We start from the raw sequence: 72,089 nt of genomic DNA on the forward strand, positions 1-72,089 counted from the left end.
AAGGTTTCGGCCACACAAAGGAGAGGAGAGGAAAGAAAGGGCCGGCCACACCCAAGGAGAAAAGAGAGGAAAAATAGAATAGAGTCGTTTGCCTTGAAGCCTCCTCTACCCCCTCTTTTATAATCCTTGGTCTTGGCAAATAAGAAAAATTTAATAAAAACTTCCTTAATTCTTTTTCCATTGAAAAGGAAAATTTATTTAATTAAAATAATTTTCTCTTTTCAAATTATAATGGCCGGCCACTCTTCTCCCCAAAACAAGGAGAGTTTTAATTAAAACAAAAAATTAAAACTTCCTAATTTGTTTCTAGAAATTTATAAAAATTTCTCCAATAATTTTAATCCCTTCATGATTGGTTAATAAAAAGAAATTTTATAAATTAAAATCTTTCTTTTAAACATGTGGATAATTTCCAAAAAGGAAAGTTATCTCTAAAAATTAAAATCTCCTTTCAATCTACAAATAAGGAAAGATATTAAATCTTTTCTTAATCTTTTGTAGAAACTAATAAAAGAGAATTTTTAATTTTTAAACTTTCTTTTAAATCATGAATATAATTAAAAGGAAAGTTTTTACCAAAATTAAAATCAACCTTTTAATCTACAAATAAGGAAAGAGATTTTAACTCTTCTCTTAATCTTTTGTAGAATCTTATAAAAGGAAGGATTTAAATTTTTAAACTCTCTTTTAAATTATATTATCCACATAAGAAAATTTTTAAAATTAAAATTCCTTTTTATTTTAATAGGGACGGCCACATGAATTCACCCATGAACATACCCATGGCCGGCCCTAGCTTGGTCTCCAAGCTAGCTTGGCCGGCCCCTATAGGATGGGTAAGAAGGTGGGTATAGGTGGGTATAGTACTCTATAATTAAGAGACTACGATAGGGACCAAGAGGAGGAATTGGTTTTGGTCTCCCGATAAAATTAAGCATCCCGTGCTCGCCCCAAACACACAACTTAATTTTATCAATAATAATTCATTCCACTAGAGAACTATTATTGAACTACCGCACCAATCCCAAATTACATTTTGGGCTCCTTCTTATTATGAGTGTGTTAGTCTCCCTGTATTTAAGATAACAAATATCCACTAATTAAGTAAGTTACTGACAACTCACTTAATTAATATCTAGCTCCAAGAGTAGTACCACTCAACTTCATCGTCATGTCGGACTGAGTCCACCTGCAGGGTTTAACATGACAATCCTTATGAGCTCCTCTTGGGGGCATTCTCAACCTAGATTACTAGGACACAGTTTTCTTCTATAATCAACAACACACACTATAAGTGATATCATTTCCCAACTTATCGAGCTTATTGATTCATCGAACTAAATCTCACCCATTGATAAATTAAAGAAATAAATATCAAATATATGTGCTTGTTATTATATTAGGATTAAGAGCACACACTTCCATAATAACCGAGGTCTTTGTTTCTTTATAAAGTCAGTATAAAAGAAACGACCTCAAATGGTCCTACTCAATACACTCTAAGTGTACTAGTGTAATTATATAGTTAAGATAAACTAACACCTAATTACACTACGACCTTCCAATGGTTTGTTCCTTTCCATCATGGTCGTGAGCCACTATTTATAATTTATAAGGAACCGATAACATGATCTTCTGTGTGTGACACCACACACCATGTTATCTACAATATAAATTAATTGAGCAACTACATTTATCATAAATGTAGACATTTGACCAATGTGATTCTTATTTCTAGATAAATGTTCATACCAAAAGCTAGGCTTTTAGTATACACTCTAACAGATGTAATAATAGAAAGATGTAAATACAAGATTCCAAGTTTATTCAAATCTACTTAAAAAGTTTTTTGGGAGCTCCTTATTAAGCCGGCGGCGGCTTACAAATAAAGGAGGAGGTTCTCCCGATAAGTGACCCCCCCCCCCCTCCCTTAATTGTTGGATAACTCCTTCAACAGAATGGGTGAGAGTTCATACAATATGTCGGGCATATTCCTTGCTAAACTCAGGGGAGTCCAAATAGGATCTGTGTCTGCTTTGCCAGTGCTCCTCCTCGCCTGCCTTATATGCCTGAAGTTCAGATTATAGGATCTCCTTCTCGCCCTTCAAGGTAGCATTCTCTGCCTTAGAGCTTTCTAGCTCTTTCAAAAGTAAGCTCATCTATAAATCTTGGGCTTGTAGCTTTTCTTGTTGAAACAATGTAAAATCATTAGAGGTAAATTCTTGAGCTAGCTTAGGAGATCTAGAGTCATGGGATAATTGTAATTGTTCCAAAATAGTAGTTTTGTGGAATAAATCTGAGAGAGATTTGTCTTTCAGAGATTTCTCTGCCCAGAGTTGAGATGTACTCTGCTGCAATTAGAGTTCCAAGTCTTTCTTTTCTTCTTCTCGAGATTGTAGTAATTGACGACAATCTTGTAGGGCTTTCTCTAGGCCAGCGTTGAGTTTAGCCTGTGAATTTACTTTGTCTCGTAGCTGAGTAAGTTCATCATTAGGGAGGTTCGAAGCAACCTGTAATTCCTCCACTTTGTCTTTCAAATTTTGATTACTCCTTTCTACATCCACAGCTAGCTGGCCCAAATATAAGCTTGAGGCATAGAACTAAAATAAGATAACAACATAGTTATACTTTATAACCATAAACTAAGGAAATTTAATCACAAACTTACTGCAGTAGCTTGGTGGTTGTGGTCATCAGCACGTTCAGAGATGGTGCACCCTCTCATATGTGCTTGTGAGTCCATGACTCAGCTAGTGCACCTTTTAGTTGGAGTATCTCACATGAGGGAGGAATAGGTGTCTGACCAAGCTGAGATGGTAATCCATGAGATTGTTTAAAAAGGATGGAGGAGCCAGTGGAAGTTGTGGGTTGTGAAGAAGAAGTAGGGGCTGATCGATGAAGGATCTGGTTCAATAAGTGTTTTGAGGGGCCCAGAAATAACTGATCTCCTACAGGAGGTTCTTTTAGCACGGGGTCTGGTGGGAGAAGAAGTTAAAGCTGGAAGAAGGGGTGATGAAGTCACAGGGACAGTTGGTGCCGCCTCGAGTGAAGGAACAACTGGAGGAATAACATGAGATATAGGGATGAGAAGTCTTGGTCTCATCATATTGAGTGTAGAATAGGAATAAGCATGTATAGGAGGTGCAAGTTCCTTACCTCTAGTATAGGAGATTTCGGAGGGAGTAATAGGAATCTGCTAAAAAGTAGCTACGGTGGAGATAAGTGGACATGGGGTTGAGCTACGAGGTCTCTTATGCTTTACAACGAAGGGATCTTCTTGTTTTGGTGAGCCGGAGGATTCCCTGGGCCGTGTAGTTGGAGGTAGTAAACCAAGAGAAGAGGAAGGATGATTGAGATGGCGATCTCATAATAAGTCTTCCCCCATTCTAATCAAGACTACTCTTGTTAGGCAAGTATTCCTATACATGAAAGCGGGAAGGATAGCATCGACTAGAGAGAAGAGAAACTCATGTTAGGAATAATATGAAAATGACAAAAAAAAAAATATATATATATATATATAAGGAGAATAAACTTATCGAAGGGGGCGTCTAATTCTGTGTCGGCTGGGCTGAAACCAAAAGCAAACAATAAACCTTCTGTGATTAAGGAAAGCAAGTTAAACTTTGCGCCTTTCAATTTTCCCATGAAAGAACGAAGAACAGGATCTTCAAAAATATCGCCTGAGTGGGGAATAAAGAGAAGGCTTCGCTGCCAGGTTATCGGATACGACGAAGGAGAAGGAAGGTGCATGAAAAAGAAACTGCCCCTCCATTCTCCTTGGGATGGAGTTCTATGGAATAGAGTGGCTTTAGGGCGTGACTGAAATTTAAATAAGCTATCTTCCACTTGACGGAGAATGAAGAAATGATGGAACAGGCGAGGAGATAAAGGAAAGTCAAGTAAGCAAGAAACGACAACAAAACCAACCATAATAGAGAATGATTGGGGAATGAGTTGATGCATGAGAAGGTTAAAATATCTACTAACATCAACAAAAAAAGAGATGAATGGGAAACCTAAAACCCGATAAGACATGTTCCCAGAAGATTGTCATGCTCTCTGAAGGAGGGAGGTGAGGGCAATCCTTTCAAGTAGGAACAGCCAGGTATGGGGGAAAATCATAGTTCCACTGAAGCTCATAGGCCTCTTGTATAGTAAATGTGGAAGAACATCGAGCGTACCACTCGTTGGATGTTGACATGGTTAGAAGGAGGGATTAGTAAGGTGAAGGCGCTGGAATTTCATTCTGTTTAAATTTTCCTGTACAAAAATTGTACAAGTACAGAACTTTTTCTAGCAACCCGCATGTTCGATCACACATGTGTTTGATCAATCAAGCAAGTTCTTGATGGATCAAAGCACGCCTTGATCGAAGTACAAGATCGTTGGACTCTTTTGTTGGTATTCAAGATTGATACAAAGAAAACTAAACTAATTACGCAGCATAATTAAAGAACTAGTTGTACCTTTCCTTTGTAGCTAAAGACCTCTTGATCTTCTACTATATTCCTCTCCTCTTCTTGGACGTTGTGTGGGCGACGATCTACCAAGATAACAAACACCCTTCCCTTCTCTTCTTTCCAAAATTGCCGGCCACCAAGGAGTAGAGGAGGAGGAGGCGTCGACCACCAAGGAGGAGGAGGCATCGGCCACCAAGGAGGAGGAGGCGTCGGCCACTAAGGAGGAGGAGGCGTCGGCCACCAAGGAGAGGTCGCCGGCCCTAGCAAGGGAGAGAAGAGAATTGTGGGAAAAAAATTAGGTTTTTGGGGCCACCACCTACTCCTTTTATAGCCTTGTCGCCGACCCTATGAAGGTAAGAAAAAACAAACCAAAACCAAGTTGTGAATGGGTGGATACGAGGCTTTATATAGAGGCTACAACAGGGACCTAGAGGAGGAATTGGTTTAAGCCTCCTGATGGGCTTGGGCTTCCTGTGTTCGGCCCGAACACCCAACTTAAGTCCATCAATAATAACTCATACCACTAAAGGGGTATTATTGAACTACCGCACCAATCCCATATTACAATATGGACTCCTTCTTATCATGAGTGCGTTAATCTCCCCATGTTTAAGATATTGTATGTCCGTTAATTAAATGAGTTACTGACAACTCAATTAATTAACATCTGATTCTAAGAGTAGTACCACTTAACTTTATTATCATGTCAGACTAAGTCCACCTGCAGGGTTTACATGATAATCTTTATGAGCTCCTCAAGGGAACATCATGAACCTAAATAATTAGGACACAGATTCTTTCTATAATCAACAATACACCATATAAACAGTACTATTTCCCAACTCATCAGGCTTATTGATTTAACGAATAAATCTCACTCATTGATAAGTTAAAGAAATAAATACTAAGTATACCTGCTTGTTATTATATAGGGATTAAGAGGTCACACATCCATAATAACAAAAGTTATGTTCTTTTATGTAGTCAGTACAAATCGAACAACCTCAAACGGTCATGCTCAATACACACATAGTGTACTAGTGTAATTTTATATTCAAGCTAGATTAATACCAAATTACAATACAACCGTTCCAATGGTTTGTCCCAATCCATCTTGATTGAGAGCTACTATTTATAATTTATAAGGAACCATAACATGATCTTCTGTGTGGCACCACGCACCATATTATCTACAATATAAATTAAATGGACAACTGCATTGACATATATATAAATATAAAATACAAACATTTGACCAAAGTGATTCTCATTTCAAAATATTTCAAAACAGATGTTCATACAAAAGCTAGGCTTATAGTATACATCTCAACAATCTCTCACTTATATCAAAAAACTATGTTGTCATAAATACTGCCATACATCTAATTCTCATCCCCTCAACATGCCTATCAAAAGCTCTCGCCAGAAAGGCCTTAGTGAAAGGATCTGCCAGGTTATGGTTATCTGCTGATATAATCTTGGTGACAACAACCCCTCTTCATTTTACGATGTCTAATAACAGGTGGTACTTGCGCTCAATGTATTTACTTGTCTTATGGGCTCGTGGTTCCTTCAAGTTTGATACTGCACCACTATTATCATAATAAATTGTGATAACTTTGGGCAAACCAGGAATCACATCTAAGTCTATCGAGAAGTTTTTGAGCCATACAGCTTCTTTAGCTGCCTCAGAGGCTGCTACATACTCAGCTTTCATGGTGGAGTTTGAAACGCATTTCTATTTAACACTCCTTCATGTTATGGCTCCACCTCCCAAAGAAAACACATACCCTGAGGTTGACTTACTATTGTCCCTATCTGATTAGAAGTCAGAATCCGTGTAACCCATAGGGAGCAAATCATCTGTCTGGTAAACCAGTATATAATCTCTAATCCTTTTCAGGTACTTTAATATATGCTTTATGGCAGTCCAATATCCCAACCCTGGGTTACTTTGATATCTTCTAACCATGCTCATGGAAAAATAGATATTAGGTCTCGTACATAGCATCGCATACATTAGGCTTCCTACAGCCAAAGCATAAGGAACTGCCTTCATCTCCTCTATCTCCTTTGATGTCTTAGGGTACATCTCTTTAGATAAAGGTACTCTATGCCGAAAAGGTAGAAAACTTTTCTTGGAGTTTTGCATGCTAAAACGAGCTAGGATAATATCGATGTATGAAGCTTGGGATAAGCACAACATCCTTTTTTTGCGATCCCTTATTACTTTGATCCCAAGAATATGTCCACATTCTCCCAAGTCCTTCATATCAAACTGCTTGGACATCCATACTCTTACGTCTAACAACACTTTGACATTATTGCCAATGAGCAAAATGTCATCTACGTATAGTACAAGAAATACCACTACGTTTCCATCACTTTTCTTGTATACACAAGACTCATCTGGACACTGAATGAATCCATGAGACTGGATCACTTCATCGAACCGAATGTTCCAAGATCTCGAAGCTTGCTTCAGTCCATAAATAGACCGATTGAGCTTACATACAAGATGTTCTTTGCCCTTCGCAATGAATCCCTCTGGTTGCTTCATATAGATGGTTTCTTCAAGACTTCCGTTAAGGAAAGCTATCTTAACATCCATTTGCCAAACCTCATAATTTATATGAGCAGCAATAGACAAAAGAATTCGGATGGACTTAAGCATGGCTACTGGTGAAAAAGTTTTCTCATAATCGATCCCCTCTTTCTGAGTATACCCCTTCGCAACAAGTCTCGCTTTAAAGGTTTCCACATTCCCATCTGTTCCTCTTTTCCTTTTGTAGACTCATTTACATCCAATAACTTTTACACCATTTGGTGGTTTTACAAGCTTCTAGACTTGATTAGAATACATAGATTCTATTTCAGAGTTCATTACACTTTGCCAAGATACTGCATCTTTATCTTGGAGTGCTTCATCATATGTCCAGAGATCAACTTCATGTTCACCAGGGATCAAGTCCGAAGACTCTCCCAAAAACATGAATGTTTCAGGTTGCCTAACAACCCTCCCACTACGATGAGGCACTACCTGTAATTGTGCATCATTTGTGACACGTGTTGCAGTTACTTGTGGTATCTAATCTTGTACCATTGGTACTAAATTAGACGTGCCCTCTCTTATTTCCACAAGAGCAATTTTACTCATGGGCTTGTGGTTCATTACATAATCCTCTTCTAAAAATCGGGCATTTGTGCTAACAATGACCTTCTGATCTTTGGGACTATAAAACAAACCACATTACGTTCCTTTAGGATAACCCACAAACAAGTGAACTTATGTACGTGATTCTAACTTATCAGCATCTCCCTTCAGCACATGTGTTGGACTACCCCAAATTTGAATGTGTCTTATACTAGGCTTACACTCATTCCACAATTCTGTGGGAGTAGAGGGTACTGACTTAGAAGGTACCAAGTTCAGAATGTACGCCGCCGTTTCCAGAGCATATCCCCAAAATGAATTTGGTAATTCTGAATAACTCATCATTGATCAACCATTTCCATAAGAGTTCTATTCCTTCGTTTCGCCACACCATTCTGTTGGGGTGTACCATATGCAGATAATTGGGATTGAATCTCAGCCTCTGATAAGTAATTCCTAAACTCTCCTAAGAGGTACTCTCCACCACGATCAGACTGTAGTATCTTGATACTTTTACCATGATGTTTCTCCACATCAGCCTTGTACTCTTTGAACTTATCAAAGAACTCAGACTTGCGGTGCATCAAGTAAATGTACTCATATCTCGAATAGTCGTCTATAAAGGAGGGGTGCTAGGGTCAATCTACGCCTTGGACGTTTTCCTTTAGGAGTAGCTTCTTGCACTTGTTCTTGTATTTCCATAGGAGTGGTTTCCGGTAATATGGGGGAATCTGAGGATGTTTCCCCCATAATGGTTTGTGAGTTGGAGGCAATCGCATGCTGGATGGAGGGCCAAGGCAAAGGAGCAGTAGAAGGTTGATCTCGCTCGGCATTAAGTTCTTGTTCCTTGGCCAAGAATGCCTCCTCTTCTAGATTGATTTCCTTGTCGACCAAGGCTTCAAGCACAGCATCCATTACAACAAATAAAGAGTATTTCGGTTAGTAAAAAAATAATGGTGAAGATATTATAACTTACCAAAGGAGAAGCACAATTTCTTTTGAATAGAGCTTATGCCAAAAAGGTATAAAAGGTCGCTATGTATCAATTTGTGAATGTAAAAATGATGACCAAGTAGTTTAGTGGAATAATCAATGAAGGTTGATTGTTGATGAAGTTCTTTTATATCAGGGAGAGGGGGGAAAGAAGATTGTCATGCAGTAGACCATGCGACAGGTTTAGAAAATCTTATGAAGAAGAAGCGTGACTTCCAACCCTTGTTGGATGAAGGTATTTCTTCAAAAAAATCATCTTCAGACGGGATTGGAAAAGAAATACTCCTGGCTTTGATTTTTTGTGATAAGAGAACATGAAGAAATTTTGGAGAGTAGGAGGAATACTGAAGAGGCGAAACAACAAGTATAGCTCACACATTTTGGGTGAATTGTTGCAAAGGAATACCAAAATATTGACTTATCTCTGTTAAGAATAGAGGAATAGGAAAACGTGAACTCACCACTAGTTGGTCCTTGAAGAAAGTAACATAGTTATTAGGGGGGTGATGAGGATAAGCATCAGATTGTGGAACCTTAATACGATACTCCTTAGGGATCTCATACTGGAAACAAATGAAAGTTCTATCGGCAGTACTAAAGGATGAATGAGTCTGAGCGTACCAAGGAACCAATGATTCCTCAGTCATTGCAAAAAACAGAAGCACTGTAAGGATAAGCGACTTACTAGGTCCTTAAGGAAGGGAGATAGCAAAAGAAGGTCAAGGAAAATGAAGGAGCGCCGAGTGTTGAAGAGAGCCGAGAAAGAGAATCACCAGGAAGTGAGTCGAGAAAGACGAAGGGTAAGGAAATAAAAAAGACTTAGGGTTTTAGAACGATATAGCTAATAAGGATTATCGTTGAATTGAAACGGTTCATGATAGGAGAGTCATTGATCTACTAAGGAGAATATGAGATAGGACACCGATAAAAAACATGTTAATGGTTGCTTCAAAAAATAGAAGAAAATTCTACGTGGTGTTCACCCATAAAGAGCATTTATGATAGACAGGACAGACCAAATCATAGGCTGAGACGTCATATCTTCAAGCGCCTCCAACATTTTCTTTCTGTTGAAGGACCAGTTACCAATGAAATAATTTTAAAAAATCACTCGACTCTTAAGGAATAGTTAAGAGAAAAGAAAGCATAAAACAATGAATTAGACGAGTAGAACAAACAAACAAAATTGAAACTCATGTCTAGTCAGTCAATTACACCTCCTTCGACTAGACTTGAGGGGGAGGCTGATGATATGGGTTATGATAGGCCAGCCTATCGAATGACGTAAAAGTCATGGTCGAGAAAGAAAGGAGAGGCTCATAGCTGGGTGAATGTATGATTAATAGGATAATGACCGACCAAATAAAAGGTTTTCCACAGGCGCTCAGCCAGGCTATGCTCGACCGAGTGTAAAGGCATTTAGCCTTATACAGCTTTTAGTATATTACCGACCGAGTGAAGGTTGAACAAGCACCAATGTGCTTATACGCGCTCGGCCAGACAAAGCCCGACTGAGCGTAAACGCATTTAGCCTTATACAACTTTTAGTATATTATCGGCTGAGTGAAGGCTGAGCGAGCACCAATGTTCTTATACGCACTCGGTCGGACAAAGTCCGATCGAGCGTAAAGGTATTTAGCCTTATACAGTTTTTAGTATATTATCGGCCGAGTGAAGGCTGAGCGAATACCAATATGTTTATACGTGCTCGGTCGGACAAAGCTCGACCGAGTGTAAAGGCATTTAGCCTTATATATCTTTTAGTATATTACCGGTCGAGTGAAGGCTGAGCGAGCACCAATGTGCTTATACGCGCTCAGCCAGACAAAGCCCGACCGAAAGTAAAGGCATTTAGCCTTATACAGCTTTTAGTATATTACAAGCTGAGTGAAGGTTGAGCGAGCACCAATGTGATGATACGTGCTTGGCTGGACAAAGCCCAACCAAGCGTAAAGGCATTTAGCCTTATACAGCTTTTAGTATATTACTGGCCGAGTGAAGTCTATGCGAGCACCAATGTGCTTATACGCACTCTGCTAGATAAAGCCCGACCGAGCGTAAAGGCGCTTAGCCTTATATAGCTTTTAGTATATTACCAGCTAAGTGAAGGTCGAGCGAGCACTAATGTGTTTATATGCACTCAGTCAGACAAAGCCCGACCGAACTTTAGGGCACTTAACCTTATAAAGCATTTAGTACATTTTGGACTAAAATATGCTTAATAAAAGGTATTCTCAATATATATACGATCGGTTTGAACAACTGGCCAAGATATGCTTAACATAAGGTATTCTTAATATATATACAATCGTCTTGAATGACCGACCGAGACATACTTGACATAAGGTATTCTCAATATATACACGATTGGCTTGAATGACCGTCCAAGACATGTTTAACAGGGGATGACATACAAGTAGTAAAAAACTTTATGATAGCTTAGTGAATTTGGCAAGAAATATTCTCCAGAAGCTTCTTCAGTTACGAGAACATATTCCTATTCACACTTCATCAGGAATATGACTCATAAACGATAAAAGAGGTACGTATAGGGTACAAAAAAGATTCGTTAAAGGATTATTACACGAAGCTTAAAGGGTGACTTCATCTTCTAACAAACTCTAACAAACCAGGGACCACCTCATAACTATGGAGGTTTATGAGCTAGTATAAAAAGGAGGATCCTCTCTATTAGCAAGGTACGCAAACTCTAGCATCCAAAACTCTATTTCTAAATACTTTTGTTACTGTACTTCTTCTTCTTCTTCCACCTTCGAAAGAGGAACTGACTTGAGCGTTGGAGGGCTTAGCCAGGGATCCCCACCCCGGTCTTAGGTCACTAACGCTTTGTTGGTTCATCTCACTATACGCAGGATCGTTGAGGAGCTCTTTCGGATCTTCAGGAGTTCATCGTCTTTGAAACCCCCTTTCACCGGAGCTAGTGCACCACTGATATGGGTTATGATAGGTCGGCCTATTGGATGACGTAGAAGTCATGGTCGAGAAAGAAAGGAGAGGCTCATAGCTGGGTGAATGTGTGATTAATAGGATAATGGCCAACCAAATAGAAGGTTTTCCACAGGCGCTCGGCCAGGCTATGCTCGACTGAGCATAAAGGTATTTATCCTTATACAGCTTTTAATATATTACCCGCTGAGTGAAAGCTGAGCGAGCACCAATGTGCTTATACGCGCTCGACTGGACAAAGCCCACTGTGCATAAAAGCATTTAGCCTTATACAGCTTTTAGTATATTACCGGCCGAGTGAAGGTTGAGCGAGCACCAATGTGCTTATATGCGCTCGGCCGGACAAAGCCCAACCGAGCGTAAAGGCATTTAGCCTTATATAGCTTTTAGTATATTACCGACCGAGTGAAGGCTGAGTGAGCACGATCTCCATAAACTAAGAACATATTCTTAGTTCTTATTAAGTACTTAAGGATCATCATGACAGCCACCCAATGATCCATTCCTGAATCAAACTGATATCTGCTCGTAACACTCAGAGCATATGAGACATCGGGTCACGTACATAACAGAGCATACATGATAGATCATATTGCAGATGCATAAGGTATCTTATCCATGCAAATCCTCTCGTCTTCTGTGTGTGGGCACATAGACTTCGAAAGGTGAATTCCATTTCTGATAGGTATGAAATCTTTCTTAGATTCAGACATGCTAAACTGTTTTAGCACTCTGTCTATATATGTCGACTGTGAAAGACCGAGCAACCTTTTCGATCTATCTCTATAGATTTTCCTCCCAAGGATGTAAGTTGCTTCTCCCATGTCTTTCATGGAGAAAGTATTGGATAACCAACTTTAACTGACTGTAGAACTGGCACATCATTTCCTATAAGCAATATGTCATCAACATATAATATTAGGAATACGACTACACTCCCACTAACCTTTTGATACACACAAGGTTCGTCTGGATTTTATGAGAAATCAAACTGTTTGATCACCTCATCAAAATGGATATTCCAACTCCTAGATATTTGCTTTAGTCCATAAATGGACCGTTGAAGCTTGCATACTTTATTTTTATTGACAGATGTGAAGCCTTCGGGCTATGTCATATACACATTCTAGAGCAAATTTCCATTAAAGAAAGTTATTTTCACATCTATCTGTCATATCTCATAATCATGATGAGTGAGTTGATATGGCACAGGAGTATCCGAATGGATTTAAGCATAACCACAGGTGAGAAAGTTTCGTCATAGTCAATGCCTTCCCTTTGACGATAGCCTTTCGCCACTAACCTTGTCTTGTAGGTAATAATATTACCAACCATGTCAGTTTTCTTCTTGAAAACTCATTTGCACCCTATAGGCGTAATGCCTTCAAGTGGGTCCACCAAGTTCCAAACTTAGTTTTCGTACATGAAATCCATTTTCGACTTCATGGTTGTAAGCCATTTGTCCTTTTCTGAACTATTCAGAGCCTCTTCGTAATCAGTAGGTTCCTCATCCTCAATGAGTAACACATCATTCAATTCTCTTACAGGAGATCCATATCTCTCAGGAATATTGTGTGTCCTACCTGATCTACGAGGAGGTTATGTCATAATCGGTTGTGCTTCTTGACTAAGCATCTCATTACTATTTATTAGAGTCTCTTGAACTTCATCAAGTTTAACCATACTCCCACTTGCTTCCCGTAAGAGAAATTCTTTCTCTAGGAAGGTAGCATACCTTGAAACAAACACTTTTTATTCCAAGGGGTGATAGAATTGGTAACTCTTAGTTTCCTTAGGGTATCCAATAGATAAACACTTATCAGACTTGACATCCAACTTGTCTGATATAGTCCCCTTCACATAAGCAGGACATCCCCATATCTTCAAATAAGATATGAGGAGTTTCTTACTAGTGCATACCTCATATGGAGTAGTTGAGATTACCTTCGTTGAGACTCTGTTTAGCAAGTAAACGGTTGTCATGAGTGCATAACCCCAAAAGATCTTGGAAAGATCTGCACGATTCATCATTGATCTAACCATGTCTAATAAGGTTCGATTATGCCTATCCGACACACCATTATGTTGTGTCGTATATCCCTTAGATAATCTAGAAACTCTTGGCTTAAATATTCACCACTTCGATCGGATCGAAGTATCTTAATATTTTTACCAAGTTGTTTCTCTACTTCACTTCTAAATTCTTTAAACTTTTCAAAGGCTTCAGACTTGTGTTTCATTAGATACACATACCCATAATGAGAGATTATCAATGAAAGTAATGAAGTAGCTATAACCTCCTAATGCATGAGTTGTCATTGGTCCACATACATCAGTATGTACGAACCCAACTAACTCATCAACTCGTTCACCCGTTCGAGAAAAAGGTGACTTTGTCATCTTGTTTTTTAAACATGAATCACATGTATCAAATGTATCTAATTCAAATCATTCGAGAGCTACAATCTTTTGCAATTCGGACATGCATTTCTTGCTTATATAGCCAAGGCAACAATGCCACGAGTAAGAGGTTAATTGATTATCTATTCAGATGCATTTATTGCTCTTTTTAATATTGAGTACATCACTAGATATATTTAATGCGTAGATACCATTGCATAAAGTTTCAGTGCCATAAAGAACGTCATTTAAGGTTATATAACAACAATTGTTACTAAAAGTTAAATGGAAACCTTTTCTATTTAAGCAAGAAATAGAAACAATGTTTTTTATTAATGTTGGAACAAAATAACAATTATCTAGTTCTAAGATAAGCCCACTAGGAAGGTTTAACAAGTATGTTCCAATGACAACTGCAATAACCTTTGCTCCATTCCCAACTCGCAGACTTGTTTCTCCCTTGACGAGTCTTCTGCTATTCCTTAGCCCCTGTATGTCATAACATATATGTGAGTCACACCCAGTATCTAATATCCAAGTGTCTGAGGAAATAGCATGACAATCAATAACAAAAATCCCTAAAGAAGATGGGGCATCAGATGCCTTATTCTTCTTCACAGACTCAAAATAGATCTTGTAGTTTCTTCTCCAGTGTCCTATCTTGCCATGGCATGGGCCTTTTTGTGCCGATTATACTGTCTTGGCCTTTTTGCTCTTCCCTTTAGCTTGATATTTTAGCTTCCTCTTAGAACCTTTTTGGAGGAGTCTACTAACATCACAATTTTCTGTTCATCCTTAACAGAATGCTCCACAGTCTTGAGCATATTTATCATCTCGAGGATGGTCGATTCCAAATTATTCATCCGATAGTTTATCACAAATTGTGAGTGACTTTTCGATAAACTATGTAGAATTAAGTCAATACTTAACTCATGATCCATCGTAAAATTGAGTGATGTTAAACGCTCTATGTAGTCGTTCATCTTTAATATGTATTGTACTGCAGACGAACCCTCCTACAACTTTGAGCAAAAGAGAAGCTTGGAGACCTTGAACCTTTTGGATCTAGCTTGCTCATCAAATAGCTCATGAAGATGATAGACAATATCATAAGCATCCAAATGCTCATGCTGTTTTTGTAATTCAAGAGTCATAGCGGCTAGCATGATGCAACTAGCAAGTATAGAATCATGCTTATGTTTCTAAAGAGCCAACAGTTGGTCTGTAGTTGCATTGGTATCAAGAATGGTGGGAAGAGGCTGATCAAGGACATAAGCTAGCTTCTCATCTTTGAGAACAATTCTCAAATTTTGAAACCAGTCCAAGAAGTTCAACCTTGTCAGTTTGTTCGAGTCCAAAATTGAACGCAGATTAACAGATCATAATTAAATGATTAACCTAGAAATACAAAAATGAGAATGTATAAGAGACATGATTTTATTTATGTAAACAATTTACATAAAAGCCCGCTTATTTATCAAATTCAAATACCCTTATTTTGAATTCGGAAGATGGTAGGTTTTCTCCAAGTGGGTTGATATCCACCATAGATAAAAATAACCTTGACTTTAGCCAACAAGTCATTCTTAGTTATAGCGGTAGATAACAAATTTACCAATTGCATATCACTTATATGCAACTATCACATTATGCTAGCAACTAACTGATCTTCACATAAACATCGGGTTGTTAACACATTAACAAGTATACATCAAATGCACATCACCCAACTTCACCTCTATCCACATTGATCATAGCTTTGGCTAAAACACATTTTGTAGATATGCGTAGTGAAAAATAAAACAATAATAATTCCTAAATTATTACATCACACGCACCACACGCATATAAGGATACAACATGTCAAACATGATCGCATAATTAAATTTTTTTACGGAAAGTAAATTTACGCTAAGTGTGCCTTACGGATGACTTGTAACGAGAAGGGCATCAACCGTAGCAACGTTGTCGAACCTCACCTCTATTCGTATCCACGCTGAGCTCCTCAAGACAACTCCTTGAGTATAAGCCTCTTCTTCGGAAGTTACTAGACACGAGCGAAGAAGAGAGATCAAGAGGAAGAGGAAGAGAAGCACACAAGGAAGAGATTTCTTCCTTGTGGTGGTCACGGCAACAAGGGGAAGGGCTTCCCCTTGTTGGCGGCGGCAAAGAGAGAGGGAAGAGGGAGAAGAGAAGAGAAATTGGGTTAAGGTTTTCCAAAAACCTTACAAGCCAATTAATGATCTCATGTGTATAATTTTCTCTCAACCATATTAATATATAGCCCTCATTAATGAGTTGAATTAGAAAGTCCAAATCCAACCCATTATCCCTTAACCAAAAATTAGCCCTTTAACCCCTTGATTTGATTCACAACTAAACCAAGTTGGTTCATGACTAATTCATGATTAAACCAATTATGGTCCAACTCTTCCATAAGAGATGTGGCTCATCCGTACTTCCATTGCGACAAATATTTCCATATTTATCTTATGTATGGTACAACCAAACATTTATCTCTTGATCTAAGAACCTTATTCTTTAACTTATTTTACGTCTTTTTGTGACTCGTTAGTGTGTGTGACCCAATAGGTTCCCGGTTTATCTTTGTCATCCATAATTAACTACTTAATTATAAAACAATCATGAGTGGCACCTAGTAGTACATCATGATCCCCAATTAGTCAGAAAATTATAGTTAATCTTAGAATTAATTCTAAACCCTTCAGCAGCTACAGTGAGTTGTCTCGTTCCTTTCACTCATCTTATACCCACTTGGTTCAGGACATGGTCTATGTGTCTTGTCCCCACTAGCCTGACTACGTCACACCTAGTCCAAGTAATACTTCCTCGTTCTGCGATTCAAATTGTAAATACATGTGTATAAGAGTCTCACACTCTTAACATGTGATGTTTTAGCTAAAGACTTTGAGTAATAATCCTAGCGAGTGGTCATAGGGTATACTTCTCCTCGCAAGAAGCGGTGAATCCTCTGTGGGCTATCCAAACACTTTCGGACACTTCAACTTATACCCAATCATCCCGGGTCCACACCTCAATGAGATGCTTGCTTAAGATGTCAAAGTATAAGTCTTCATGACCAAGATGACTTGTATACCTCAAGTCGAAGGAAACTTGCACTCGTGCTGCAGTAACAACTTTACAAACATATCTATTTATATGTAGAGAACCATATAAAGTCTTACAATGAGTCACTCCAATGAACTAGTTACCATAACCAACATCCACGTTTAACTCTCGACACCCTAATGTCTCCAGCCAGTGAGAAAACAACTGCTTGGTCGAACCAAGGAGTATAACCCGTGCTAGTCTTACAGAATTGATAATGTCTGAATACATCAATTCGACAACTAGGGAAATTTCAATATATTTATAATTTCACATATAGAGATAATCACTAGTTGCGATTCAATCATGAATTCTCTCATACTATGAATTATATTACGGACATTCAGTAAATGAGTTTAAGACAATCAAATATATAATATGCACTCAAATAGTGAATCTATATTTATCAAATAAATATAAAAAACCTAAGGTGATTGTCTTAGGACATTCCTCAAATTCTAACACTTACAATCTCCCCCTTTTTGATGTGAGCAATCTCATGCTAAGTTAGGGTAAGTCAAAAACAAGTAACAGGAAAAAAATTACAAGTACATGATTTTCAAAAAATGTACCCTCCCCCTAGATTTAATCTCTAATTCTCCCCCTTTAATCACATTAAAACTAGGGTATTCCATGAAAATAACTTTAAAATAAATTTAAATCAGAGTCTAAGGGATAAAAATAAGGTGATTATTATCCAAAAAAAATCATGAACTTTTAAATTTAAAAATCTGAATTTTTACAATTTTAAGCAGAAATAAATTCTTTTCGGCACAAATTCATATTTCAAAAAACTACTTAAAAATAATTGTTAACCTCGAAAAATATTGAAATATTTTTTGAGAATGTATTATAGCAAGTAACTTCAGAAAAATAAATAAATTTTTAAAAATTGAATTTTTTTTGAGAATTTTTAATATTAAAAATTCTTATTTGGATAAATATAATTTATATAAAATTTAATAACGGTCAGAAAATTTCAAAAATATTTTCCTGGACTGAGGAGTTTCCACAGAAAAATAAATTTTGCAACAATTAGTTCTACGAAATAATTCTAAATTAAAAAATATGATTTTAGAAAAAATAAATCATAGAAAAATAAAACAATGGTAAAAAATTTTGAAAAAAAAAATATTAAAAAAAGAATATGATAATTTTTCACAGAAAAATAAAGTTTGAAATAATAACTTTGTGAAATAATTTTAAATGAAAAATATGATTTTTATTAAAAACAATTCATTAAAAATAATTTAATGGTCAGAAAATTTTAAAATTTTTCCTACAGATAAGTGATGAATTCCTTTTCCTCGGAAAAATTAGGATCAAATTTATTTCAAACAAAAATTATACGAAAAAATTATTTGGCCAATTCTAAGCAAGAAAAATATTAAATCAATTCAAATGTAAGACATATATAAAAATTCAATCCAAGCATGATTTTAGAACCTAATATAGGTTCCTTCCAACTTGGTTAATCAAAAATTTCTTAGGGATATATTTTGTTGATAATCTTCTAATTTGGCCCTTGTGATATCTAAGATGTCAATTGAGTTATGATTTATTAAAATTTGAAGGAATAAATGTTGAACATGCAAAAAATTTTAAATTTTATATTTGTTCTTTTAAATTTTTATTTTCTAATTTTAGTTTGTCGAAATCTTCCAATCGACAGAATGTTGCTAGGGTTCTTTTTAAATCATCATTTTCTTTTAATAATTTTTTATTGTTAATTTATAATTTATAGAAAGTTTTTGATAGAATTTTTATAAATTCAAATAATTTATCAGAAGGAAGATATCATACCTGACTTACCTTGTCGATCTCAGTATCTAATTCTCCCCCTGTAGAGCTACTTTCTTCTTATGTTGCTCTCCCTTCTTCGATACTTTCAATGCTCATCTCAGATGAGCTCGCTTCGTCTTCTACTTCTTGGTGACTTGCCACTAGTGCAAGTCCGGCAAGGGTTTTGATCTCTGACTCGGATGATGTTTCGTCCCACGTCACCTTTAGATTTCGATGCTTTGTCTGGACTGGTCTTTTGTCTTTGCTCTTGTCCTTGTCCTTGCCCTTGTCCTTGCTCTTCAATTTTAGACAGTTATCTTTCACGTACCCTTCTTCATTGCAGTGGTAGTATTTTACCTTTCTTCTTCTTCTTTTATTCTGCATTTGACTAAACTTATTAGTTTTAAATAAATTTTTAAATTTTCTTACCATGAATGTCGTTTCATCCTCGTCGAGGGGCATTTCAGATTCTGGTTCATCCATTTTTTCCTTTAAGGCAATGTTGTGCTTGGGCTCCTTCTTCAGATCTGCACATCTAGTTTCATGAACTTCAAATGTAGAAAATAACTCTTCTAAAGTACTTACCTCTAGATCCTTAGAGATGTAATATGCATCTACTAAGGATACCCATTCAGATGTCCTAGGAAAAGCGTTAAGCGTGCACCTTAGCGAATCTCAGTTGGTTACATTTTCTCCAATATTTGTGAGTCTGGTGATGAGTTCATTGATCCTTGAGTGAAGGTGTGCAACGGTTTGGCCTTCTTCTAATCGGAGGTTGTCGATCTGGTTCCGGAGCAGATCCCGTCTCGCTAGTTTTGCCTCTGAGGTCCCATCGTGTAGTTCCAGGAATTTCTCCTAGAGCTCATTAGCTGACTCGTAGGCTCCGATCTCGTTGATTTCTTGAGGTGGTAAAATGCTAAGTAGATGAAACTCTGCTTTACCGTTTGCCACGAAGTTGGCTTGCTCCTTTTTCGTCCATTGGTATTTTTCTTTGTCATCTGGTGCTACAAAATCAAATTCCATAATTAGTAATAAATCAAAATCTATCTTAAAGAATACCTCCATCTTTTTCTTCCAGTTCATGAATTTTCCCTCAAACTTCGGTGGATAGATGCTCGGTCCAGCCATCTCTTGTGCTTCAATCGGCGGTTAGTCCTCTTGAAGCGTCCTGGCTCTGATAACAATTGTTGATCCCTTACGGTCAGCTAGAGGGGATGAATAGCCTGCACAATAAATTTAAACAAAACACCTTCCTCGAAACTTATAGCTTGATTAAATTAAGTACTACATAAAAGAATTAAGAACCTAATTAAAAGGAAAAGACATAGAAAGAGTTACTTGGTTTGCAATCAGTGGATTGCTAATCTAAGGAAATTAAAGCTCACTAAAAATCTCCTTTGGGCGGAGTAGCCTCTTAGAGCAGTCAAAACTTACAATTACAAAGCTAAACTCAAATGAAATCGTTTACAAGTGTTGTTTCTAGCTTCTGGAATCAAGGTTGTATTTATAGCCCTGATCGGGGTGCCTGTAAGGGTTCCAGGCGCCTGGGGATAGATAAAACTTTATCCACAGTGCAACAGATCACAATAGCACGTGTTTCGATAATTTTTCTAGTTCGGACACCTGGAAGGGTTCCGAGTGCTTGGACAATGAGGCGCCCCGGAGGCACCCAGGTGATCCAGGCGCCCAGACCAAAGTCAACCCGCCTGTTGACTTTTTGGTTCAGGCTCTCACTCCGGCTTCGCTCGCTTGAGTGATTTCAGTCATCGAGAATAGGGCTCACCCGAACTCATTTCCTGGCCTTCTCGAGCAACCTTCCGCTTCTACTTCTCGTCCCTCGGAAACGTCGTGCGTCTTCTTCTCGTCCGCCAGCGTACTCTTCCGCAGCACCTCGTCCCTCAGACGCACCGAGCCAGTCGAATCTCTCCCGTGCCGTCTTTCTTGCTAGTTGCATCTTTCACTCGACCTTCTGTGCTCCTAAGCTCCTACACACTTAGACACAAGGATATCAAAACACAATAGGACCTAACTTGACTTGGTTGATCATATCAACACTATTACAGTGTACTTACAATCATATTGTTGGTGTTGTTCCATAAATCTTCCCCATACATCAATGGACAACATAAACACAATTTTTGTAATCACCTTTTGTTACAAAAGTGTACATTTTTTTTTACAATAGTAAACCGATACATACATCACTAAATTTTTATTTGTCTTCTATCAAATTTAGTTTTGCTTGAAATTTGTCCTTCAACGCCTCTTACAATTGCCTCTTGAATCCTTTGAAGTAACAATACTCCTGCTTTCCTCTTACTCTTTTGCAATCCCGCCAAACTGCAAGAAGAGGTATGGTTAGCAGGAAGAGATTCATGATGGGGTCGTGCTTATAAGAGCAAGAAGAGGTATGGATAGAGAGAGAGTGAAACACATGATGAGATGGCGTGCATCCGAATCACAGAAATCATTTTCAAATAAGAATTTATTATAATGTGATTCGGATGCCTTAGAAAATAGCATATAAAAAGGGAGGTTGGTAGGAGGGATAGAAGGGGAATAACACATATTTGACTGTGCCCTTTGATACTAAATTATAATGCATCTTTTGGTAAATACCGAATTCTACATGCACTCTTTGATAAATTTCTAAAGAATATATAAGTTGTAAGTCAAATAAATTTAAATATGAATTTTAAGTTTATGATATGATTTAAAATGTCGACATTTTAGACTCAAATTAAAATAATATGATTTTGATACCATATTGTATGATATAGTTTTGATATTTTTTTTAAACATAAAATATATTAATTAAAAATAAAAAAATATTTTAAATATTTTAAAATAAAATAATAAAATAATTATATATATATATATATATATATATATATATAAATTAATGAGATAATTTTATTGATTTTAATTAAATCTATTTAAATCATCTTTATAATTAGAAGTTGATTAAATTATTAAATTATTTATTAAAATTTAAATTAAAAATCACCCTTTCATACCTCTGTTCCACGACGCCTCTAGACAGATCACTGGGCCTACGCGATACATACAGATGCATCGCGGCATGCCAGTACAAAAATAAAACGGGAAGTTTTTCCAAATCAGATAAAACTGTGATTTTTTATTAATTAACATGCCCTATTTTACTGGTGTTGAAGCCCATCCAAAAAATAAAAACATTTATGCAAGCTCAATTATTTGATAATTATCGAGTCCGAGAAGTACAGAAGGCTGTTAATTTATTGACAAATCGGAGTTCTACACTCAATTCAAGACCAGTGTAGGAGTAATGACCAAGGTTCATAAATCAACAATGAAAACAAAAAAGTTAATGAATTTTTTTTTAGAATGGACAATAATCATCGATTAATCAGCCGACTGCAAAAGGTATACATAACATTTTATACCATGTACGATCAATGTCAATTCATCGATAAAAATATCAGCACTAACTCACGACAAGTTATTAATATTGCTCTACATCTGGAAAGAAAACAGCTATAACACAATGCAGTTGCCACCAACATTTCTATGACTGCGTATGCAGCCTCTCTATTCTGTATCACAAAAAGACCGGTGCCATGACCAAAGTGATTGTTGCAAGCATCTTAATAAGAACATGTAGTGATGGGCCAGCTGTGTCCTTGAATGGATCTCCGACTCTGCAAGAGTGAAAAACAAAGTTCAGTACTTAAGAAAGCAAATGTAAATTATATTTATCCTTTTCCATTTTCCTAAGAATTGGAAGACAATTTACTAGCCAAAATTTTACAGACCTGCAGGATTGTTTAACAAAAGAATATTATTACAATTTTTTGCAGCCTATGAAAACTCTCCTGCATTGTAAAACTTTAGACAAGGAAGCAAATTAAAAGATGTTGTTCTATGAATTAGAACAGAACTAGGTTTTCTTCAAACTAAGAAACTGTCCAGTGAGGTGATACACTGCCTTCCAGCTGTGGAAGACGAGCACAGACCCACTTGTGTTGATCGACCAATGTGGCTCCATATAGGAAGACATGGGTTGGGAAACCTGGAAGTATTTAAAAATGGCTTCCTATGGTGCCCATTAACGGAATAACTAAAGGAAAGAATGGTTTTGGATTTCCTCCCCTCACCAGGGAGGTGCCTTTTCTGAGTGACAACAAGCAAACTAACCGAGCTGCTTACTCTGAAAGCAAGGATACAAGGGAATACTCATTGGATTCCTTCGCTTGGCAGCTCACGGTAGCTAGGGAACTAAGGGAAGTACTTTTCATATTAACTGCATGGTCAGATTCCCTTCCCAAAAGATACTCTTATGCTTAGGTCGTCCAACTTAGAGTTCAATTTTCTTAATTCATGTTTTCTTCTGTCAACAATCTCAACTTTATTCCCAAACCTTATGAAGTAAATAACTATGTCCAAAACATTTCAAGTTTGTTCCAATAAATTTTTTTGAATATTATCGAGAATAAACATATGTTGTCAAATGCCTCAAACATATGCCAAAGGCAAACATTTTTTTCCTACCAATATTAGCCAAAGAACTTGATTTCCTCGTTACAGATATGCAATCATACTGGTGAAAGGGCACAAAAAAAAATTCATCAAAGGGGCCATGCATAGCTATCAGAAACATACATGTCGCATGCAGCAACTTCAGAAACATTAGGAAAAGCAATTTAAGAAGCTTACGTGTCACCAGTCACTGCAGCTTTATGGCAATCACTGCCTTTGCCTCCCAAAGCACCAGTCTCTATATATTTCTTTGCATTATCCCATGCACCGCCAGCAGTATTAAGGAAAAGAGCCATAAGAATACCACTTACTGTAGCAAACATAAGCATTGAAGCTACAACTTTGGCACCAAGAAGCTGATGCCCAGTATAGTAGCCCAATAGCCGGAACATTAATCCTGCAACCAAATGGTATATCATCCTTGAACCATCAACAAAACAGAAAATACACTCCTGCGCTTGCAAATGACTATGGAGAATCAATCACTTGGAATGGCTGCTTCTAAAGCAAAAAATGCTTACCAATTACCACTGGAGAAATAGTGGCCAAAGCTCCAGGTTTTATCATTTCACGCAATGAAGCAGATGCCACAATAGCAACACAGCGACTATAATCTGGTTTTTCTGTGTAGTCCTGGCAGCACACGTTATTATCAATATACCCATCCATTAAATTTTGCAATTTATGTGGGGCATATGGAATACTTACCATAATGCCTGGTCTCTCGATAAATTGTCTACGGACTTCATTAACAACTTCTTGTGCAGTTCTTCCAACAGCAGAACAGGCCCAGGCACTAAATACAAATATAAGCGTAGAACCTAATAAGCCTCCAATAAAAACCTCTGGAATTGCAATATCAACCTACAATCCACCGGCAAGGATGTTCAGCAAGAGATCATGGAAAACTATAACAAACAAATATACTAGAGGAAAAAATGAGAGTGATCGATACCTGATTAAAAGAGACGTTAGCAAATGAAGAAACTTCATCCATATAAGCACTGAAAAGAAGGAAAGAGGCAAGTGCAGCAGAACCAATAGCAAACCCTTTTGTGGTAGCTTTTGTAGTGTTACCTACAGCATCTAAAACGTCTGTGATTTCTCGAACACTTTCAGGCTGCAAGCAAAATATAGTAATGTGTTATACCATATATCACACTGGATAAAAAAGGGTTTGAGCCCCAGCATCAGCACCACCTACTAAACTTTAACATAATCAAACAACAGTTGATTTTACAAGTGCACATATAAGAAATGATTTGCACATTGCCCATCAAATAAAAAAAAATAGGTCAGTGAACTTCTTGATAACATGTACCTGTTGACTCATCTCCACAATCCCACCAGCATTATCAGCAATAGGACCAAACATATCCATGGTGAGAACATATGCTGCAGTGCTAAGCATTCCCATTGTTGCTACAGCAGTCCCAAATAAACCGCCAGTTGGATATCCAGAATCATCCACCAGACCTGAGGTATGTCCTAGCCAATAGGCTGAAATAATAGCTACACTTATCACGAGAACTGGAAGAGCTGTTGATTCGAGTCCCAAACTGACACCAGCAATTATGTTAGTTCCATGACCTGTAGCACTAGAAAGTGCTAAAACTCGGACAGGTTCATGCTTGTAATCAGTGTAATACTTGGAGATCCAAACAAAAGCATATGCTGTCATTATTCCTACCAACCCACACAAGGCAAAATTTAACCACGCAGAAGGTGCCTGTTCTGTGTATAGGAGCCATCTGGTAGACTGAAACATCAACAGTAAAACAAAATGTTAATAGTTCAGATAATTATAATAATTTAACAAGTGAAAACAAATGAACAAAACCATGAAATAATGAAAAGATGGAAGTTCAAGTGAAAAATCACCATATACTATAACGTATTCATATAGGTGGCATCTGTACATATAAGTTGCTTACCACCCCAAATGTCAGAACAGCCAAAATGATCGTGACAGAGTAGCCTTTCTGAAGTATAGCCATTGGATCCTCAGTAGGAACTACAATACCAGAATCACGCGTGCCCCTAATTGATAGTATCCCAATAGATGAGACCACTAAGTCAAAAGAATGGACAACAAGAGGAAATAATATGAACCCTGAAGGATCTGCATAAGAAAAAAAACAGGTTTGTTTAACATGACCTCAAACTTAAAATAGATGCAAAAAATGAGCAATTCAATATTCATAAAATTGGATGATGATATAGGTAGTAAAGAAGTATACACTTCAAATTGAAAAGTCTGACTGCATTTCCTTTCTACCTGTCCCATCCGATTCAGGATAAGATATTTGAACTAGAAGGTATTAAAAGAGGTAAAATGCAGTGAGCATCAATTACTTTGAGTTATGTGCCATGCCACAATTAAAACACTCTTTTGGAAGAAGAGTAACTAAGTTTTGGTGGAAGGGAGCTCTCCTATCTCTCTTACACACTCTTTTTTTCCTTCCTGTTTGATTTACTTGTTCTCAAACAAGTTATGAAAGCAGAATTTCTCACAAAATATTCTTGTATGTTTCAAAATCTCCATAATGAAAAATCCATGAAGGGATTTTTGTGATAAAACTTGATTGCACACACCTCCTAACCCAGAGATTAGTAACTATAGTTTAAATTCCTGTAAACAACTTAAAAGTTGGTTAGCATGAAAGCAATCTAAATTCAAAAGTATAATTGTCGTAACCTCATCATCCTCAGGTCTATGTTGACAAGCTAACATCACAATCAAAGTTGGTCAATAGTCAAACAGATACTATATAGATTGATCTCTTTCATTACATCTCCAGCTTTTCTGTTAGTTGGTTAATCAACTAGCTTTAATATGCATTTGAGAAGTTGGTCCTATAGTCAAACCCTGCCTATATCAAATAAATATTATAGTATCAATTCATTCGTTGGGTTTCAGTCAATGAAGTATACCCACCTACACACACATATAGGTATCAAACTTTTGTATTAGCCATCAACCCAGAAAACTTTTCAACAGCTTGCATTCACTTAAGAAAAATGGAAGGGGCAAGTGAATGTCGGAGCAATATTTAAGAGAAGTAGATTTACCAATAAAATAATATGGAATTTAAACATGAATAATAATGTATAATTAAAAGTGCAGGGAGATTCAAATCCAGGCAACATTTGTGGGGCATGTGCAAGTTTCAAAAAGCAAACCAGGAAACCTTGGTGACATGAACAGTTATCTCCAACAACATAGATTTGTACAGAATTTGCAATATGATTCCAAAAATATTTTGAAAGCTCAGTAGCTCACCCAAATAACTAGATTAGGTAAGTATCAATCCAGAAATTCTTTAAGAAGTCCAAGAGCAAGTTACAATAAGCAAAATAATAACCTGGGTGATGTAAATAGTGCCAAGGTTAAAATCACGACCGTGCCAAGGTTTCAGTCCTGAATCGGAACAATGCGGTTTCGGTATCGTGTTGTACTGTGCCAATATAATTTCGATATTTTTTAAATATATAATATATTCATTAAAAAATAAAATATTTAACATAAATATTTAAAATATAAAAAATATAAAAATAATCTTTTAAAAAAAGGAAATAAATATGAAAATAGATCAATAACTAAAAATTTTATTATATTTTTTTAAAATTAAAATAAATAAAAAAATATAATTAATTAGATAATTTTATTAGGTTAATAAAGCCTCTTTATATTATGCTAGAGTTGATTAAAGTAATCAACTTAAGTTTTAATTAAAAAAACACCCGACCCACTCGTGATGAGAGAAAAGTCGCGCGACTGCAGCACGGCCGCGAGTTCACGCGACTACACAGCTGTGGGGGTCGTGCAGCTATTCCGACACGGCCGCAGGGGTCGCGCGACGTCTCTCTTCCACGGGACTTGGTATCGAGGTCGTGTCGATCGGTGGGTGGAACGAGATGTTTCGCCCATTTCGACCGGTTCAGCACGGTATTTTAATCTATAAATAGTGCTGCAATGAATACAGACTTCCGCAGGAATCAACAATATGATTCCAAAAATATTATTTGACAGTTCACCCAACTAGAAAAGGTAAGCATCAAGATTTCAAAAAACATATGCAACAATATAAGGTCACATGTAGACAGAAAGATATGCAAACCATATTTTCAAATAATATTAATTATATTGACCATAATGCTTCATGCCACGTGTCAAAATATACAACTTATGTCAACCAGATAAGTTATCAAATTAATCATCCTAAGCAATCAATATCAAATGAATTTTTCATTGGAATTATCCTTCTAAAAAAATCACGATCTCGTAGTATATTTTATATATGATGCTAAGCAATCAATATAACCTAAAATAAATATCATATAGCAATGCATGTTAACCAACAAAGCAATCAATATAAGAAAATTCTACATATTAACTTAAGTTATCCATAGAAACCACTTTGTGTGTGTGTGTGTGTGTGGGGTGGGTGGGACCTTGAGAGATAACCCCTTATCACAAGGGTACCATCCCCACACAAACAACATCATAACATCCACATGTCATTGAACATTTATCCATATACAAAACGAAATACAAAAAACTGCACTTTCCGGAACATCCCATCAACACTAAGCATCACCACTTCAAATCTGCTTTTGTTCCGCACTTGCCACAGGAGGTAAACCATGCAAGAGATTGCCAAGTAGAGCACCTTTGATAGCCGTCTATTGCCTCGATACCGCCTTAGAAGGACCTTGAAAAGTCACTGAACAGAAAAGATTTCATGCCGAAATCCCAGCCAACGCCTCACCTTATCCCACAATTCAGTTGAGACCGAACACTGGAAATAGATGTGTCCATTTGATTCATCCTGTTGTTTGCATAAGGAACCTGTCTTATAGGACTCATAGGTCATCTTGTCCACTGTTCTTAGCCAGTCATGAGCCATAAACCACCAAGTAAACCGATGCCTAGGCATCAATCCGGCCCTCCATACAACCAGCGCCCAAAGCACCTTCGCCGCACATGGCCAGAACATTTTGTATGCATTTGCCACTCACTCCTTTCTTCTCCGATGCAAACCAATCAATTAACTTCATATTCACAACACCTTGACTCCCCGATCTTTGTAATAAATCTTCTCTAATCTGTGATAGCCTCTTCATTAGAGGGGAATCTGATGCCTTATTGCGCCATTGTCAAAAATTTGCACCTTTAATGTAGTGGTGTTGCACCCATCTTACCCACAATGAGTTTGTCTTGCTTTGGATATTCCATAAAGTCCAACACAAAAAAGAATTGTTCCAAGCATTAAGATCCTGAAAACCATAGCCTCCATCCTTCAGTAGACATTGTGGACCATGAAATCAGAGGGTGTTTGGCGGATCAAACGAAAGACCGACAAAGATCATACAATTTGTCTATCACACCACTTAGAATTGGGAGTATTGAAAGTCAATAGCATTCCACACCTTGTAATACCGATCTATCCAATTCCAATCTTCCAGCATATGACAGTGTATGCTTCGGCCAAGACGCCATCTTCTTAACTATCGCTTCAAGCAAAGAGCCATAATTCGCAATACGTAGCTTTTCCATGGCTAGAGGGATACCAAGATAGCGAAATGGAAACTCCCCTTGTTTAGAGCTAGTAATGTGCAGAATTTCATGTCTTGTTTGTTCATCCACGCCGGTCATATAAATATTAGATTTCAATGGGTTGGCTCGTAATCCCGCCTTGTTGCCAAAATTTTCCAATACATCCGCTAATGTCTTGATGGTGGAGGTATCCGCTCTTGCAAACATTAGCAAATCATCTGCATACGCCAAGATGAGTTGTACCCCTTCACACATAGTATGGAAATGAAACCGAGGTTGTCGCGATGCCTCCTTCAAAGATCTTGAGAAAACCTCCAATGCTAGGCCGAAAAGTAGTGGAGAAGGGGGTCCCCTTGCCTCAATCCTCTTCTTGCACCAAAGAACCCATGGATGCTTCCATTGATGCTTATCGCGTATGTGACCGTGGAGATGCATTCTTTAATCCATTCTAGGAATTGTTGGGGAAAGTCATAACCAACAAGAGCAGACATAAGAAAATCCCAATCAACATTGTCAAATGTCATCTTTAGGTCCACTTTGATCATACGTCTCGGAGATATCCTCTTGCGAGCATACTTCCTTAAAAGTTCTTGAGCAAGGTTGATGTTCTCTCCAATATATCAATCCCGAACAAATGCCGCTTGTGCCAGATTTAACAAGCTATCCATAACCTTTGCTAGCCGACCCGCCAATACCTTTGAGATGATTTTATAGAAGACCGTACAACAAGAAATAGGTCGGAAATCAGAAACTTTAGGGGAGTGATCAGATTTGGGTACCAAGACAATCAAAGTGAGATTTCATTGCTTCAGGAGTCTACCATAATAAAAGAACTCCTTAACCACCGCCGCCACATCTTCTCGAACTGTGTCCCTTGCCGAGATAAAGAACTTTGAGTTATATCCATAGGGTCCGGGAGCCTTATCAATTCCAATATCAAAAAGTGCAGTTTGGATTTCCTCCGTGGTGACCGTTGCAATCAAACTATTACGTTGTTCCTCCAACAATTTCCGCCTAGCGATAGAGGTACTGTCCAGCGGTAGACATGTCTCTTTATTGCCCAATAATCCTTGGAAATACCCCCACAAATTCATTAGCAACATCCTCCAAACTTGAGGTTTGTTCCCCGGATTCTTTAGTAAGTGTAATGATGGTATTCCTCTTGTTGTTGCGCTTCACTAAATCATGGAAAAACTTAGTACACTTGTCATTCTTCTTTAAATACTCACTCTTGGCTCTTGGTAGAACATCTTCTCCGCCTCCGCAAGAAGGATGACCTCCTTTCTCAAAGCCCCATAATCAGTAGATATTCCATTGTCAGCCGAGAGCTTTGTGCTTATTCTAGCTCTTTTTTCGCCCTTGCCGCTTGTTCTGAGATGTGTTGGTAGTGTTGCTTATCAAGAGTTCTCAGTTTGTTTTTCATTCTCATAGTCTTCACTTTTAGGGTATATTGAGCATTCCCCTCAACTAGTTCATCCTAAGCACTAGTCACCAAGTCTTGAAACCCTTCATGTAAGGTCCACATATTGAAAATTTTGAAAGGCCTATTCAATCCTTTCTCCCTAGCCAATGTAGAGACTATAGTACATGAGTGATCCGAAAAACAACCCAGTATCTTGAATTCCACATAACTCTCATAGTCCGCCTAGAGCCAATGTGAGTTGACAAGAGCCCAATCAATCTTGGAAGACACCGTACCATTTGTCCAAGTCATTCTACACCCAACCGACCGAAGATCCGCCATGTCATAAGTGTGTACAAATCCCTCTAGATCCTTTCTCATAATTGGTGACCGGTTGTCCACCCTTCTTGTCTTGTACCATCAAAGGGATGTTGAAATCATCCATAACAAGCCAAGGTTCAGAAATACTTTGCACGAATATTGTGAGAGAATTCCATAGCGGTCTCCTTGCCATAATAGAATGAAGCTCATACACAAACGTGACAAGAAAGCTTCGCCCCGTAATTCGGCAACGGGCATTACAATGAGCATATTGTTCCTCCATAGCTATCGCATCCAATGAAATCCGCTGCAAATCCCATAATAGCAAAATACGACCACAATTAGACAAACTAAAATTGTATGTTTGCCCCATACCTACAAACCATCGCCTCATAATTAGCTCTAACAAGGAAACTGTGATCTTCATCTCAAGGAGCGCCACAACTTGAATACCTTTGTGCTCGAGGTGATGCACCCCCCTTGCTTCAGGGACTTGTGAAAGCTCCTTATGTTCCAAGCGGCTATTTTCATTTTGCGCCACCCATACAGGTTGCTCATACCCGTAATACTCTTCCACTTTGGATAGCTGTTGAACCTTTCTTCATAGTCGGCACTGCTATCCCTTTTTTCCCAGATTCACCCGAGGAGGTGGATGTCGAGCCCAAGGTGATGCATCTGATGACGAAGAGGACAATGATGTCACTTTGCTCGACACAAAGGTTCCTTTAACCGCCAATGAAGATGGAGCATCCAAGTTGTTTGATACATCCGAGTTGTTAGCTGTTGCTTCCTCATTCTGCCATGTTCATTCCACATCTTCCTCCCCTCGTGATGGTTGCTGAGAAATTGACTCTTTTGCCCGACATAGGTCAACATTATCTGGTTCCGAGGGAGCCTCAACCATGGATTTGAACCAATCTCCAAGCCAATCATACTCAGCACCTTTGGTATCGAACAGTCCGGAGGTAAACCATGGATTTGAACCCACACTGGGATGTATCTACCATCTTCATCGAAAAGGAAGCATCTAGGCATGTTCTTCATAAACAATGGGATACCATAGACGAAATAGGGACCTCCGAGCAAGACTTTTTCACGATCTTGAGGGGAATCAAACCTGTACACAATCCAACCACTTTTATACATGAAAAAGTTGAAGGGTGTTTTCCACCTTCGAGCCACTGCTTAGACTCCGTCACGCCCAGGATACCTTCCCATGAAGCACCTGACCAGACAATACCCTATCGAGTCCTCCACGGGGTCAATGTCATCAAAGTCAAACTTTAGTTCTTCCCCGTTGATTCATGTTATTGCAGATGTGTTGTTGCCTACATCTAGGGTTGTAAATGAGCCAAGCCGAGCTTTGGGGTGTTCAAGCTTGTTTGACAAAGTAGCCGAGCCAAGCCAAGCCAAGTTAAGCTTAAAATGAACCAAGTTTTTAAAATGATTGTTCAAGTTTGGCTTGGTTTATTTTTTATGAGCTTGATCTTGTTTGAACATTGACTTGAGTTTGGTTCGTTTAGATGTTATCGAGCTCTCAATTCAAGCTTGGTTCGAGCTTGGTTCAAGCTTAGTTCGAACGTGGTTCGTTAAGATGTTATCGAGCTCTCAATTCAAATTTGTTTGATTGTTTGAAACTTTTAGTTGTTTGATTGATTATTGAGTTTGATAATTCAAACTTATTTATTTATTTTATTTTATTGTTTATTTAATATATTAAAAAGAGTTTTATTAACGAATATGGTTCGTGAACATTGTTCACGAACATTAACGAGCTGAACACATATGTGTTCAAACTTGTTTGTTTAGTTTAACGAGCTGTTCAAGCTTGTTTGTTTAATTAATCTTGTGTATATTGAACAAACATAAACAAACTCTTACCAAGACGAACACCAAGCTTGTTTACGAACGCTTAGTTCATTTACAGCTCTACCTGCATCTTACGATTATCTTTGAAAAGGCCAGCCCATGACTTCGTTTGGGCCTCGGGACGAGTTGCATCATCTCCCTCAACCGGAATATTTCCATGCAGGCCTTCTTCCTCCAGTCGAACCTCCTTCTCCGGGTTTCCATTTGTGTCGGTTGTTTGTTCTACTTGGGCATCCACAACATATGTTGCCACTTGGACTTCCACCTTAGCCTCTCGGGAGTCCACATCAGCCTCTTGGTCAACCCCAACTCCTGTTATAATTAGACATGTGTCAATCGGGACCTCTTCAACTATTTCCACATCTTGGACTTCTTTTCCATGACTTAAGGCGGGATATTTGAATCCCTTTTTCTTTTTCCCATTGACTGTGAGAGTCCACGTAACAGTCCCAAATAGAAATACTAGCAGAAACACTAAGTATCAATCCCAATTTGGAAGGAGAAAGCACCATGCACACCCAAAACAAAGTATGTCATCCCAGCCGAACTCCAATGCGGAATCGCCACCCAAAACTCCCAAATAAACAGTGCTCAATTAAAGCCAATATCCTTGGCAATCAATGAAGGGGAGCCTAGGCGCAACGGTAAAGTTGTTGCCATGTGACCAAAAGGTCACGGGTTCGAATCCTGAAAACAACCTCTTGCAAAAAGCAGGGTAAGGCTACATACAATGGATCCTTCCCGGGACCCCGCATGGCGGGAGCTTCGTGCACCGGGCTGCCCTTTTTTTTTTTATCCTTGGCAATCAATGAGCATTAATGCTGATTAATTATTCCAAAAATTTCCTTCTATGCAAAGAGTTGGCCGGAGGTGCCGCCAGACCTTCAGATCGCTGGAAAAACTAAGGAAACCCTCCGGTGATGTGAGTTGCCGTGGGATTTTGGCAAGTCAAAATCCTTCCTTCAGGAACCAGGACAAAGGAGGAATGGAAGCCGAAGAAAACCAAGCAGAAAACCAAGCAAAAACAAAAATCTGATGAGAGCTTGTCGTCCCCTCCAACTCCGACCCAAGAACCACCCAAGGGAGGTTGTCCTCCGTGGGAGGACCACCGCCGTCAAGCGTGTTACTTCCACGCAGTCTCAGTCCACCAAGGAGGGAGCCCAGCGCCCCTACCAACCTCTAGTCAACGTCTCTCTAGAGATTCTAGAGAGAAGGGAGAATTTCTCTCTCTAAACCCATGACTGACTGACTAAGAGCTCGAAACCCACTTTTTTGTGATATGGCTTAAAGTAGTTAAACAAAATTAGTATCCACTTAGAGCTTAACAAGTATGGGATTCATTTAGAACACTTAATCCTTCATTCATTATGTGGTCATAAGCTAATGCAATGTGTTTCCTCGCTGAATAAGCATAAGTGGTCATAAAACAGCTTTTGTAGTGGCTTTTCAAAAGAAAAGTAAGTACCCTCAACTCATTTCAGTATTAAAATTGAAAAAATTAAAGTAAAAAAAAAAATCAGACAAGCCAGATGACATGTTGGGTAGTAATCATTGCAGGATCAGACTCGAACACAATTCATATCATAAAAATGACTGGATTTTGTGATTCAGCCAAATCCAACCCAGTTTAATAAAGTTATAAGAAAATCAAAATGCTATCTGATATCCTAATAGCCTAAAATGCTTACTAGATTCTGTTCCTTTATGACTCCATCTATCCCTTTCCATATTCCACCATTTCACCATACTAGCTTTATGTTGTTCATCTCCCTCACACTGAATCTGTGTCATCCATGGTATCATCCAACTATCTCATGGCTCAACAACTTCACATGGAAAACTACTTTGCCCCACCAAATCACCTAAATTCATCACTTAATTATTGTCCCCCATTGCCTTGCTTTGCATAGGAATCAATCCCCTACTCCATAGCATTGTCATAAGGGCCATCAATTTGCATGGTCAAATGCAATACCCAATTCCTTTGCTTCATTGCCCTTACATGTCATTTCCAATAATATCCTAGAACAGTGGCTCTCTATGGATAAGAAATAAACTATTATTGTCCAATGTCCACCAAACTAAAAACTCAAATAACTCCACTCTCCTCTATCCGAAAAGGCTAAACTTTGAACATTGTCCAACTGTTATGTACACGGTGGACAATATAATCCTGATTGTGATCAAGAATAAATTTGCATATTTTATGTAATTGTCCAACTTTGATCAATATGTTTTATAATCACAACATATAATTTAAATATAGAATATAGATCAAGAAATAAGCTTTATCAGATATATCATAGAAGTGCCAATATACTAAGTACTATAGAATGTGGTTGTTGTGTTGTACCTAATTGCAATCCAGAAAAAAATTGGCATATTTTATGTGATTGTCCAGCTATGATCAATATCTTTTGTAATCTTAACATCTAATTTGAATACAGAATATAGATCAAGAAATAAGACCTATTAGATATATCATAGAAGTGCCATACAAATGTACTACTAACCATATAAAATGTGATGGTTGTGTTGTATTGTGTTATATATAAATTTGATATTATCATATTTTATATACGTTACATTATGTCTGTTATAGTTTTAGTATACATCAAGTACTATAATCCCTATCGACTTCTTGTTTGCAACAATTATTAACATGCAAAAGATAGTACAATTTTTTGGTAGTAAGATTTAACAGGGATGTCCTCGTGTAGTCTAGCCACAAGGAAGAATTCTCCAGCAACTATTGGTGAGACTGCATGAGATCATGTCAAAAAAATAGAGATAGCCTAAGAAATGTAAATTACAAGCATTGCAAAAATCCTCTCTTCAGTGATATTTATCATGTTAAACACCATTTAGTGTGTAGAAGAAAAGACATGGAGTAAACAAATGTGCAGAAAATATGTGTGCAAAAGTGTTCCTGATCTGAGTAATTGTTCAGAAATTTAATGGAATAATGGGAAAGGGGGAGGAAGGGTGAGATGAATTTTTCATGATCATGGTGACATGGAGAATCTCACTGTGAGAGTTGCAGACACTGGAAAATATTGGTGAAAAAAGAGGAAAAACATGGATGTTTTGTTAAAAGTTCTCAAAATACCTCTGTAAACACCAAATACACTCAAGCACTATGAATCAAAAGATGAAAAAAGATTTGTGGGAAGAAAGTTCTCAGCCAATAGAATGATTTTCTATACAAGTATATTTCATTCAATTGCACTAGAAATCCTGAATTTGCAAAGATTTTCAATATTCTTAGATAATATGGTTTTTGATTTCAAGCCTCCTTCCACCTTCACGTCATGACAACAACAAGAAATGTACAGGAGTGAGCCACCCTCTTTTGAAGAAAGAAGCTAAGCTCACAGTTGATCAAGTGAAGTATAAGACAGTGGAAGAAGCTTGGTTATTCAAATTATGTTTGGTGCATGGATTAACAAGAACAGGCGTTCTAACCTGTAATTGTCTAGTTAATAGCCCTATGGGAATATTTTTGACATACGTCATGTGCTGATGTGTCTTGCTTGTCTCATACAACAGAAAAGATATCTTAAAACTCTGATGATATGGTGGAAAGGCTTAAAGAGGAAAATGTAGAGCAGGTAATAAGTGAAAATGTTGCAAACTATAAGGCAAACATAGAAATTATTGATGCAATCAATAGATGGCTCTATCTACTGCATGCTGTTTGGCCATTATTTTGGTGGATGTCAAGAAGTTATTACTTATTTACATGTGACCACTGCAAAAGTTGAATGATCACTCACAACTCTTAGACATGAAAGAACATCACTTATTGCAATGTTGAGGCAACTAACCAAAGGAAAAGGTTTAACTATGGCATCAACAAGTTGTTTTGCAATAGATTATTTGACTTCAGAATGCCTTATTCATATGAAGATCAAAGATGATGGTTTTCAACTCATTGATGATTCAAAATCTAGAAAGTCTCTGTGCCTCGACGAAGGGGAAAGTTCAACATATTGCACTTTGATAGCAAATTCTCATAAAGATGCCACTGTTCCATTAATTAAGGTAAGAACTGAGAATAATGGTCCGCACAGAATAATGAGAGCAAAATGGGATTTATTTTTGAGGGAATAGACTGGGAAAGAAGAGAATTCAATTTATGTAAAAAAATGACAAGAGGAGGTAATATTGAATTTTTAAAATCATATATAAATTTATTTACCATAGACCTAATTACTAATACTTTTCTCTTAACTTTCTAGATATATGCCCATATGAAATAGGGGGATGTTGAAATCAATATAGGACTATGATTGCTTAGTTCTTGTGGCAAAAGGTGCTGCACTCACCCCAAGCGCCCCTCTATGCCCGCCCCAAGGCATTTGAAAGGGAGGTAAATCATGTGACAGAGCGGTGTCTCTTGAGGTGGTAGGGATTTTATTCCCCGGATTGTTTGCTGGGAATTTGATCCCTGCTCTCTTGTAGCAATCTACCACCTGAGTAATGATTGCTTAGTTTTTGATGACAAAGGAAGCAAAAAGAACAAAAAACAGATTGATCAACTTAAAAAAGGCAGTAGGGTTGTTTAGTTGCCCTGATATGATGAAGATGATAAGAAAGGATGCTGATGTTGCTCCACAAGTTGCGCGAATTTTGTTTGTCATTATTTTTCAAAATATGCATGTTATTTAGCACGATTTTGGAAATCTGATGCTTAGTTATTGATGATGTTGATTCTTAAACCTATGTTTGAGTTTAGGCATGAACAGTGTAATGTTATTTTTAGTATCGATGTTTGATCATTAGTTCCAAATATGAAATGTTTGATGATGTTATCTATAAATAATATTTGAAATGAATTATATTTTTTTTTTAATTATAGGCTCATGACATCTTAATTACCCAATTAATAATCCGAGTTCACATACACTCGTCCAATCCTACATAGAAAGCAACATTGACTTTCGTACTCTCTAGAAATAGGAAAGACCAATATATAAAGGGATGAATAGGTACTAGGAAACAAAAACTTAAGTAGATCCCACCTACTAATATCCTTACAAACACTAACATCAGTAATAGCAACTACACAATTAACATATAAATACACCTATCAAGATAATTCTAAAATCCCAAGAGAATTTAAAATGGGATAAAAGAAACATGGATTGAAAACATGAGATAATTGCATAACAGAAGTTGGATGTTGCAGCACATATTTAGAGAGAAAAATGTAATTTTTGTGGACACAGAAGTTCCAGCTTTGCAACTACAAATTTTATAAGAATAACAGCCCTTGCCTTCAATTTTGCAGCGCTGAGCCATTGTTCCTCCGAGTATCATAGCACTGATTATTTCTGCTGCTATGCTCTCAAAGAGATCTGCACCTCGAGCAGCACAGTCACCCACATTATCACCAACCTATAAGACCAGCTGTGTAATTAAAATTTTATATAAAATAACAAATTTAAAAAGTACACAAGCAATCATGAAGGAAACTAACCAATGATATTCTTACATACAAACTTCTAACAAGATGAACTAAGTAGAAGCAAAGCCAACTTGCTGTCTGAATAGAGTGATATCAAAGTGAGCACAACAACAATTAGTACAAATTGTCTAGTGCAAGATGCACATTCAAGTTTTTAAGTCCAATATTCACTTCTAACATTAAGAATCACTCAGGTTTCAGCCAGATGAAAAAATAAGTTTTAAAATCCTGAAGTATCACTTATCAAATTGAGATTGGGTAGGCATGTTCTCATATAAAAAATTTTGTTTGTATACTGAGTACTCATATTTGATGTTGCCTAGACAATATCTTGATCCACCCAAAGCTTTCTCCTGTACATAATCATTTATCCATTTACACTCGGAATTTAAAAAAAAAATCCTTTGATGCAAAAAGACCATAACTAGAATGGCATTAAAGTTCTAAAAAAGCTTCATAGAGGAATTAAGGTATATGAATAAGAAGAGGGAAAAAATCACCACCCGGCAAAAACTGATGGTAGACACTGATGAACAACATAAGAAAAGCACTAAGAATATGTTGAAAAGTGAACTATTAGGAATAACTTTGTTTTTATTAACAAAATTAAAGGCATTACCAAGTCTGCAATCACAGCAGGATTTCTTGGATCATCTTCGGGTATTCCCTGTTCCACTTTTCCAACAAGGTCAGCACCGACATCAGCTGCTTTAGTATATATTCCACCACCCAACTGAGCAAAAAGCGCAACAAAAGAAGCACCAAAACCATATCCCACAAGAAGAAGAGGCACTGCACGAGCACACAAAGGACGTCTCAATTGGGAAACAAATTTGATGCTAAGTGCATATTTATAGTCAAAAATTCATCCTCAACCATATCTTGAGTTAAAGATTGAGGACTTTGGAGGGCCTAACTGCTTTCAAATACATCAATCAGAACAAAAGCAACAATCAGAACGAAAATAAAGATTTTGATTTGCTTCAGCCTTGCTTGTCAATTTTCAAAAGATATTGGAAAATGGATTGCAACTCCGCCCATGACGAATTATCCTGTCATGGCCGGTACCAAGTCCAGATAAAGGAGGAAAGTTGTGTTAGGTTGCCAGCGAGCATTAAACTAAGAAAAATGTTCAATAAATGGATCCATTAAACTATTGTGCTAATGCTAGGTTGTTACCCGGAAAAATACGTTGCGGGGTCTAACATCTCGACAGGACCACTACATCTCCAGAACTAGGGTGTGGTGTTAAATATGCAACAGTTCATGTTGCAAGGTTAACGGATTGGCAATGACCGCTACACATGGTTTAAAATACCGTTCCGTGCGAGGCGAAACGGGCAAAACTTACTGTTCCACCGATAGCCCGGTACCGAAACATGGTTGGCACCGCAGGCTGTCGACCTCAGCGACCCCCACATGGTCGCGGAAGAGCCGCAATCCCATGGCGACCACAGCAGGGTCACAGAAGCGCCGCAATCCCACGGCGACCACCGTGGGTCCCGGAAGCGTTGCAACGCCGCGGTGACCCACGTGGGGTCACGGAAGCGTCGCAACGCCCCGGTGACCCCCGCAGGGTCGCAGGAGCATCGCAACGCCTAAGAGACCCCTACAGGGTTGCGGAAGCTTCCCATAAAGCTTCTGGCGACACCAAAGGCGTTGTAGGACACCTCCGACGCTACCGAAAGTGTAGTGAGATGCCTCCGGCGCCACCAGATGCATCTTGCGACCTGTTCCGAGCAAAAATTAAAATTGAGATTTAATAAATTCAAACAATTCCCAACTAAAGTGTATATTTGAAAGAGACATTTATAAACCCTAATTAAATTATCCCAATAAGATATATAAAAAATATATTTAAAATTTTAAAAAATATATATTAATTGATATTGAATTTTTGTTACTGTTTTAAATTTTATTTAAAAATTCTAAAAGAATTCTAATATTTAAAATTTATATTTTGATATTTTTTAATTATTTTATTTTTTAATTATTTTATTTTTTAACTATTTAATTGATATTTTGATTTTTTTTACTATTTTAAATATATATTATTTAAATTAATAATTAATTAAAAATAAACAGTTAATTTATATAATTATTATATATAAAATAATATCTTTGTATTAATTTATATAATTATGATTAATTAATGTGTGCGTTGGAAAACTAGGGAAATAACTTAAGCAGAATATTACAAGAACCAATGCTTCTATCTGATTCATGCGACTCCTTTTGATATTGGTAAAGTAACATATTATGATATATTAATTTTAATTCAAATTATTGATAGATCAATTTTTTTTAAGAAAACTATATTTAATTATTTTTTCTAACAATATTAAATTGTTCAATAATGAAGAACTTATATAAAATCAATATACAAATTATTTTTAAATTATATACAATAAACATATTTATCTAATAACTGCTATATATAAATAAAAAAATATTGAAACTGTATCGGCATGGCACAATACGATACCAAAATCGTATCGTTCCGGTCTGGGACCGAAACCTCGACACGAGTCGAGATTTTAAACTTTACCGCTACATATTCATGAAAACTTCAGTGTAGTGTTAAATAGGCAAGAGTTCTCACACTATAAGTTGGATATAATAAATATTATAAGAAAACTAATAGTATAATATTTGGAACATGAAACATAGGAGCCCTCATTGGTAAAGCAATAGAGGTAGTAGTTACAATGAGTGGGAGAAGAATTAGTATTTTGCATGTACAAGAGACAAAACGGGTAGGTGAGAAGGCAAAGATAACATAGAACTCGGGTTTTAAGTTATGGTGCACACAAAAGAGTAAAATAAGAAATGGAGTGGATATTGTTATAGATAGTTCATAAAGGATGAAGTTGCAGAAGTAGTTAGACAGGGAGATAAAATTATAGCTTTCAAAATAGTAGCAGCAAAAGAAACTATGAATGTAATTACCATATATGCACCTCAAGTACGATTACATGAAGATATCAGATCAAGATTTTAAGACGACTTAGATGAAATATTACAAAACATTCCACCAATGAAATGATTTTAATAAGAGGCGATCTAAATGGACACGTCAAAGTGAAAAATGAGGAATACGAAAAGGTGTATGGGGTTATGAGTTCGGAACAAGAAAAGAAAAATGGAAAACTATATTAGATTTTGTAATACTATATAACCTTATACTAGTTAATACGTTTTATAAGAAAAAAAGAAGAAACGTTCAAAAGTGATAATAATAGATCGCAAATTGACTTTCTTATGGTTAGGAAGAAAGATAAAAAGATTTGTAAAATCTAGAGAAAACTTAACTACCCAACATAAGTTAGTAGTGTTGGATATTGATGTGTATTTAGTACGTGTTTTTAAGCATTGTTTTGCATACATTTTGTGTCCTTTCATGAGCATATTATTGTTTTCATTATTTTTATTCTTTTGTTCAGAGAACTGCTCTTTGTTTGTTTTTGTTGATAAGGACGTGAATTTAGAGCAAAGAAGCCTTAGAACGTGTATTTCCAACATAGTACATGACTATGGATCATATGGGAAGAAAAAGGGCAACTGAAAGACCATCAAATTGAAGTTTTAATCAAGGAACACGCCCATGACCCAGGCATGTTCCTTCAGATGAAATTTGGTGCAAAATGGTGCTAAAACGGAATCTACAGCCTCCAACACGGTCAGGCTGTGCCAAAAAGGCATGGTCGTGTTAATCTGCTCAAAAACTCTCGAGGCCAACACGACCCGGCCATGCCTCCCAAGCACAGTCATGTCAACCTCCGACCCAAACTTTGAACGGGCATAACTTTCGGCTCGGTTTGAACCGCAGGACCTACGACATATCAAATTGTAGATAATTTCAAGATCTATAAATTTGTTTCAAGGTCGAACCTGCAAAAACCGGATCTAAGGAGCGAAAAAACAGTTTTGGCATAGCCCAAAAAAATTTAACAAATCTGTAAGGCTTGGAAAAGCTATAAAAGGATGAAGAGAACCTTGTTAGGTTATCTTGGACCAAGAGGCTCTACCCCTTCTTGGAAAAGGGTTTTCCCCAAAAGAGGAAACCCTAGGAGCACTATCAAAGAGTCGTCGCAACAATCCGGCCACCATCAGAGCATGGAGATCCTTCCAGAGACATCGGCACCATCTCGCTAAACTTTCACTTCTCCCTGCTATTCATTTGGAGTTGTTAGATACTTCCCTTTATGTCTTTTGGTAGTATCTCCATTTCCATGGTGTAGTTCTTCGGATTCTAGGAGTCGGAAATAGCTACAATGTAATTCTTGGTTTTATTGTGTATGTTATAAATGTCATAGGACGTGGAGAGTCGGTCAGCATATAGAGGTGATAATCTAGATGAAGAGTTGTAGTGACAAGGGTAGTCCCGCAAAGCGGACTTCTAGCATTATCGCCTCGAATGTAAACCGACTTGCCATAAGGGAATGACTATCTTAGAGCTTAATGGATTTGCTCCAATTTGATGTCAAGAAGTAGATGGGACAATCTAGATGTACCATGGAGCCCTAGTGGCAAGGTTCACAAAGCAAACTTTCTAGCGTTATTGCCTTACTAAGAGGCGTCATGTTTGGGTAGGCACGCAGGTATAATCCTCCCAATTCCATATCGATAATTTAGGACAGGACACCCTACATACGAGTACACATAGAGGTAGGAAAGTAAACAATACTTAAGGCGTCAACAAACATCGTAGTGAAACTGACATCCTAGAATCGTTCCCCCGATCCAATTTCCCTCTCAATCATTCAATTGCTCTTAACCTCTCAATTGCTCTCTCTCACACTCTCTCTCAGTCTCTTTCGTGAGCTCAACCAACTTCGACTTTCTAGATAAATAGCATTGCAACTTTAATTATTGTTTAATCAACAGTCCTCATAGGATTGATATTCTATTACTTGACGATACCGTGCACTTGCGGAAATCGACACATCATATATACGTCTCAATCATAGTATCAATAGAAGGAAAATATACACGACTCCTACAATTAAGTGATAGAAGTAAAGGATGGGAAGCAAAATATACTTAAAGAGAAGATCAAAGTACAAGTATTAGGTGAAATATACGGTGACTCTAATACGACATGGGATAAGATAGTATCAAAGTTAAAAATAATAGAAGTGTACTCGGTGAGTCAAAGAGGCATGCACCACCAAGGAATCTTGGTAGTGGAATGAGGAAGTATAAGAGAAAGTGAAGAAAAAGCAAACAACCTATAAAAATTATATATTTGTAAGAACAAAGAAAACTTTAAAAAATATATAATAACCCAAAAGAAACTAACAAAGCAGTGAATGAAGCAAAGGATGAAACTTTTAAATGATTATATCGAAAATTGGATGCAAAAGAATGAGAAAGAGATATTTATATAATAGCTTGAGTAAGAGAGAGAAAGACAAGAGTTCTTATCCAAATAAGATATATTAAAGATGAAAGAGTACTAGTAAATAATAGAGAAATAAAAGAACGGTGGAAAAGGTATTTTCACTTTTTAATTAAGGTTTAAGTGACCAACTTAATTTAGGTAATTTAAGTAAGTCAAATAAGTATAGAAATTTAATTTTTTATCGTAAAATTTAAACTTTAAAAGTAGAACTAGATTTAAATGAAATGCAAAATGGAAAAGTCATTGGATCAGATGATATTCCAATAGAAGTAAAGTAACAAAATTAAGATAAGTACTCTAGTTCCCTTATATAAAATGTACAAAATTGTACAAACTATCAAGCTATTAAACCAATGAGTCATACAATAAATATTTGTGAGAGTAATAGAAAAAAAATTAAGGAGACCATGGTGACTGAAAATCAATTTAGGTTCATGCATGGAAGGTTGACAATAGAAACTATACATCTTCTCAAGCAACTAATTGAAAAGTATCGAGGGCAAAAACAAGATCTACACATGGTATTGATTGACTTAGAAAAAACTTATGATAAGAGTCTAAAAGAAATTATATGGAATATTCTAGAAAAGAGAGGTGTTAGCGTAACATATATTAAACTAATTAAGAATATGTATGACAATGTAATGACCAGAGTGTAGATTTAAGGCGGATTACTTGAAGAATTTACAATAAAGATAAAGTTACATCAAGGATTAACTCTAAATCTCTATCTTTTCATATTAGTCATGGGCGAACAATGCAGTACCGTGGTGCATGTTGTTTGTACATGATATTGTTTTGATAGAGGAGACACGTGAATGAGTAAATGCTAAACTAAAAACTTGGCGAAAACCCTAGAAGTGAAAGATTTTAAACTTAGTAAAGTAAAGACAAAATATATGGAATTTAAGTTTAGCAATATTAGACGTAATGAGACAATTGCTAAGATAAGAGATGACGAGTTATGAGAGTTTTAAGTATTTAGAATTATTTTACAAAACGATGGAGAAATTAAGAGAAATATCTTACATATAATACAAGCAGGATGGTTGAAATGGAGGAAAGCGTCGAGTGTTTTATGTGATCGTAAAGTACTTCTAAAACTTAAAGGGAAATTCTACAAAACGACGATTAGGCCTGCAATGTTATATGACACTAAATGTTAGCTATGACTCGAGCATATGAGTAGATGAGAGTTGCAAAGATGAGAATGTTAAAGTGGATGTGTGGCGAGGATGTACAAAATAAAAAATGAGTATTAGATAGAAAGTCAAAATTACATATATTGAGGGAAAATTTCAAGAAACAAGTTTAAAATAGTATGAATATGTACTTAGACGGCCAATAAATACTCTAGTTCAGCGATGCAAAACTATGACAAATACGGGCATCAAGAAGATCAAAAAAGGCTTGATTAGTAATAATAAAATAAGATAAAATTTATTTAATTATAGATTGTGATATAGTAAAGGATAGAATCTAATGACGTAGAAGGATTCATATAGCCGACCCCACCTAATGGATTGTTATCCACTTCAAAAACTAAAACAATTCTAACCATTGTAATATTTAAACTATAGCAACAATTCTTGTGTTGCACAATTTCACAACAGCAACAAAATGGCAGTTTGTAAAGTAGGAAAAGAGTTGGTATCAGCAATATGTTCATGCAATAGAAAAAATAAAAAAAGACTAGTGTGGTAGCTGTCAACCTTGAGTTCACTGATTCAGTTGTTTCCTAAGTAGAGTCACTTTACCTTCCAAGTCACTGTAATTCAGAAGACTAAAACTGATATACAATCTCATAAGGTTGCTCGGATCAGATTTAGAAATGTCAAAGGCATTCAATATCTGCATTCTATTTTAAATTCACAAAAAGAAGTAAAAAAAAAAGTTCCTACAGACTAAGATATATGCATCAAAATCTCACCCCTACAATGTGCATGCTTAATAAAGTAATAGATTAAATTATTTCTTTTATGTAGTGCACCAATCTACACAATAGCTGTAGCTTCGTTGTTTGACAATATTCCCAAATAATATTGATGCCAAATGTAACATACTAAAAGCCTCTTGCAAACCCTAACTGTATATAGTATTTTTTGATGCCAAATGTAACATATTAACAGCCTCTTGCAGACCGTAACTGTATATAGTATTTTTTGATGCAAAATGTAACATATTAACAGCCTCTTGCAGACCACAACTGTATATATTATTTTTTGATGCCAAATGTAACATATTACAAATCTCTTGCAGCCTGAACTGTGTAGTATTATTGTGGAATTGTAACAATTGAAATGCCTTTTCAACGTATACTTACAGTCTGTAACCTTCATTGAACCAGGAGAATCTACGCCAAGGAAAACATAAAATGTTGCATATAGAAAGGCCACACCAATTACAGCCATGCCAACCACAATAATTGCTGAGAAGCCGCCTGCCCGTACAGCAATCTGATTTTGAAGCCAATTAGTAAAATGGATAACTAGAATGTAGTGGCATTGTGCAAGGCAAAACACGAGATTTTGAAAGAACCTGCAATGCCTCTCGTGCAGAACGCCTAGCAGCGCTAGAAACTCGAACATTTGCCCGAACAGATACCCACATCCCAATATAACCGGCTATCCCTGAACATAAAGCCCCCAGAAGAAAAGCAACCACCGTAATATAGGCAGATGTTGATCTAAAATACCATAAAGAGGATGAGAAGCTTTGGTGATAACAATATATAGTAATGCACAAAATTCTCAATAGAGAGAGTAAGAAAGCACCTGCCCAAACCAGATGATTCCTGTTGCGGGGTCATATTGCGAAATAGATATATGCAAAGAATTACAAGTGCTAAGAACATTGCCATTCTAGAAATAGTTCCATATTGAGTTTTGAAAAACCCTTCAGCCCCATCTCGTATAGCTTCAGATATCTAAGAACAAGAAGTGTAAAGAAATATACTAGGAAAAGTGGAAGGTATCTGTTAAACATATGATTGAAAGAAACCCTTGAGTTGAAAATTGGATACTGGTTCTGTTTGCAGATAAACAAAATTTTCAATTAGTTGTTTCGAGAAGACATGCTAAATTGGACTTGCAGCAAGACTTTTTATTTCTTGTTGACAATCAGATACTCTTAATGCTTTGATTGACCAAAAAAATGATGTTCAGAGTTCAGACAAAGAAAAGCTAAAAAGCTTAACAAAGGATCTAAACCATGACCATAGAAAAAACCAATATCATATGCAGCAGGAGCATCAGACTAAAGATACACACATAAAAATAAGAAGAAAAATTATAAGATAGAAAAAATACCTCAACCATTTCAGAAGGTCCCTCATCCTTTGCAAGGACCCACTTTGTGAGATAAACAGAAAAGAAGAAGCTAATGATACAGATGGAGAACACGAAGAAAATAATTGGTGAAGTACTAGCTCCAAGGTAGAACATCATTCCAACTAGCAAAAGCAATAGGACATACAAGACACGTGCATTTATTCCCAACAAAATCCGGAATATCTGGAAGAAGGTAAACAGAAGCGAGCAGAAGTTAGAAGTAAAGAGGTTACAAAAACACAAACTACTATCTTACAGTTTCAAAAAGACAATTTCCTAATGTTAACCAACAATTCTTGCCAATTCATCTGCATGCATGACGCAACCTACAAATTGTAATGGAAATAATGAAGCTGTTAATGTCCATGAGAACAATGTATTTATCATGGATGTGAAACAAGAGGAAGCATCAAAAACATAGAAAAATAATCATCTGGTTCAAAAGATCTTAAGCAACAATTCTCATCAACTCATTTACATGCCTTGTGAGACGTGTGAATTGCAAAGGAATTATGAAGCATTATTCAAAGAGCTGCCCATCAAAGAGACTGGCAGAACGATACAAGCCAAAAAATCCATCACACAGCCAGAAACATGATAAGATCAGGCCATGTGAGTCCCAGACAAACTTAATTGAAAAATGGTGAAACAACAAGAATTAAACAACCAAATTCAGGATGTTACCAAGGGGGCCTGTGATTTACTCCGCATGTTGGGGAATGTCCTTGACCTCTCTTGATACCCCCCTGATCCATTTTCCATGTCAACATACATTGCTACAGACTGAAGAGGATTCACCCTGTGTACCAAAAGCGAGACAAAATCCCAATGTGAGTAGCTTGCGTATCGGTCACTGAATTGCTCTAGAAGGAACTGAAATCCCTGTCAGCAAACTGAAATCTGACTAAGTCATCTTATGTCCAAACGAGAAAAGAAATTCAACACTAATCCAACATACAAAAACAAAAATCACAGACACGGAAAAAAAGACAAATCAACTAACCGGCAAATGGCAGAACAGACATGCCATCAGAAAGCCAAAATTAAAAAAGCGTAAACAACACATCTATCACAAATGGAGAACGTCTCTTGGCAGTGAATACGCCAATTGCAAACATCTGACAAAGGCAAAAAAAAAAAAAGAAAGAACAACCTTTGACATTTTGCTCGTGAGTAACAGTCAGATGCCCGCTTTTAACTAGAAGAATTCATATGAAACTAGTCTATTCAGATCTCAGATAATAAAATCGTATTTGGATGGATATGATCCATTCGGTGTACCTTTGATCTTTATCGATTCTTCAACGGCCTATTTCTACGTTTCTGCATATACGCTCCTTTCTTCGCTCATTTAACAATCAAGTTCCGTCTCGCTTTCACACACGAAATAAGAACCGACGCTAGATATCTCAAAATTTTAGCGCAGAAAAACTTCATTCAATATAAGTCGAGATATCTGACCCCTAATTCCTACTCGAAAGATCCCAGAAAAATATGGAGAAGAAAAGTGGATTGGGAAAGAAGCCAGACCTTCTTTGGATTTCCGGCGCTAGCTGAGACCAACTAGGATGCGCCGGCGAAGGGTGCAGCCCTCGGATCTAGGATTCGGCGCAGACGGGCCGTGTCGCTGAGACGAAGAACTAGGGGAGCGTAACCCACGCCATAAAAACTAAACGCGCTTATTAAAAAAAAAATCGGGGGCTTCAATGAAAATATTCTTTTCGATGGAAAATTTTAACAAGCCCAGAGTTTTTACCAACTTCTTGCAAAATGTTAAAAAGTTCTGGAATTGTCAAAACATCCTCCAAAATCCTGAGTCCTCATCAAAACACCCCTCTTTGTTGAACAGGCATAGAAGAAGAGATTCCCATTAGGAAAAAAAAACCTGTATTATACCTTCGAGCTCTTGTTGATCATCCAAACACCAACTGTCGGTATGGGCTCTAAGAAAAATGATCAGGTCTAAAATTAAAAAATGGTTATCGAATAGGTTCCTATGGGTTGGTTTGGAAGGGAAAGGAGGGGAAGGAAAAGGGAAGAAAAGTAAATATTTATGATTCCTTTATTTAAAAGGGAGAATTCGTTAAGTATTACTCTATTTGCGTCTATGAGAATAAAGATAAATGTATAAAGTTTAAAAAAATACTCTCATCTTATAAAATTAGACATTGATTTAATTGGGAATTGATATTTTAAATTTGAAAAACAATATTTTGAATTGTCTTCCTCTTCCTTGCACTCGAATTGAGATATAAGAAAATATTCTCGTAAGATAGGTTAAAGTTTACCAATTCATACTTTTCCTTTCCTTTAGTTCATTCTTTTCTAAACAAAATTCAAAGTTTCTCTTCTCCTTATTTACCTTTCCCTTATCTTCCCTCGTCTCCTCCCAAACATACTCAAAGGGTGCAACCTCTTTAACTAGCACTATTCTAATCACATTATCACATTCAAGTCTGGTCTTAGATATGACGTGTTGGACTTGACTTGGTTGTGACTCATGCTGACTTGAGTTGAGCTTTATCTTGAGTCGGCTAACTTGATATAAGTTAGGTCAAAAGTTAGCTGATAATCACCCCGAGTGCATTATGTTGGTGCAACGGAGCTGGCAAAAGGGGGATGAATTTCCTCTAAGAAGAAAACAAAATCCTTTCCCGTTCTTTTGACTTATATTAGTAGCACAATTTAATTAAGCAACAGTAGACAAAATCACAACTTAAAAGGAAAATAAGTAAGAAACTACAATTTTTACTTGGTTAAAACCTAAGTGGTTGTTAATTCAAGGCGGTTGCAAAGATCTACTAAAAATATCTCTTTTGATGAAGGTGGAGAAGTCTCTTACACTCTTTAAAAGCTCAAAAAGTTATTAGGAAGTTAATACAGAAGTTATCTAATTCCTATCTCTAGGGGTCTTTTTATAACCCATGGAAAATCTTATCTGAAACTGGAAGGGACCTCCAATAAGGTGGAAGGCGCCTCCAGCGAGGCAAGCGAAGCTAATGTTTTATCTTCGCTAACGGTCGCTTTTGTCTAGTCTAAAGCACCTTCAAGTAGTTGAAGGCGCATTCCATAAAGGCTCGAATGCACCTTTAAAGATTAAAGGCGCCTTCCTCTTGAAAGGCGCGAGGGAGCCTTCAATACCATTGAAGGCACATTCAGTAGCTGCTACCGAGCTTCAAACTTCTCCTTTAGCTCTTCCGCTGCTCCACTCGCTTGGGTGATTTCGACCATCTGGAATAGGGCTCACCCGAACTCATTTTCCAACCTTCTCCTCGAGCAGGCTTCCTCCATGGCTTCTCGTCCCTCGAACGTCCCGCACGTCCTTCTCGTCCACCAGTGTACTCTTATGCAGCACCACGTCCCTAAGATGCACCGAGCTCATCGGCTCTCTCTCGTGTCATCCTTCTCGCTAACTACGTCTTTCTCTCGACTTCTTGTGTTCCTAAGCTCCTACACGCTTAGACACAATGATCAAATATAACATGACTTAACTGAACTTGGTTGATCACATCAAAACTATCCTAGGGTTCTAACACATTACCCAAGTCTTTGACCTGATTGTCTTGAGTTGAACTCAAAAGAGCTGGTTCGACTTAACTAGAACTTGTCATAATCTAGGCTAACTTGACCCAAGCTCCGTCTTGAGTTAGATTGATCGGAGTCCATGTTAATCGAGTCTGGACCTACTAGGTCCAGGTGTCTTCACTATTGGGGTTATGCCCGATATGGTGCGTGCAAAAACATGTTTTAAAAACATGCGCAGCGGAAATAAAAATATTGATGCGATGATGAGGGGCCCACCTCGCAGAGGGTCACGACCACGGTGTAGGTCAAAGTCAAGGTGGACCAACGGCCTATATCCTCGGTCGTTCGGGCAGCCCACTTGCTCGACTCAGATAAAGAAGACCCGATCCAACATCAGTACAGCTCGGTAACACACCGAGCATCCGACGCTCTGAAAAGCAAGTATCAAGTATCCGCAAAGGCGCGCCGAGCGGTAACCCCATTCGGCCTTACATCAATCCTCGAAATCAGCAGAGTGAAGTGATGTGATGCGGACTACATTTAGACACATCAATATTATGGCCGAGCAACTTCCCAACTAGGCCAAGAAGCAGATCTGTCAACCAAGCACTGATCTTGTTCAACACATCAGCAGACTAAGGGATAGTGGAATATCGGCCGAGCGTCTATCCTGCTCGGCCCAGGGGCAGACAATGTTCGGACAAGATGAAGGTCGACCGAGTGGCTCTTCCACTCAACCCAATAACAGACAAAAGGTGTATCTGTCGGTATCCTTTTAGGAGTCAGTGCTGTCGATAAGCGGCATGGTCGGCGGCATGGTCAGGCAGAGGATCGTACGACGGAAGCTTCTACTGTTATGTCAGAATATGCTCGACTCGTTAAAGTATTATGTTAGAGACACTTTCTTGACACGTCTTTTCATGGAAATCATGGAGAAGCGTGCACGTCTTGGGAAGCATGTGCGCACGCTACAGGAGCCCTATATAAAGAGGGTCCAAGCTTCAGCAGAGGTATTCAATAATCCATTATTGTTGGTACTGTTTATCACTTTGCTTTGCTTCCACACATTGTCGTTGACTGACTTTAGCGGCGGAGGGCCAACGTCGGGGACCCCTTCCTTGGCTCGACACTAACGTAGTTGTGGTTGCAGGGCTGCGCGGAGTCAACACACAGTCAGCCGGAGCGTCACGTCCCCAGCTTCCGTTGCCTCGACTATCGGACAGGATCATATTTGGCGACATCTGTGTGAACGTCACTTGAATCTGAGCCAAGAGGATGGAAGATGCTAGACGACTTCACACAGTAACGCTCACCCAAGAAGAGCTCAACCTGCTCGTGCAAGCCCGAGCACAGAAAATAGTCGAGCAACAACACCAGAAGGTGATAGCCGATTGGCAAGCGCAACAAGCAACGTCCGCAGCAGGAGGTCGAGCAGCACAGGAGGACCACTCGGAACAACTCTCTATCTAGGGGCAGAATATATTGTCAATCGACATGCATGGAGAGGCGCCACCGGCGCCCATACCTTTTCATCAAGCACTGTTCCAAACACCCTCAGAGATATCTCAAGTCAACCAAGAGCGAGGATCTTCTTCGGACGAAGTGCCCGTTCGGGACGCACAGAAGGGCAAGGAGCCTCAAGGCAACGCATCTCCCAAGCGGATCAACCACTAGTTCTCCGAAGACATATTACGAGATCCTCTCCCTAAACACTACACCCCACTAGAGATCGGGTCCTACAACGGGTCGACTAATTCAGATGATCATCTAGATAGGTTCGATAATGAAGCCACACTCTACCAGTACACGGATGGAGTGAAATACCGAGTCTTCCTCACCACATTTTCCGCCTCGGCATTGTTGGAACCCCAAGGTTATTTTGGTGTGATCAATAAGTTAAGTTAGGTTCTGTCATGTTTTTAACCTTGTATCTAAATGTGCAGGAGCTTAGGAGTACAGGGAGTCGAGCAAAAGATGCAGCTAGCGAGAAAGATGGCACGGGAGGGAGTCGACGGACTCGGTGCGTCTGAGGTACGGGGTGCTGCAGAAGAGTACGTGGGCGGATGAGAAGGAGGCGCGTGACGTTTCTGAGGGACGAGAAGCCGGAGTGGAAGGTTACTCGAGAAGGCAGAAATTGGGTTGGGATGAGCCTTATTTTAGTTGTTTGAAATCACCCAAGCGAGCGGAGCCAGAGCGGAAGACCCGGACCGAGGCGAGCAGCACCGGTGTAGAGGAACCGAACCAAAAGTCAACGCTGTTGACTTTAGTGGTCCGGGCGCCCGAAGCCATTCCGAGCGCCCTAGAGTTGAGCTTTGACCAGGATCGTGTCAAACGCGATCCATTGCAAAGGGGATAAAAGTTTATCCCCTCCCAGGCGCCTAGAACCCTTCCAAGCGCCCTGACCAAGGCTATAAATACAGCCTTGGTCCAGAAGCTCCAGATCAACTCAAGAATTCTGTATTCCAACACTTGTGCACTTCCTTGTTAGTTTAGCTTCTGTTTTTTGCGATGTCACTGCTGTAAGAGGCTTCTCCGCCTGAAAAAGATACTAGTGCGACATTTTCCTTGAATTAACAACCTCCCCGGTTGTAAACAGGTAAACATCTTGTGCCTCTTCTTTTCTGTTTTAATTTATTACTTTTATAATTTATGCAAGTGTTCTGTTCAAAGTTCGAGAAGGGTTGTTTCTATTTTTACAGGGTTATTCAACCCCCCTTCTAGTCGACCGCCGCGATCCAACAGGCGTAACGCTGGTTCAGAAGGCTTCCAAACGGCTCAATACGTAGCTTCAAGGACTTCCGAACGGCTTTCCTGCACCACTTTGCCAGTAGTCGGCGCTACCAAAAGATAAGTGCCCGCCTTTTTCCCTAAAAACAAGGACCCAAGGAGACGCTCAGAGCCTACATTCAATGTTTCAATCAGATAGCCATGGATATCCCTTCGGTCTCATCTGAAACCATGATGAATGCCTTCACACAGGGGCTCGTCGAAGAAGATTTCTTCAGATCGCTCATCAGGAAGTCGCCCCGGGACTACGACCACATGCTCAAGAAAGCTAACGAGTACATCAATGTGGAGGAAGCCAAGGCGGCCAGAGGAAAGGAGGTGTTGACCGAGCCCTCTGTCCTGACTGAGTGTCGACCATCAAGCAACCACTAGCCGCCTAGGGGGCCAAGGGCTGAAGGAGCGCGACCACAGTCGAAAACTAGAGTGCACGTCGTCTAGCATGTGGCATCCGGACGGCCGAAGACGTCAAAGGAAAGGTATGGACACATATGTTCTACTCTTTCCATCAATCGACATCGCACAATATGCTTGACTACTGCGGCCTAATGCCGACCGGCTCCCAGGGGTATGGTGTTAACCTTTTTGCATGTCACGAGCCACTCCAAATTAATAAAGATTCGGATCCATTTAAGCTAAAGACAAGCATTGTAGTAAGGAGTCCCAAGTCGTATTTTTCCAAGACAACTAATAAATGTGTGAGTGTTTTAGAATTGATTCACATGAAATTCTCTCGTAAACAAGGTCAATTAACTGTGAGAACTAAATGTAAACATGTGGGTATCTGACCTAGAATAATGAAATGATACCATGTATCTACTGAACAAGAAACTAAACTACCAAAATTCGAAATAGAGATAAGAATTACAACTACTTATGTACCTCAAACAAGATTGGAATTGCAAAAGTGCAACGAAATCAGGGGTTTCAAGTAAAGAAATAGGAACAAAATTGCAGGGAATAAATTCTAACAGAATGAAAAAGAAAAGGAACAAGGAATCTGAACACAAAATATGAAGAAACAAAAATGCAGAAATAATAAATTGCAGAATTAAATTCTAAGCCATCTTCTAATCAAATATACTCTTCTAATGAGTCTTTCCTTGCCGTCACACAAGAAATCTGAATGAAGAAGGAACTCTCGACCACTAACTCAGTACAATCTCATCCAGTACCAAAGAAATCCTTCCCGAAAAAGCTGGTAAAGATTAACACTGCCAAGCTTGAAATTCTGCAGATCTGGAATCGAAATTCTCTGGATCGATGCTCTCTGATGGAGGGCGAGCCACTGTCACCACGGAACTCCTCGATGATGGCTGAAACAGAGAAATCAACCGAACAAATCTAAGCTTCGGAGAGGAAATCACCGGCGCGTGCAGAGGATCAGGACTTGGAAGCCAACGGATGGAAGCTCCAACGCCAATGAGACTCACTGAGAAGTAGATCTGGAAGAGGATGGGGAGCTGCGACCGTCGCGCGAAGAAGACGACGCTACAGTAGAAAAATCGCGAGGAACCGAGCTCAGGCACTGTAACTTCTCACACGGGTTTTAAATCACTTCAGTTCTGATCGGACGGCTAAGGATTCTCGGCGCTTAATCAACGGTGGAAAACATCCCAAATCTGGATCAAAAGGTACTGATCTTCATCTATGGTCCAGATGTACTCCTCATTAGATTGGATGAGCCGGATCTTCAACGGATGGCTCAGATCTGCTTGATCTTCAATGGATGGTCCATAATGCTCCAAGGTTTGATCGCCTAGTTAAGTCCTTGATTTGAGCCCAAATGCGGTCTGATTTGATCGGGTCCATGACCCTTTTGATGCCTACAAAATAATAAACAAATATTAGCACCAAAATATCATGAAAATATGCTAATTTGTAATTAAGTCCAAGATCACATGCACATTATGAAATGCAATCTAAATGTGAGATTATGCTGTGAATAGTCCAATAAAAACATGCATAATGAATTAAAATAATGTAGCAAAATCATGGTTATCAGGGTACTGCTGCCAAAACCCCTCTCCCGATTGACGGCATAGACACTAGTCTACCAGTCATCAAGAAGACACAAGAAGGACGTTGGAACGGTACCAGCATCAACAATAAAGGGAAAGTGTCAATCCTTCCCAAGGCTCGAACGATCAGAATCAACTCTCCGCTCGGAAAGAAGAAAACAGAAGCAATACTGCCCCAAGGAGAAATAAGCATCATAGCCAGCGAACCGATTAGCGGTGACTCCAATTGAGCCCGGAAGTCGTACGCACGACGACTGGAGATCCATGCAGCAGGATACAGGCGAGAAAGGATGAGCGGGCTCGAGATCAGCTTCGGACCCCGAGACTTGGAGGGAGTCGAGATCCCTCACGATGACACCTTGATCATCCGAGCAGTGTATACCATTCACCGTATCTTGGTTGACGTAGGAAGCTCGATGAACATAATTTTCAAGAAGGCGTTCGATCAATTGCAGATCGACCGGGACAAGCTGCTACCTATGACGACCCCACTTACGGATTCACTGACAATGAAGTTTTACCGATCGGCTAAATAAGATTGGTTATTTCACTCGGAGAGGAGCCACTCAGGAAAACTAGGACCACGAACTTCATCGTGGTGGATGCCCCCTCAGCTTATAATGTCATCTTAGGACGACCAACCCTCAATGTGTTCAGGGTAGTAGTCTCTACTTACTGCCAGAAAATTAAGTTTTCGGTAGATGACCGAGTTGGAGAAGTCAAGGGCGACCAACTTGTCGCTCGGCGTTGCTATGTCGAGATGGTCAAGACTGAGGCCAAAGCCGCTCGGAAGAATCCGTGACTCGAGGTAAACACTATTACTGAAAAACCTCCTACCCTCGTGTACGAAGAGAAAAAGGAAGTCCAGGTCCATCCTTGCCGAGCGGAGGCCACTACTTTCGTGGTCGCCGACTTAGAGACCGAGCAGAAGACAGAATTGGTCGCTTGTCTCTAACGAAATCATGACGTGTTTGTATGGTCAACACATGAGCTGCCCCACATCTCCCCGAGCATAGCTCAGCATGAGCTACATGTTCGACCGGACGCTCATCCGGTAAAGTAACGCAAAAGGGATTTCAGCGTCGAGCAGAACTTGATCATCTAGGCGGAGGTAGAAATGTTGTTGTAGGTCGGACATGTGAGGGAAGTTCAGTTCCCAAACTGGCTCACCAACGTCGTCCTCATATCCAAACCGGGCAATAAATGGCAAGTCTACATCGACTTCCGTGACCTGAACAAGGCATGCCTGAAGGACTTCTACCCGCTACCTCGGATCAACCAGATGGTGGACTCCACTGCGGGATGCGAGCTGATCTGCATGCTAGATGTCTACCAGGGGTTATCATCAAGTGTCGCTCGCCCGCAAAGATCAAGAAAATGTCAGCTTCATTACGCCCGATGGTACGTACTGCTACAACGTCATGTCGTTCGGACTCAAGAATGTCGGAGCCACTTATCAAAGATTGATGAACAAAGTATTTCGACAGCAGATCGAGCGTAACATGGAGGTATATGTAAATGATATTCTGATAAAATCCCTCTGAGTTGTTGACTTATGTGCAAACATTGAGGAGACCTGCCGGATACTCAAGACTTATGGGATAAAGCTGAACCCAAGCAAATGTCCGTTCGACGCAAAGAGTGGGTGCTTCCTCGGCTATGTCGTAATCGAGCGGGGCATCGAGGCGACCCCGATCAAGGTGAAAGAGTTGCAAGACATACCCCCGCTCCGCAACTTGAAGGAAGCTCAGTGATTGACCGGTCAGATCATGGCGCTATCTAGATCTATCTCCAAGTCATCCGATCAAAGCTTGCCATTCTTCAAAATACTGCATCGGGCGATAAAATTTCAATGGGGGGAGGAGTGTGACAAGGTATTCGAAGAGCTCAAGGAATACCTTAACTACCTGCCTGTCCTAGCCAAGCTATGTGTTGGCGAGCCACTTCAGATCTACTTGTCGTCTATAGAGCATGCGGTCAGTTCGACATTAGTTAGGCAGAGCGACGAGAAATAACCAGTGTATTTTTTAAGCCACGTATTAAATGATGTTGAATCCCACTATACTGGTCTTAAGAAACTAGCTTATACTTTAGTGCTCACCGCTATGAAGCTTCGCCCGTACTTCCTCGTTCACTCGATAATCGTGATGACCAATAGTCCCTTAGGAAGAGTCCTTCTCAAACCCGAGGTGTCTGGATGGCTAATCAAATGGACAATGGAGCTCAGCGAGTTCGACATCCAATATCAACCCCGAACTGCCATCAAAGTACAGTCCTTGGCAGATTTCGTCACCGAGGTACAGAGCCCAGAGCCAGAGGTCATTTGGAGGATATATGTGAATGGTTCGTCCACTAGATAGGGGAGTGGCATCGGCATACTACTCATCTCCCCGTAAGAAGATCGAATGTAGTTGACTGTTTGACTAAACTACAGGGCCACCAACAACAAGACCGAGTACGAGGCGCTAATAGCCGGCTTACAAACCGCTAGGCACGTCGGAGCAGTCAGAGTCTTGATCCATTAGGATTCTTAGTTGGTCGCTCAACAACTGTCCGGAGCGTTCGAGATAAGCAACGTCCGACTCAAGCTCTACGCAGAGGCCTTTGAAAAATTGAGGTCCAACTTTCAAGTGGTCGTCATACAGAAGATCCCCTGATCAGAAAATCAAGCTGCAGATGAATTGGTCAAGTTAGCTAGTTCGCTGTCGCCGATTGTCATGGCGCAGCCGATCGAGAAAACCTCTTTGGTGGTACACATCGATCGAATGAAAGGGCTCACTTTCCTAAACAATTGGAGAACAACGATAATAGAATTCTTGTGGTCGGGAGCTACCCCGTCTGATCATGAAGAGGAGCGGTTATTAAGAAAAAGAGTCGGGCGATTCACTCTGATCAGAGATCAACTGTATAAGAAAGTCTTCTCCCTACCTTTGCTCAAGTGCGTCGGGTCAGAAGACGCCAACTACATACTACAAGAAGTGCACCAGGGATCCTGCGGAGGACATCCGGGTGGTCGATCATTGGCAAGGAAGATACTACTGGCCAGATATTTTTGGCCAACCCTCCAGCAGGACACCGCTTGGATGGTGGCCACATGCTTGTCCTGTCAAAAGTATCACAACATCTTGCACCGACTACAGTTATAAGATAAAGGTAAGAAACACTGTGAAAGGAAATACTTCGCTGAATGGGCGCACATAAATTAAAACTAAAATTTTCAAGACTATAGTTGTAAGATAAAGATAAGAGCTTCGCCGAACTGGCGAGCTTACATTAAGACCTCAAAAAGTTTTCAGCGCTCAACCTCACTCAAAGTAATCCAGAGCGTCATCGGGTAGTGACTCGGTCATCTTATCCTAACCATAGTTTGCAAAATCGCGATCCGGATCGTAGGATCGTACGATCCTACGATCCGGAAACCCAAAATCGATCCAGGATCGTGCAGAATCATTTTTGCAATAGGATCGCAGCAGGATCGGTAGGATCGGAGTAGAATCGGTAGAATCGGAGCAGAATCGGAGCAGGATCGGTGGAAAATTTGAGAAGTCATAACTTTTGACTCGGATTGAACCACGGGGCCTATAATATATCAAATTAAAGCTCGTTCAGAGATCTTTAATAAATTTCAAAGTTTATCCTTAACCATTATCTTTTTTTTCATCTTATTAGAGTTTTAAATTATTTAAATATATGTTTAATTATTTTTGAGTTAGTTTTTTATCAATAATATTCTGTCATTTATTTTTCTCAAAATAATAAGTTTTTGGATGCCTATTGTCTAGTATTGTGTGGCATCAACCATTCTTTAGAAGATTATTTCCGGCATTCATATTTGAATCAAAGGATTCAACAGCTTTTGTTATATACGTTAGATGCTTTGTTAACATTTAAATTGAATTATCTTATAAATCAAGGAAATATTTTTGACATTATATGTGTTATTATTATTGTGTTAGTAGATATTTTATATTCTTTCATTTTATGATATGAAAATATAAATATTATTACTATGCGAGAATGATAGTTGAATTACAAGTTAATTTAAATTTGTACATGTAGTAATGTAATTTGATGTGTTGAGTGTAAATAATTGTATATATATATACAAAATTAGTTATTTATTTATATGTAAATGAGTTTTTTAGGTATTTTTTCTAATTATTAATCATGTATAATAAAATTTTAAGGGTGTTTGGTAGGATCGTACGATTCTACGATCCGATCCTGACCGATCCGATTCTGACCCTAAATCGATCTTGCGTAGGATCGCGATTCTACAAACTATGATCCTGACTGATAACGCTGTCCTTCAAGGTCGCGGGAAGGTGGCCACCTGCCTTGAGCTGGTTGATTGTCTCGTCTATCGTGAGGTTACAGAGCCGAAGATAACGGGTGACTACTTTATCATTTAACACGTCTGAGCAGCTGTAGTTCTGTTCATTGCTGCAAATCGACTCGGCTCGGCGTCCTGATAAATTTTCAACGCCGCTCGGGAGCCCTCCAGCTCAGTCTTCACCTTCCCTAGCTCATCCTGGGCCAGCTTCAATGTTACATCCTTATCGGAGAGCTAGCCCTGGGGCTCAGTTTCCTGCGTCGACCGGGGTCACGGCTCGCTAATTCTTCAGTAACAATTGCCTTGATCTCGGTGTCCTGAAGCTTCATGAAGTCGGTCATCCGAGCATGCAACATGATTTCTGCTATAAAAGAAGCAGAAAAATCAGTTAGAATCAAAGAAAAAACGTACATGAAACCTCTTACCTAAGCTGGTCGGGAGCCAGTACGAATCAGACTCAGGCCAAAGATGCACAGCACACCCTTAAGCAGCAACTTGTGGATGTCATACTTCTGACTGGCCAGCATGGATGCGGCATGAAGGTAGTCCGAGCGGCTCTTGTATTTTTTCAGATCGGGCTGAGGTGGTAAGCCGACTTGCCAACGGGTCTGGAAGCTTGGCCGCTCAAGAAGACACACAAAAAGAAATATTCCTTCCAATATTTATTGGAAGTTAGCATTTTGTCAAAGAAAACCAACCTGACCCAAGACTGAAACAAATAAGTCCCCATTTTAGATTGTTCAGGGTAGTAGAAGTAGTGCAAAACTTGAGGAGTCAAAGGGATGTCGTGCGGCTGAAACAACACGAGATGTCGCATAGAAGGCGAAAGGAGTTTGGCACGAGTTGTGGAAGGGGAACGTGGAAATAATTACATACTTCAATAATAAAGGGATGAACAGGAAAGCAGAGACTGGCCATAAAATGATCCTTGAATAAACAGATAGTGACGGTTGGCAAATAATTTGGCCGATCGGAAGGAGAGGCTAAAACAAGCTCATGATGGGGGGATCTCAAAAGTGTTCTTGAGGCTCTCAGCGTCGCCCCCATCGAACATGATCTCTATGGTGGTGTACCAAAGCTCGGGGGCAACGTCCGACAATTACGGGGAGCTCACCATTGTCAAAACAGACAGAGAAGTTCGAAGAAAAGAAGGGCGAACGAAAAGCACACACTACTGGAAGACCGGGAGCGAAAAGAAAGGCCAAGATCGAGGATGAACAAGAAAGGAAAGCTTACTGGAGAAGAAGAAGTCACCGGAAAGGGGACACAGAAAGTCACTGGAAGGCCACAGAGGAACGGATCACGAGTAGCTCTCGAGGAAGACGCTAATGCGGAGGAGAAGCCGGCGCCGTAAGGTTATAAACCTATGGCTCGGCCGATGGAGACCATCCGATCTATGGCTCCGGATCCGATGACAAGATCAAGTCGTTGATTTTGAACCGCCAAAGCATCAAATCATCGTCCGTCGCGTTAGGTGTGCGGCAAGCGGGGGCGCTACACATGGCATTGTATCATAGAGTAGCATTTAATGAAGGTATGGGAAAGCGCTAGGCCTTAATGCACCAGGATCCATGCGATTCTCGAGACATTTGGATGCCATCATCCCCAATCACGTTCGTCCACAGAAACCAAGAAAAATCTATTCCAAGTCCAAATGCTCATTTTGCTGATCAACCCAAAAGGTCAGTGATATGGGTTAGGTTTAGTAGGTCCCCGGAGAAAAAGGGAAAGAAAAGAGATAGCAAAATTAAGCAATGTAAATATCGGCCGGGATATCGGGCTTAAGAAACTATAAGCTAATATCGTCCGGGACACCATGCTTAAGGAAATATAGGCAAATACCGGACGAGGTAACACACTTAAGAAAATATAGGCCAACACCGGCCGGGATAATACCTTAAAGAAAAGATTAACTAATACTGGTTGGGGTACATCTTGAGAAGGGTAGGCTAATATCGTCCGGGACAACATGCTTAAGGAAATATAGGCAAATACCGGGCGAGGTAACACACTTAAGAAAATATAGGCCAACACCGGTCGAGATAATACCTTAAAGAAAAGATAAGCTAATACTGGTTGGGGTACATCTTGAGAAGGGTAGGCTAATATCGTCCGGGACAACATGCTTAAGGAAATATAGGCAAAGACCGGACGAGGTAACACACTTAAGAAAATATAGGTCAACACCGGCCGGGACAATATCTTAAAGAAAGGATAGGCTAATATCGGCTGGGATATACCTTGAGAAAAAAGGCCAATATCGGTCAGGATTATCTGAGCTAGCATATGCGAATATAGACTAACATCAGGCGGATGTATATGATCGTCTGAGAATGAGCAATTACAAGACCGTACAGAATTTATAATATATTATCAGACAAAGAGGACATGTGTTAAATAAAAATAATAATAATAATAACCCGCCTGTACGAGACCTAGGGTCAATCACGACCGATACAGAACACAGTATAATATCGAGTTGTCCACAACATATCGAAGACAGGATAACCAAACAAGGGCGATAAAATATAACTTATAGGATAGGACAAGAATAAACATTTTAAGGATATCTATGAATAGCTTATGAAAATATCTACTTGTATAACAAGTTGACTAACTCGGTGTAAAGAATGTTTCTAGACTCTTCTACAGGTACTAGACGATAAAAAAGGTACATCTGGGGTATCAAAAAGATTCCTTAAAAGTCATTTTCTGCAAGTACGTGGCTTACGTCATCTCATAACAAACTCTAATAAACCGGGGTCCACTTCATGATTACGGAAGTTATATGAAGTGGTATAAAAGGGGGAATCCTCTCCGTTAGCCAGGTATGCTCACATGGATGCTCACACTCACAACCCTAGTTTTCGACTACTGTTTATCTTCTTCCTTCTTTCAAACCGAGAGAGACCACTAACTTGAGTGTCGGAAGTGTTAGTTAGAGCCCAAGAGCCAATCATTTGATGATTGTATAGACTCATGTATATCATATTCTTATATTAATAAAGGCAATAGTTTGGTTATTATGCTTATTTGTTTTAGTGCCAAATAAACTAAGTATAGTAACGTACTTGAGTAGAGCGTTCTTACCTATATCAATCGATTGGTTGAATCGATAGTGAGATGATATAGGGAACACTACTCTTAATCATTCCTAGTCGAGTATTAACATTCAGGGACGATGTTAATGCAATAAGACTAGCATGTAGGTCAACTCGATGACTTGATCTCACAAGTCATGGATATGGAGATATCAAGTTGACACATGGGTATATATTGGAGAATGTATACTGAATGACCCGCCATGAGAAAGTATCATGGATCGTTATATGAGTGTCATATACTTTCTCATATGGCTATTAGTATGACTACTAGTCCTTGGACCTGAAGTCACCATGGATCCCTACATAAGGGGTTATGTACTTTGGTTTCGTCAAACGTCACCCGTAACTGGGTGGACTATAAAGGCGATTACTGGGTATGTAAAGAATTATGAAGAGGGATCTGAGTGATGTAGATGGGATCTATCCCTCCTATATGATGGGAGAGACATCGGTATTCTTGATAGAGTGAGACCACGAAGTGCATGGCCATGCACAAATGAGTCAATATGAGATATTGAGCTCATTTGTTTTAGTGAGTCTACTTGGAGTTCAAGATTTAGATTGATTAGAGGATGACACGGTCTATGCCTCACATTGATCAATCTAGATGTCTAGGATAGAAGGACACTTGTCATATATTGTGAGGAGTCACAATTAGTAGTCACAAGGTGATGTTGGATCTCAACATTCTTGTAACTTGGGTAGCAATGATGTATTACTAGATGCCGCTCATTGCTTATGTTTCTAAAAGAGTTTAGAAACATTGTCAACGTTACAAGAACCTATTGGGTCACACACAAAGAACATGTGGATGGAGATTAGGTTCATATGATGAACCAATAGGATTATGTTCATATGATGAACCAAAGATTGGATTCGAATTAGACTTATTGAGTTAGACTCAATTAGATTCAATTGTTGAATGAGTCTAATTTACATTTGATTCATTGAGTCAATTTATATTAATGAATTGAGATTCATTAAATTAAAATTGACTTGAATCAAAGCTTGGATTTAACTCAACAAGGAAGAGATTGGGTCAAGTTTGACTTGACCAAATTGGAAGTTGAAACATCAAGTTTGACTTGATGCATTGCCACATCATGTAGGTTGACTCATCCTACATGGCATGACACATAGTTGCCACATCACCTCCACCTCATGAGGTGTGCCACCTCATGAGGTGTGCCACCTCATTGGAGGTTACACTCTCCTTTCTTTAATGTGGCCGACCACATTAATGAAAGGAGTTATGTGGCCGGCCACACTTAATGGTGTGGAGTTTTTTCATTTGTGTGTATTGATGTGGTTTTATTGTATCATCTTCCTTCTGGCTTCCTCTCTCCATGGCTGATGGTTGCCGTGCACTTCATTGGGAGGAGAGGTGTGAGTTAAGTCCAAGACAATAAGAGAGTGTGAAGGTCACAAAGGAGAAGACTACTAGAGGAGTGGTGAGATTCTTCTTGTTTTCTCTTCTTTTCTCTTCTTTCCAATCCCATCTGAGAGCATCTAGAGAGTGCTAGCACACTTGTGGTGCTCTCTCTTCCATCCTTGAGAGTTAGAGAACCCTCCTTGTTCGTGTGGATACCGAGAGAGGATTGTCTACGTTGACAATCTTGAGATCTGACGATTTTGGACCTTGCGGGATTGCGAAAGGCACGCTACAAGGGTAAACATTTTCTCGTAGATCTAAGTAGTAGATCAGTTTTTGAACTCGTACAAGAAATAGTTTTTCGAATTTTGTATACGAATCTTTGCACGGATCTACGGCTTTGGGTCCTTTGGGGTTTCCGCGACGCGAAAAAGCGATTTTTGTGGCCCGAAGAACCCAACAGGAGGGCCTAGCCAGGGATTCCCACCCCGGTCTTAGGTCACTGATAATAGTGTTGGTTGGTCGCTTGTGCGCAGGAAGCCTAGGAAGCTCCAGATCTCGGTTCTCTTTATCAAAGCTTTCCTTTCGTCTTTGGATCTTCACACAAGGAGGGTATTCTATGACTTTATTCTCCCATATCCGCTTTGAGTTTCTCGGATCAGTATTCTACAGGTATTATTCTTCATCAGCAGTAGGTTTTCTCCCAACTTTCCGTTTTGTCAGGCTTCTCAGACAGGATCAGTCAGACCTAGGATCGGTCGACAGTCTTCAGTAGACCGGTCGGCAAGGGGCGGTCGCACAGCAGGCCGAAGTCAAGGGAGGATCTACATCCGAGCAGAAGAACCGTTTCAGAGATAAATTGTCCAGTTAGTCGGATTGACAATCTCCTTCGACTAGACTTGAGGGGGAGGCATGTGATGCGGTGATGAGGGGCCCACCCCACGGAGGGTCACGACCACGGTGTAGGTCAAAGTCAAGGTGGACCAACGCCCTATATCCTCGGTCGTTCGAGCAGCCCACTCACCCGACTAGGATAAAGAAGACCCGATCCAACATCAGTACATCTCGGTAATACACCGAGCATCCGACGCTCCGAAAAGCAAGTATCAAGTATCCGCAAAGGTGCACTGAGTGGCAATCCCGTTCGGCCTTACATCAATCCTCGAAATCAGCAGAGCGCAGTGATGTGATGCAGACTACATTCAGACACATCAATATTATGACCGAGCAGCTTCCCAACTCGACCAAGGAGCAGATCCATCAGCTAAGCACTAATCTCATTTGGCACATCAGCGGAACAAGTGATAGTGGAATGTTGGGCGAGCGTCTATCCTGCTCGGCCCAGGGGCAGATAGTGTTCGGACAAGATGAAGGTTGACCGAGCGACTCTTCCGTTCGACCCAATAACAGACAAAAGGTGTATCTGTCGGTATCCTTTTGGGAGTCAGTACTACCGACAGACGGCATGGTGGCGGCATGGTCAGGCAGAAGATTGTACGGCGGAAGCTTCTACTGACATGTCAGAGATATGCTCGGCTCGTTAAGGTATTGTGTTAGAGACACTTTCTTGACATGACTTTTCATGGAAATGGTGGAGAAGCGCACATACCTTGGGAAGCATGCACGCACGCTACAGGAGCCCTATATAAAGGGGGGTTCAGGCTTCAGCGGAGGTATGCGATAATCCACCATTGTTGTTACTGTTTGTCACTTTACTTTGCTTTCACACATCGCCGTTGACTGACTTGAGAGTCGGAGGGCCAACGCCGGAGACCCCTTCCTTGACTAGGCACTGACGTAGTTGTTGTTGCAGGGTCGCACGGAGTCAACACACGGTCAGCCGGAACGCCACGTCCCCAGCTTCAGTCGCCTTTACTATCGGACAGGATCAAATATAATAATTCCTAATTATTACATCACACACACCACACACATGCAAGGATACAACACAGATAGACATGATCGCATAATTAAAATTTTATAAAAGTAAATTTACGCTAGGTATACCTGATAGTTCATGATCAAACATTGTAGAGAACGTTTGCTAGCCTTGCAAGGCAAGCCTCCTTCGGAATCAACGAGTAAGCGGTCCATCGATGAAAAGTGGAATCGAATCAACCAAAGCGACTCTCAAGCCTCGTCTCTATTTGTATCCACGTCAAGCTTTAGTCAAGACGACTTCCAAATCCCAAGTTGAATCTTTGCTTCGGTACTAGCCAAAGTGGGGAGATGAAACAATCCGAGAGAGATCATGGTCTGATTTGTATATAGCGGCCATCACAACCAGATGGCACAAATTGACCGACGACTACAACTTTTGTAGCCGTTGTTCAGATCCTCAAACTCACTGCCAATAGCAAGTCTGATGATACCTCTATTCCGACAGTAACTATTGTTAGCCGAAACAGTTATTTCCAACACCGGAACAATGTTTCCAATAGTAGGATCTTCTCAGCCAACTAGAACAACAACACTTATTGTTTTACCAACACAGGAAGGAGTTGTAACCTTCAATCGACAAGGACAGTCGATAGTCGAAGGAAAAATGCTAAAGAAGATAGCGAAGTTGCTGCAAGTGGCTGCAAGAGGTGCTGCACTACAGCGGGTAGCATCAACACAAGGAGGACTCTTCTCCTTGTTGCTCTCCGGTGCTTTTCCTCCGACTATCGGTTGTCCTTGTTAATTGAAGGTTATAGCTCCTCCTTTCACTGACAAAATAGCAAGTGTTGCTGTTCTAGCTGGCTGAGAAGATCCTACTGTCGGAAACACTGTTCTTGTGTTGGAAATAATGTTTCAGCTAATAATAGTTGCTACTGAAACTGAGGTGTCATCGGACTTGTTGGCAATGAGTTTGAGGATCTGAACAACGGCTACAAAAGTTGCAGTCATCAGTTAATTTGTGTCATCTAGTTGTGATGGATGCTAGATACAAATCGGACTATGATCTCTCTCGATTTGTTTCATCTCCCCACTTCGGCTAGTACCAAAGCAAAGATTTAACTCGAGCTTTGGAAGTTGTATTGACGAAAACTCAGCATGGAAACAAATGGAGACTGGACTCGAGAGCGTCACTTTGGTTGATTCGATTTCACTCCTCATTGATTGACCGCTTGCTCGTTGATTCCGAAGGAGGCTTGCCCTGCGAGGCTAGCAAACATTCTCTACAAGGTTCGATCATGAACCGTCAAGTATACCTAACGTAAATTTACTTCCGTAAAAATTTAAATATGCGATCATGTCTAGCCGTGTTGTATCCTTACATGTGTGTGATGTGTATAATGTAATAATTAGGAAGTATTATACTATGCATGTTTTTGAAATGTATTTTAGCATGCATCACATCGGGCAAAATCCAATACTTGTATCAGAGTTTAATCGTGCTTCAACATGATCGTAAAATTACTTTACAAATCATGGTTGGTCATAGATTGATTTCTAAATTTTTCTATTTTTGGAAAGTTTTATAATTTGTTAGAAAATTCCAATTTTTGAAAGATTCAAAAATAATTTAGAAAATTTTATTTTAGAAAATTTTATTTTAAAAATATTCTATAAATAATTTAGAAAACTTTAATTTGAAAGATTTTGAATTTTTAAAAATTTCCTTTTTTTTTTTTTGAAATTTTCCAAATTTTTTAGAAAATTCTAATTTTGTTAAATTTTGAAATAATTTAAGAAAATTTATTTTGAAAATATTCTATAAATTAATTTCTAAAATTTTTCTTATTTTATTATGAATGTTAATTTTTTTAAAGTTTCCTAATTTATTGGGAAATTCCAATATTTGAAAGTCCTTAAATAATTTGAAATTTTTCAATTTGAAATATTATGTAATAATTTAGAAATTTTTAATTTAGAAATATTCTAAATTAATTATGAAATTCTATTTTTGGAAAGTTTTCTAATTTGTCAGGAATTTTTTTTTGGAGCAATCCCAATGGTCCGTGCAACCATGTATTTTAGTGTCTGGGCAAATAGCTTAAGTTAGGTTCACCCTTGTATTTTATATGTGTATTTGAGTTGTGCAGGTTTACAGGATACACATATGACTCAGGTTGATGGCTTCAGGTCCGGTGAAGGATGGAGCATCCGAGGGATCGTGGACAAGGGAGTAAGGACGAGGGCCGAAGAAAGCGACTTCGAGGCGTACTCGAAGGATGGCATTGGGGATGAGCCGCTGGCTTAAATGCATCCGAGGGATGAGAGCCAAAGGAAGTAGACTTAAAGGCAAGCGGTCAAGGCTGCAAAGAAGCATCAAGTGAGTCGTAAGGGTGAGGGCCCGAGTGTTGAGAGTGTTGGTGCAACCTTAGGTCAAGGTTGACCTGACTCGAGTTGACCTGACTCGAGTTGTGTTTTGATGTTTGACGATGTTTGACGAGAAGAGAGTTGTATTCTTGATGTTTGACAAGAATAGGTGTTTGGGAGATTGTAGGTGCAACCTTAGGTCAAGGTTGACCTGGTTGACCCGAGGTGAGTTGACCTGACTCGGAAAAGTCCAAGCAGGGAGCTTGGCATGGGAAAAGTCCAAGTATGGAGACTTGGCACGGAGAAGTCCAAGTATGGAAACTTGGCATGGGAAGTCGGAGAGGGCTCGGTAGCTCGTTCTCCGGACTGAGGTCAGAGAGGGCTCGGGAGCTCGTTCTCTGGACCGGATGGAAGTCGGAGAGGGCTCGGTAGCTCGTTCTCCGAACTGTGGTCAGAGAGGGCTCGGTAGCTCGTTCTCTGGACCGGATGTGAAAGTGAAAGTCCTGGTGAGTGAAGCCAGGCAGTGGGAAAAGTCCCGGTGAGTGAAGTCAGGCAATGGGAAAGTCCTGGTGTGAAGCCAGGCAGTTGGAAAGTCCTGGTGAGTGAAGCCAGGCAGTTGGAAAGTCCTGGTGAGTGAAGCCAGGTGAAAATCCTAGTAAGTGAAGCTAGGTGAAAGTCCTAGTGAGTGAAGCCGGGCAAGGGAAAATCCAGATGGATCAAGGGTGATCGGACATCTGGTGTTGAGAGGGTCAAGTAGGTCAAGGGAGTGACCGGATACTTGACACGAAGAGAAAAGTCCAAGTGGGTCAAAGGGATTGATCGGACACTTGGTTGTGAGTCTTAGCAGGTAAAGGGAGTGACCAGATGCTAAGCATGAGATACCAATAGGTCAAGGTTGACCGGATATTGGTTTAGAAGGCGTGGAACTTGGTTTGGGCAAAAACCAAGCTCTGGATCGGTCTGCAGACCAATCCAGTGATACGTTTGTGTATCTGATCGGTCTGGTGACCAATCAGATAACAAACAGAAGGCGATCATGGTTCTGTGGGCTTACTGATCGGTCTGGGGACCGATCAGCATGGAGCCTGATCGGTCTGGGGACCGATCAGCATGGAGCCTGATCGGTCCCCGGGACCGATCAGGGACGCTACCACCTGAGGTGGGATCGGTCCAGGGACCGATCAGATTCCACACAGAGAGTTGGGCAACTCTCTGTGAAGCTTTCTGATCGGTCTGGGGACCGATCAGCACAGGGCCTGATCAGTCCCCACGACCGATCAGGCAAGGCCCAGACCGATCAGGGTGAAGACTGATCGGTCTGAATCTAGCCGTTGTGAGTAACAACGGCTAGGTACTGCGTCTTCTGTCTTCGTTGCAGGTTCTTCGCAGGCACAGGTAATATAAAGAGGTCGAGGGCTACAGGGCTGATAGTCACTCTTCTTCCTCTCCTTCTTCTAGCTTGCTGCTGCTTGCGATCTGAGCCTTGTTTGAGCTCTCCCCAGTAAGCTTCGTGTGAGCTTCCAGTCGACGGTCAGCTGCTGCTGTTGTCCGAGAAGTTGTTGCTTCACAGGCAGTCGACGAGAAGGCGAGTTAGTGTTTGTACATTGTTCTTGTCTTTCTACTTGTATTTCTTGTACTCCTTCTTGTTGTTGCAAGTTATTGTGGCGAGGTTTCTCCACCCACAAGGAGTATATATTAGCCGGTTCTCCGGGGACTCATCCACCGACGGATTGATAGGCTTCGTCCACCTTACGGACACGCCGAGGAGTAGGAGTATCATCTCCGAACCTCGTTACATCGCTACGTCTAAGGTTTGATCATCTTCGTTTCGTTTCTATTTAGTTATTTCCGCTGCGCTAACCCTAATCGTAGGAAGAAACGCGAAGATTTGGGGTCGGCTATTCACACCCCCCTCTCTAGCCGTGATCATCGGTCCTAACAAGTGGTATTAGAGCAAGGTTGCTCTTCGTCGGATTAACACCCGGGGGAGCACAAGCTAGAGAATGGATCGACTCGGAGAAGACATCACGATTCCATCCTTCTACGAGTGCTGCGACTTCGCGTATTGGAAGGTAAGAATGAAGTATTTTCTTATGACTAACCTAGCAAATTGGAATTGTGTACAAGTAGGTTTTATTCCTCCCGTGGATAGAAAGGGAGAACTTCTCAAGAAAAAGAAGTGGACGAAAGAACAAATCCACCAATCCACAATCAACGACGAGGTAACGAAAATCCTTGAATTTTCATTACCTAGTGATATCTTGTGTAAGATAGGAGGATACAACAATGCCAAGGAGTTGTGGAACAACTTGGCAAAGTTCCATGAGGGGAACTCCACTTCAAGCCATGAAGAGGAGTCAAGTGAGCCAAGTAGCTCACATCATGGAGGAGAGGAATTAGAAGTTGAGGGCTACTCAACACCTAAGGAAGAAGAGGAGGAGAGTTCTTCTTCAAGAATGGAGCAAGAGGAAGAAGCTTCTACCTCCGGAAGGGATGAAGAAGAGAGCATTCATCCATCCTTAACCCTAGGTAACTCAAGCAATTTAAGTTCAAATAAATTGCATATAATGTGCTTTGAGTGTAGGGAATTTGGGCACTACAAGAGCAAATGTCCAAAGAGGATTAGAAAGATTCCACCGGCGCCAAAGGTCAAGGAAGCCGGAGTCCCGACACGCAAGGGCAAGGAACACGTGGTGTGCTTCCAATGCAAGCGAAGGGGACATTATCGGAGTCAATGTCCGAGGGGGAGGCAATCTCACAAGGACAAGAGACCGAGCACGTCGATAGGGGGAGCTAAGGCAAACCCTAAGGTAACATTTAAGGCACATTCTTGCAATAATAATAAGACTCATGCTAGTAGTTTTATTGCAATTGTCAAAAATGATAAGCATGATAATCTTAGGAATCGATATATGTGCTTAGGTGCCAAGCATGTTAGTCTAGGTAAGGACAATGCTAGAAATGATAACACTAGGATTAACTCATCTAAGGTTAAGGAAAACCTAGGTAGAAATCCCAAATCATCTAGACATATGCCTAGAAATACCTCAAGGAATAATGATAAATTAAAACTTGAGGTATTAGAGAAGGAGAATCAAGTCTTGAGGTCAAGACTTGATACTTTGGAAAAGGCTCTTAAGAACTTAGAAAAGTCAACTCTAGGGTCTAAGGGTCAAAAACCCAAGTCAAAGGACAAGAGAGGTTTGGGTCACAAACCTAAGTCCCAAGTGGTCAAGCCCACTTATCATAATGTTCCATTCGATTATGGAACAAAATCTAGGGCTAGGAAGACCACCACCAAGGTCACAAGGGGAGTCACCCCTAGAGTTGATCTTGATGAGTCCCAAATGACCAAGGCTTTAAAGCCTAAGAGGGTCATTAGGAGGGTTGCTAGGGAAGTTATCCCTAGTGAATATTTAGTGAACCCAATGAGCTCAAATAGGTATTGGGTACCTAGGAGCATCTTCTCTACCCCATAGATGGGTTAGAGAGTGTCAACTCTGATTAGAAGGGTAGTTAACCCAACTTTGAGGAAATTGACACTCAATGAGCATTTTCAAGGTTTTTGGGAACCTTTGAAAATGAAATGGAATAATCATTAATATTTACTCCTTGGAAGAGTAAAATGTGCCATCATGGAAAATGATGATGTTAATTTCAATTGGCACAATTTGGGAAAATCTAGAGAACTCTTGAGGAAAAATGAAACATGCCAAGATTTGAGGATAAATTTGATCTCTAAGTGGCATGAATGAATCTAGAGTTCAAGAAGTGTCAAAATTAGGATTTTGACATATTAGGGCAATCAAGGGTTAAAGCTTAAGTATTAACTAAGGCTAAGGATACTTAGATAGGTAATCTAGGTATGTCTTATTCATGCTAAATCTTGCCATGATTGTTTGCCCTCACATGTCATGACATCATATTTAAGTTTATCTTTTGAA

General features: G+C 39.3%; 1 protein-coding gene across 3 annotated transcripts; it reads right to left on the reverse strand.

Annotated features, from left to right (window-relative positions):
• Window positions 1-22,234: 22,234 nt before the first annotated feature.
• LOC121992768 (pyrophosphate-energized membrane proton pump 2) lies at window positions 22,235-48,447 on the reverse strand. Of its 3 annotated transcripts, none has more exons than XM_042547329.1 (15): window positions 48,292-48,447; window positions 47,446-47,560; window positions 46,741-46,944; window positions 46,207-46,358; window positions 45,971-46,118; window positions 45,756-45,888; window positions 38,648-38,820; window positions 37,838-37,958; window positions 25,341-25,528; window positions 24,728-25,165; window positions 24,362-24,526; window positions 24,115-24,270; window positions 23,928-24,039; window positions 23,584-23,803; window positions 22,235-22,568 (listed from the first exon to the last, which is right to left on the reverse strand). In XM_042547329.1, exons 2-15 carry the CDS (start codon window positions 47,533-47,535, stop codon window positions 22,469-22,471), a joined length of 2,400 nt encoding a protein of 799 aa, XP_042403263.1. In that variant the 5' UTR covers window positions 47,536-47,560; window positions 48,292-48,447; the 3' UTR covers window positions 22,235-22,468. The 3 variants fall into 3 exon arrangements, with proteins under 3 accessions (XP_042403263.1, XP_042403265.1, XP_042403264.1); XM_042547331.1 differs by having other exon boundaries at window positions 47,446-47,643; window positions 48,292-48,440; XM_042547330.1 differs by having other exon boundaries at window positions 47,446-47,654; window positions 48,292-48,437.
• Window positions 48,448-72,089: the final 23,642 nt, after the last annotated feature.

The sequence above is a fragment of the Zingiber officinale genome, chromosome 6B, assembly GCF_018446385.1.
Source record: "Zingiber officinale cultivar Zhangliang chromosome 6B, Zo_v1.1, whole genome shotgun sequence".
Taxonomy (NCBI): Eukaryota; Viridiplantae; Streptophyta; class Magnoliopsida; order Zingiberales; family Zingiberaceae; genus Zingiber; species Zingiber officinale.

Excerpts from the sequence above, each read along its gene's own strand:
- LOC121992768 (XM_042547329.1), bottom strand. The coding sequence starts at position 47,535 with ATGTATGTTGACATGGAAAATGGATCAGGGGGGTATCAAGAGAGGTCA. Across the intron at positions 25,166-25,340 it reads CTGTTCTGACATTTGGGGTG|TCTACCAGATGGCTCCTATA; the intron begins GTAAGCAACTTA and ends TTGATGTTTCAG. Across the intron at positions 24,527-24,727 it reads TTGTGGAGATGAGTCAACAG|CCTGAAAGTGTTCGAGAAAT; the intron begins GTACATGTTATC and ends TTTTGCTTGCAG.